The sequence below is a fragment of the Brachycentrus maculatus genome, unplaced genomic scaffold, assembly GCF_059751285.1.
Source record: "Brachycentrus maculatus isolate JH-2025_06_01 unplaced genomic scaffold, ASM5975128v1 h1tg000017l, whole genome shotgun sequence".
Classification (NCBI taxonomy): domain Eukaryota; kingdom Metazoa; phylum Arthropoda; class Insecta; order Trichoptera; family Brachycentridae; genus Brachycentrus; species Brachycentrus maculatus.
In genome coordinates this window covers 2,467,243-2,539,331 of record NW_028280771.1, presented here as the reverse complement: position 1 = coordinate 2,539,331, position 72,089 = coordinate 2,467,243, and the positions used below count along the sequence as shown (strand labels likewise).

Genomic DNA, 72,089 nt, shown 5'->3' with positions numbered 1-72,089 from the left:
ATCGGCTCCCCGCAGGTGCTGGGCGGCGCCGCGCGCCCCGCCGGCTCCGGCATCACGCTGCAGACGCTGCAGGGCTTCCAGCCGGGCCAGCAGGGCCACCTGCTGCTCAAGACGGAGAACGGCCAGTTCCAGCTGCTGCGCGTGGGGCCGCCCGGTCCCGGCACGCCCGCGGGGCAGGCCATCCGCCTAACCATGCCGCCCGGCGCGGGCTCCGCGCCGCTCGTGGTCAGCGGCGCGCCGCAGCAGTCGCCCGCCACGCAGCAGCAGCTGCAGGCCGCCGTGACCGCCGCCTCCGCCGCCTCCGCTGCCCAGCAGCAGCTGCGCCCCGCCGCCCCCACCGTGCTCGCGCAGCGCACCCCCGTGGACAACCTCAAGGAGAAGTGTCGCAAGTTCCTCTCCAACCTGCTCGACCTCTCCAGCAAAGAGCCCAAGACGGTGGAGCGCAACGTCCGGATTCTCATCCAGGAGCTGATCGACATGCGAGTGGAACCCGAGTTGTTTTGTCAGAGACTGGAAAAGTTACTAGATGCCAGTCCTCAACCGTGCTTGATAGGTTTTCTAAAAAAAACATTACCCATTTTGAGGTTGTCGTTAGTTAATAAGGAATTAGTTATCGACGGAATTCACCCCCCGCCGCTGAGCGTAGTCTACTCCAACGTGTCCACTCCTAGCTCCCCGTCCATCCAAAACGTGCAGACCACCATCAGCGCCCAGCCCGTGTCCTCGGCGGGGCTGGTGCACATGCAGACCGTCAACCGGGCCATCACGCACCACCAGAGCCAGGCCATGGCGGCTCCCGCCCCCCCCTTGAACACCGCCAAGAGTACCCCCCTGAGAAATGTGACGAAACAGCAGTCCCAGCAATCTAAAACCTTCCTCAAGTTAACTTCCGGGGTTCCTTCCTCGCCCGGACTGATGGGCGTCACTAAACAAATATCGAAAGAGAAAGAAAAGAAATCCATCACGACGTTCGCTCAGTCGTCGTTTTCTGACATCGATAAGATGGCGGCGGATGACGATATCAACGACGTCGCCGCGATGGGCGGTGTCAACTTAGCCGAGGAGTCTCAGAAGATTTTAAGATCTACAGAAATGATCGGAACCCAGATTAGATCTTGCAAAGATGAATATTTAGCTTCGATGGGGCCATTACAAGTGCGGTTAAAACAGATAGCGTTAAAAAATGGTTTAGAAGAACCCAGTTTCGATGTAGCAGCGCTGATATCCCACGCTCTTCAAGAACGTTTAAAAAACCTAGTGGAAAAATTAGCCTGTATAGCGGAACACCGTTTAGACATAATCAAATTACTTCCTAGCTACGAGGTGACTCAGGATGTCAAGGGTCAACTCAAGTTCCTGGAGGATTTAGACAGGGTAGAGAGAAAGCGAAGAGAAGAGTACGAGAGGGAGATATTGCTGAGAGCCGCCAAATCTAGATCGAAAACGGAAGACCCGGAACAGGCCAAACTGAAGGAAAAGGCCAAGGAGATGCAGCGAGCCGAGATGGAGGAAATGAGACAGAGGGAAGCCAACTTGACAGCGTTGCAAGCCATCGGGCCGCGGAAAAAGCCCCGACTGGGCGCCAATCAGAACGACCAGGCGATGTCTTCGGAATCCAACGCTGTGGACGTAGCTACGGGAAGCAAGAACGGAGCGGGCAGGTCGGCCGCTCCCTTGAGAGCGAGAATGAAGAGAGTCAACTACCGAGACCTTCTCTTCCTCCTGGAACAAGAGAAAGACACGGTTCGAAGTCACCTCTTGTACAAGTGCTACTTGAAATAGTGAGTCTAGCCGAATGACAATGCGTCTGCCTATTATTAAACTATAAAAACAAACCCATAATCTCTTATGGTTTTATCTAAGGACTCAATTTTGCTATAAATTGTTTTATTGTTATAAGTGAAACAAATCTGAAATACAATATGTCTCCGGGTCATCAGTTCCGCAGATATTTTATTGTTTTATAATTTTTACACGGATGTAGATTTTTTTAGAAATTGACCAAAATGTTAACGATAAAATGATTATTTTATGTATATTTTAGTACTATTAAGTATAATTTTGTTATAGAAAACTGGGTGGGTTGGGATTTACAGACAGCGTAGTTTTGTTTTATTTTCTTTTATACCATATTGGCGTAATTATTTACAACTAACCGCAATAGAATAATATATTGTTTCCGCATTCCGGAAATAGCGTCCGGTTTTATTTACTGTTTCAGGAAAATAAATAATTTATTTTACATAAAATAATAAACATCTGTCATGGATCGCTTTGTTTCATTTTAATCTAAATAATAAAGAGTAAGTATTTGTGGAGATCAATATTTATTTTGCATCTTATTGTTACAAGTACTTCACATCACACAAACAATTGCACACATTATTATTTCATAACAATCCGTAGAATAAGTTCAATCCATTAGTTTGATTTAGTACTTCGACAACAAAACCAGAGGACTTTCCATATAGACTAGATATGTTTTTCTTTTGACTAATTAGCACTCTCACACTGGTCCATTATTTATTTATGTCTTTGTCCATAAGTCTGATATGTTTGGGTGAAAGCGCTAATTGGTACAATAAATTGAAGTATATTATTATTATGCCCATTGCAGATGACACACGAATATTAACCACTTATTCGAACCCTTATCCGCACCCCAATGGTGCATAGGGCACTACATCGTATAAACGCAGTGTTATCTTGATCGTTAACACACGAAGGAAAGGTGATCAGCCCTCCGCTTCAGATACCAGTCCAGGGTAATATTGAATAAATATTAGAGTGAAAAAATCACTTATATTTATTACACCCCCTCTGGGAATCGAACCCGAATCGAAATATTTTTTTTTATCAAATGTTACCCACCATGAAGACCCAATGTAATACCCGTTTACATGGTTTTGTTTTACAATTGCCCCCTTTCATAAATAACATCTGTTTTAAAATATTCTTTACCATCAGTTTTAGTATAATTAATTCTCACAGTGCAAACAAATTAAAACTGCTAATGATATCACCTATAATAATAATAAAATTAATTATGTGTATAAACTTAACAATTCGTAACAGTTTTATTGAAATACATGCAATAAAATTATTTATTAGACAATGGTAAAACAATCACAACATTCTTTGCTTAAATTTATATAAATCTATATTATTTCCAACAACAAAACAATGGTTCGGATTACCATAAACTATGATTACTTAAAATTAATATAGGAATCCTTAATCTTTGGCATCTGAACTATATATATATATATATATATATATATATATATATATATATATATATATATATATATATATATATATATATATATATATATATATATATATATATATATATATATATATATATATATATATATATATATATATATATATATATATATATATATATATATATATATATATATATATATATATATATATATATATATATATATATATATATATATATATATATATATATATATATATATATATATATATATATATATATATATATATATATATATATATATATATATATATATATATATATATATATATATATATATATATATATATATATATATATATATATATATATATATATATATATATATATATATATATATATATATGTATTACTTAAAATTAATATAGGAATCCTTAATCTTTGGCATCTGAACTATATATATATATATATATATATATATATATATATATATATATATATATATATATATATATATATATATATATATATATATATATATATTTATATATATATATATATATATATATTTTTTTTTTTTTTTAAACAATCTCTAAGTTTATTTCCCTAGAAGCGGCATTAATGAGCTGCGGATGCTACCACATATGAATTAATGACACTACTAGCTCAATATATTCCTGAAATTTGTTTTGTGAGGCAAATTTTTGACACAAAATTACCCAGATTTACAACAATACCCATCAACTGCTGCAACTACAGGTTATTCACTTCAACATGGATATATCGTAGTCATACAGGAGAAAGTGACCAAGTGCATTTTTTTACGAAACCGTGGTCATTGACTATTTGATATCTTACTAGCCTAATATTGCCCTGAAAAAAATCCCAAAGGATTTAAAACTTGGAAGTATACTATATTGATTTGTTAAAAATGACAAACATTGATGTTTATTTTTTATTTATTTATTTATTTTTTCTTTATTTTCATTGATTAACTGCATTGATGTTTATTTGAGTGATTTAAATATTATATATATATATATATATATATATATATATATATATATATATATATATATATATATATATATATATATATATATATATATATATATATATATATATATATATATATATATATATATATATATACTTAAAATTAATATAGGAATCCTTAATCTTTGGCATCTGAACTATATATATATATATATATATATATATATATATATATATATATATATATATATATATATATATATATATATATATATATATATATATATATATATATATATATATATATATATATATATATATATATATATATATATATATATATATATATATATATATATATATATATATATATATATATATATATATATATATATATATATATATATATATATATATATATATATATATATATATATATATATATATATATATATATATATATATATATATATATATATATATATATATATATATATATATATATATATATATATATATATATATATATATATATATATATATATATATATATATATATATATATATATATATATATATATATATATATATATATATTTATATATATATATATATATATATTTTTTTTTTTTTTTTAAACAATCTCTAAGTTTATTTCCCTAGAAGCGGCATTAATGAGCTGCGGATGCTACCACATATGAATTAATGACACTACTAGCTCAATATATTCCTGAAATTTGTTTTGTGAGGCAAATTTTTGACACAAAATTACCCAGATTTACAACAATACCCATCAACTGCTGCAACTACAGGTTATTCACTTCAACATGGATATATCGTAGTCATACAGGAGAAAGTGACCAAGTGCATTTTTTTACGAAACCGTGGTCATTGACTATTTGATATCTTACTAGCCTAATATTGCCCTGAAAAAAATCCCAAAGGATTTAAAACTTGGAAGTATACTATATTGATTTGTTAAAAATGACAAACATTGATGTTTATTTTTTATTTATTTATTTATTTTTTCTTTATTTTCATTGATTAACTGCATTGATGTTTATTTGAGTGATTTAAATGGGGCCTCCTGAACATTTTACGTTTTGGTAGTTGGTCACTTTCTCCTGTACGACTACGATATAACAAACCAAATTGGACATATTTTAAAATAAATTGGACGTTTTATTTTAATTTATAAAAAGTTAGAATTTTTAAATATGTATTTAAAGTAGTATTGGAAATCTTGTCTGAAAACTTGAGTACACATCGCGCGCACAGACTATGACAGCGCACAGTGCAGGCTTGCCAACTAGACGACTAATGCACTCGCTAGTCTTAAGAATAAAAGATGTGGGCAGGTATTCACACTGAAGGTATATATATGCAGTACTAATATGAAAATATAAAAAAAAAAAAATTATAAAATACAATATAACATTTGATTTGATTTATTCAATGTTTAATTTGATTTTTAAGGCGTGTAATTTGGTTTGTAAAATATGCAATTTGAAGTGAAAAACCTGTACATTACTCCTTGAGGACTTCGGCCATACAGTTCCACTCGTTAAGTGCTAAACCTTGAGTGCTTTGATTAAATTTAAAGCAAAATGATAGTTTTTATAAATTTTTTATGATCAAAAATAAGAACAGAATTAGGCATACATATTGTACATATTTATATATAAGAGCTGTTAAATAAAATATCAAATGTTTTACAGCAGATCTGATATTGGAATACATTTACATGTTTTTATGGCCTGAAAGTTAATGATATTTACAAATACTATGCATCCTTTAAAAATGTATTGATTAATTATACATCATGTGAATAAACAGGAATATCAATATTAAAATACAGACTCGACTGCGAGACTGATATTGGGTTTGATTCCAGGGTCATAAGTCCTATAAAGCTCTGACTTCCATATTTTTTATCTCAGCTTAATGACTGCCGAGATATCAATAAAAGTCCAGTATTTGTATAAAAATATTGTAGCACAATCAGAATATTGTTGAAAAAAATGCATTATTTTGATATAATCTTCTATGCGTTACTGGTTGCAGATAAGGGTAAAAAAAGGGGAAGATAATATTTTACTGGGTCATAATGTGGCTGCACGATAACGGCTATAATAATCTAATAAATTATATGATGCATTTTCATGAAGTATCCAGAAATCTTTAGATAATGTGTATGTTTTTTAACATTACAGCTGGCACCAAATTACATTTGATGTGCTTTCCAAAACAAAACATAATTAAATTAATAGAACAAGCTCCAATATTTTAAATGAGTAATAACTTTATAATGTAACAAAATAACTTTTTTATAAAATCGCAATATATCTTGCTATTACTTAATTATAACATCGACCGGTTTCGAAGCAAAAAGCTTCTTCCTCAAGGCATTTCTGTATTAATAAAGAATAAAATAAGATAGTGTTTTATACACAATATTTTTCTAATTCGCTGTAATAACAACAGATGGTTTATATTCATTTTATGTGAATCATAGAAATTAGTTGATGTCAAACGCTTCCTATTATAACTTCTTGTTATACAATTTCAAAATTTTCCTTTGTGTTATTGGTATTAATCTGTAGAAAATAAAAATGTAAAAAATTTTCTCTATGAATTTCTATAACTTCCTTACCAATTTCCTGTAAAAGCTCTGCAGAATCCAAACCCAAATACCTTAAACTTCAGACATATCTCGACTATGGATGTGGACCCAATAAAAACCACTGGTTACATCTAATAAGTGCATATATTGATAAATGCCCATACTAGCCGCTTTTTATCAATGATTGCACATCATAACCTGAACAATCTTAGCTGAAGAATTAATGGGAGCACCACCCTTGGCATTTTTTTCATATAATAAAAATCTTTTCAACCATGCAAAGATTTACAAAACGTATGAAATTATTTTAGTCTAGTTTTTGCTGTTCTACAGATAATTTCATCAAAGTATACCAAGTGATCACTTAAACCAGCCTATGACGATCGTCAGCCCCGTAAATGCCCAGACTTCCATATTCTTCATCATTGATGAGATGTCAAAAAATAAAGTGTACCAAGTTAGCTCTTAGAGCGCTTGTGCACTACACGGAATTTTACTGTCGGTTTTTTTTTTTAAATAAAAGCGACTACTACAGTTTAGCATGATTGAATTTACGCGCACCATGATCACGCACCGATCAAGCCCACCAATCTAAAGAAAGACGGCTAAAAGCACAAGCTAATCATTCGTTTTATCATGCTAACTGGACTGCTGGACAATAAAATTCCGTGCAGTGCACAAGCGCCCTTAGTATGATAGAATAATAGTATAGTTTATACCCTTTTAATTTTTTAAATTATAGAATAATAGTATAGTTTATACCCTTTTAATTTTTTAAATTTGATTAACACTAACAATTTAGAGTGTTTAACACGTTGACTGCTATATTAGCCACCGGAAGCCAACACGAGATATTCCAACTGCAACTTGTCGGTCCCCAGACGCAATTGGAATTTCTTGTAGTTAGTGGCTGATACTATATACCTAGATTCTATATACTTATTTTGGCTTCATTTTTAGAACTAATAGATATGCGCGCTGTATAAATTCAGAGTGGACACAAACCCATGCTTGACAAGAGGGTTGACACAGCGCCAACTTTTAAATTATTCCGATTGCGCCATATCGGTTACCTGTGACACATGAAAAACCTCAACAGATATAACTGTTGTATTTAAATCTATACTGTGAAATAATACACAAAAAACATTTATGAACATTTTACAAAAATCTTATTGGCAGTGAATGTTTTAAACCAGTGGTCGGCAACCTACTACCCGCGGGTAATTTAATTACCAACTACCCGCTACGACTTTTTGAATTACCCACCAAGAAAACATGATATTTTTCTTTATAAAATTATGTATTTGTTGAAAATAATAACTGTTACAAAAGTAAGGTGAAAAAGTAATAATATTTTTTTATCACTTAATAATTTTAAGTAAATAACTTGTGTCAGGTTGTGGTCACGTGGTTGGTGTCGCGGACTCTTAATTCAGAGTTTCTCGGTTCGAACCCACTGTACCACAATTTGATACCTATTTCTAATAATGAGCCGCTTAGGCTCACAGAAATAGTATGAAATTGAAATATTTGTGTAAATAATAAAAACACAAATATTTCTGCTTTTTAAAAAAACTATAGGTCAATTTTTTACACTGTTATCATCAAACGTGAAGTGGCAACATTACCTACTGATGTGACACTGACAATTCAACACTCATTGGTCGGTTTTATGGCATCTGTCAAATGATTATTTCTCTCTCTCAATAACTGCTGTTTACAAATATCCATGTCAAAGTTAATAAATAAAATGAGGAACTTTTACACAGTTATTACATAAAATTTACATTTTTTTACCCAATCTCTTAAAAGGTTGCCGACCTGCGGAAGGTTGACACTGACAGTTCAACACTCACTGGTCGGTTTTATGACATTTCGCTCACTCCTTTCAAGAACGTCATAAATCGAAAATCGTCAATTTTCACTTGTACATGTTTTCGGAATGCCCAGAAAATGTACTTTATCCCAGCAAAAGAGGCATATTTTTAACTTAACATTTACCCGCTACAGGGCAGAAAGCGTTGTTTTTGCATTTTAAAGAAAAGGTATCGTTTAATTATTATTTTAAATATACTAAATATTTTTCAAATGGAGAAAAAACCTTTAGGTTTAACTAAAAAAGATCTGTTGCACAGTAAAAAGTTCAATAAGTGGCTTGATATTTATTTTTAATACATTGTATTATATTTTCAAACTTCAAAAACGTTCTCCTGAAAAATCAAGTTTTTTTGATTTATGACGTTCTTGAAAGGAGTTAGCGATTTGTCAAATAATTACTTCTCTCTCTCAATAACTGCTGTTTACAAAACTACCCATATCAAAGCTAATAAATAAAATGAAGAACTTTTACCCACTTATTATATGAACTTGACATTTTTTTTACCTAATCCCTCAAAAGGTTGCGGACCACTGCTTTAAACAATAGTTTGATGATTGGTAGTTTCAATTTAAACAAAAAAAGGTTTTATAAATTAAGTTCCGTGTTCATTTTAGCACCCATTCGTTGCAGAGCGATAATGGCAGAAACTGCCTTTGCCCACCTCTTCTTTATAACGTAACGTTTGAGTTTTATTTTTGTTCCCGTCAGTTCTGTTACCAGTGCTTCTTCCTGCACCCACTTGTGGTGTCTCGCTTCTGTTGCCGTCATCCGATCCCTGAAAATACATTAATTAGTGTTTACATCGATCGAGAACTCTTGAGAATCATTAAATAGCGGAATTAGAGTTTCTGGGTCAAACCACGACTTCATGACTCCCCAGTATGCAGATTTTGTATGGAGGATAACGAATCGCCAATCCACATTCTCTACAATTGTGACGCACTCGCTCGCAAACGAAGTCACATCCTTGGAGGACCTCTACTGGACTCCGAGAAGGTGAAGCTCCTACCACCAAGACAGGTCGTGAGTTATATGACTCACGTAGGTTTTGGCAGTGAGCTGTAATACAGAGGGAGGTCACAATAGACCTAATATGGTCGCAGTGACATAAGGGATGCAAGATCCCTTGACCTCAAAAAAAAAAAACCACGAGCTTCTCCAAACCATCATGCAAGGAAAGGTGGAGATCAAAATGTATGTTTTAGAGTTATCCTGCAATGTATTGAACATTGCGTTTTTAATAATTTTTACTATGTAAAAAAAATATTTTGTGTTTCCTCTACTCTGTATCCTACAATATTTTTGTTTGATCTTCATTTCCACCTAATGGTACATAAGCCACTGCATCAAATTGATACAGTGTTAACTTGCGCCTGTCCAAGATAATATTTAATATATAGTACAGTGAAAAGGGCAAATTTTGAAAATTGGTAAAATATCATGGAAAAAAGTCAAATACGGTATTACTGTCATGTCACAAATATTTAATATGTCATTGTGCGTCAATTTATGCAATTTTTTCTATATTGAGATTTTCAGAGAATAAAATGATATTTTTTTAATTCTACTCATACTGTAATTAGTCATTAACCGCTTCACACTCGCGTGCGCGAGCGCTCACTGGTGAGCGCGAATTAGCTTTCACGTTAGATCCACGAGCTCATCTGTGCACGTTCACTTGGCGTTAATCCGCGCTCGATCACATTTGATCTTCATACAAAAAAAACGTTGTTTCAAAATTACGAGTACATAATTAAAATGCAAAAAAAAAATAGATTCATTTGGAACAATTTCTTTGAAAAAAAAAACCAGTGTTAAGTGGTTAATCAGAAAATGGTAAATAATAACAATTTAACAAATAACTGGTAGTTCTTAACAAAAGCATAAAAAAGTGCAGAAATTAAAGCTTTTCTTTAACGTGAAGTTAATTTTTTTAAAACTCTTAACACTCTGTAGGCCAGACATTCTGGCCCGTACGATTCTAGTAGGCAGCTCCGTGGGCCACAATGTCTGGCTCGGCGCAGGTATAACTTTAACCACTGATTTCTCTATCACCCAAGTATATTCTACCAAAAAATATTTAAGATAAATACAGTCAATCTTAATTAACATGTTCAACGAATTGCCAGACAGAGTGTCCTAAAATTAGGGAACCAAAATATTTATTTTAATGATAGAAAAACAACGCATTTTTTTGATCAGAGTAGCTGATCAGTTATGAGAAAATGGTCAGAGTGGAAAGGGTTAATGAAGGACTTAAACAATGTCAACTTGCGAAGATGGGAAATATCAATAAAATTATAGAAATTTTATTATCATTTTTATTAAAACTTATCAAATTAACATAAGAAATTATACATTTAACAAATAAACCTTAAAATACTAATTGAGTACACTTCATGGCGTTAAAATATGATGATGTATAAAATGTCATTAATAATAATAAAAAATTAAACCTGCGTTTGTTAATTGTTTATTTACCTTACGCAAATAAGATAAGCAAAACAACAATAAAAAACTACTGTCCATTATAACTTTAAATCATAACCTTACAACGTGATTTGTATGTTTTTTTTGCTTTTATTTGTATTTTAAAGAAATAACCTACAAAGCTTCTATTTTAGAGGCTTGTCTGTTGGTTGAATAGTAAGGATATAAATGGTGGATATAATAACTTTATGAAAAACACCATGACCAATTGAAAATATATATTTCTATAATTAATTTAGCAAATGGCGGGAATAAACTTGCGATGCCAGATTCACAATCAAGCAAATACCCAAATAAAGTATGGCGTATGTATTTAGTTTTATTAAAAAAGAGATTATTCTAGACAAAGTGTGCTTAAATTATTCATTCGTATGTACTAAAAAAAATAAAAAAAACTATACATGATTGATGCTATTAAAAATGGATGTAATTTTTTTATAACATAAGTACAAATTGAAATTGGTGGTCTAAAAAAAATTAATTGATAGGTGTATAAGGAGATAAATGGGATTTTTTAATCTTCCTCGATACAATACATCATTTAGGTGCTTGGGAGGAAATATTAACTGATATTTTTTATTCCATTATGTGCATAGGGTTTATCTACATTTGAGTCAGCTTGGAGAAATAGTCTTTTTAAATGTTAGTAAAATTCGTTGCTTCTATTATTAATAAATAAATAATTATTCTTCTTAATACATAAATATACTCTATTGGAATACTATTTGTAATATAGTTGTTGGTTCTGCAATATGGGGTATATTATTTTATAAATACATTTGTCAATAAGTTAATTGAAAAAGTTTTGTAGTTTAAACACATTTTAAGGTTGCAATTACTTCTACTGCATAGATAACAATTTGCCTTAGAAGTTTGCGGTTATCGAAGTGAAAATTGATGGTAATAAAAACTTTTTTCACTAATTTTGATGGCACTGGCACCAACTTTAAAAAAAAACATAATATTTAATGATAATCGACAGTGAAAATTTTGTCATCAGCATGTATTTTTGTCATACTTAACAGATTTAACGAATTATGCTACAAACAGCAATATGTAAAACAAATTAAACTAAACATTATAATTTACTTTTAAAACGTCCCTGTTTGCCATGAATATTTATTTTATAAGAATCACTATATTAAGTAAATAATGTATATAAAATTAATTGATATGTAATAAATTATTCATATCTACAATATTATTGAAATGGAACATAAGTGTTTTGTAACGGGATGATAAAAGTCAAATTGACAACTTTTTTTCAATTATACAAATAACAACTAGAATCAAGGCACTGAATCTAGGCACCAAATATTTGTGCAATTGTGGTTTTGATATTCTTTATAAATGAACAGTTGTCAATATTAATAATTTTTCAGATTCTTTAAAACATTTGAAACATTAAGAATACATTTAAATAAATATGATTTAAAAAGTGTACTATCTAACGTTCGAATACCATACATGTAGCCCAAAAATATGTAGGCAAATACATAAAATATATAATGAATACTTTTTTTAACTTAATTTTCTTTATAAATTAAAAATAGCACATAGTAGATTCGTTTTAATGGGCACTCTGTTTTCTATTTTCTTTGAATACAGAAGATCCTCTTAACGCAGGGGATACATTCCAACAATTTCCAGGGCTAAATGAGGTCATTGTGATGCGTAAATACTTATATTTAAATATGTTCTGTAACAATATCAAACTTGACGCAAAAGTACATGCCAGTATCAAAGTAATAAAAGGATTACCAACACTGCGTGTCATTTTGGGGATTTTAAATAATATTGCATAATGTCTTACTGTACATGTCATTTTTATAAAATACTTTAAAATTAAAATCATTTACATATATTCCAGTCAAATTGATCTTTAAATATTTTATGTGATGGGCATGGCAAATAACTAAAAAAAAAACATATTACATTTTTTTTAAACATTTGAAGCTATAAAATTTTCAGATTACCTGAGAGTGTAAAAATCATACTTATATTTTGTAATAAATTTTATTTATATAGCACAGTTATAAGACTAGCTTTTCAATGTTTATAACCTTACTTGAAACTTGGGTAAACATGAAATAAGTACATATTGGCATAGACCATTATTTTATGTCATTTCACTCTTTTTTACTACTGAATCATCATGTATAATGGTTGTCCTCCGGGTAATGATTTCACTTGTAACCATTGGACGCCAAAGCTTCTTGTTTCTTCTTCACGGATGAGCTCACAGAAGATTGCTTTCTGAAGAATGTGTTTATGGTGTTCATGGACTTGGAGGCGACTTGCTCCGCCTCGGACCATTCCATAGAAACAGATTTATGTCTGCCGGAATGGAAGTTATTACTCGTCGTGCTTTGGCTTTCGTCCCATTGGTCTAGTAAATGTAGAAGCAAATCTTTAGTATTGTTAGCGTTGTTTTTAACGTCTCCACTATCATCAGTCTTTTTATAAAAGTGTTTAACCTTTCCGCTCGAATTGGAGCATTCACCATTTGAATTTGAGCTCACGAACTTGTCGATTCTCTCTCTGCGCTTATTAAACTCGCTCCCGAACATGGACTTCTTTTCTGTAGGCGATATCGGAACATCTCGGCTCGAGTTTGTTATTTTAAACTTTCGTCTCCACGGCATATTGCTAAGCATTGCGCTGTCACTATCTTCCGATGTTTTATTAAATACTGACGACGAAGCGGATTTAGAAATAGAATTAGTTACACCGTTCAATTTGGTTCCTTTGTCGGTATTTCCATTGAAAGAAGTTGTGACTTTAGAAGACGATGAGCTAGAAGTTTGTTTTTGCGATGTGCTGTTAGGACTTTGTTTCACCGTTTTTGATTCTAAAGTATAGCTCGTAGAAGATTTTTCTCCATCTTTAGTCTTCGCAATAGACGTTTTAGCAACAGCGGTAGAATTTTTCGTATCCAATCCGCCATTTGAAGTGGAGCCAGATTTTATAGAACTAGTTAAAGCGTATCCATTAGGAATTTTCTCTGTAACATTATCAACTTCGTGAGTGACTTGGTTATTGATCTTCTCAACATTATTATTGACTAGGTCTGTATTCATATTCGATAGCATAAACAGGCGATCGGATAATTTTTTTATTTCTTCTGCTAGATTGACTCTGAGACTGACATCTGCCTTTTTATGTATAAAACAGGAGCTGTCGGAAGCTCTTCTCTCCAAACTGTGCAAAGAGTTATAGGAAGGTCTTCTGTTATCATTATCCGGACCGAGAACGTTATCGTTTCTGTATAATATATCTTCGGATTCTATAACAGAATCGGGAGAACTGTTGATGGAGCCGCAAGGAGATGGGGAGCATCCTCCTAATGATTGTTGAGAGGCGGTTCTTTCGATGCCGTTGCAGCTGTTTAAAGATACGCAAGGAGTAATTTCGTGGGTGGCGACATCGAAAAGGTACGGCGAGTTGGGATGTTCGCTCCATCTTTCGACAAACAATCGAAGGTTGTCTTTGGTGACGTCCAGAGCATCGGGTTGGTGTTTCGGAGCTACTATCACCGGAGCCTGGGGTCCCTTCTTTTCTGGAAGAGGTCTCCTTACCAGCCACTTGTGAGCGATGCACTGCTGAGCGGTCATCCTGCCCCTGAATCATAAAGACAAAGACCCATACTTTAGATATCTATCCACTCAATTCTAAGGGTTATTTTGTGGCAAAAGACTACTTCTAACGTACGACAAACAAATAACAAAAGGTGAAAACAAAACATAAATATTAATTCTACTCAAATAATAGATCGATATTATTATTTAATTTATATTTATACACATTTCTACATTGAAGACAAAAGCCACGTTTACATCATGATTGTGCGGTTTGAGAGGGAAATAATTTACAATTTACGAACGCGGGGATAACACTTATATGGGCCTTTGTCATTTATGGACAGGTTAGCAGTTTGTTTGAACACAATATTATTGTGATTTAACTTTCAACGTCCAATAAAAATATTAATAATGCAATTAACACATGCAAATAATTAATAACTGAAATGGATGCTTTAAACTCAAATCACATATTGACACTGATGTCAGACATGCAATTTTGATGTAAAAAGATATGACATTTATGAAATCATTGTTCGGTATAATAAATAAAGAAATGTGTAAATTTGAATATCAATGAGTCGTGTTATGATATTTATTTTGCAAATAAATACTAAATAATGTGTTGCTATGAAAGTGTTGAGAAGAATGGAAGGTTTTCACAACTCTTTGAAAGCACAAATGTTTCATGAAAATATTACAGGTGCCTATTACAATTTTATACAGGGTTACAAAGACAAAGTTTTAATGGATTGTTAAGTTTTACAAACATTATTTTTGGTACATATATGCTGAATGGTCCATATTCCAAATTATCCACATTGATTTGAAGGATTTGGTGTACTTCGTCATGCCATGTACCCTTTCTCAGTTTCTTCTTCCAGGCACATTCGCTTTGTTTCACCATTCGTTCATCATTCATTTGATCTACATGTCCAAACCATAATACTCCTTTCTAAAATTGTACTTTTCAATATTGATAATAATGAACATATTAGCTAATATAGATATATGAATATATAAACGAACATAATAGCTAATAATGTCAGCCTTGAACCTTTTGTATTTCTAAAAAAACATGTTGACATCTATCATACATTTTGCTACATACATATATGCCTGAGAGATCAAATTTTTACTGCAATCAGTCTGCTTATATTACCTTTATGCTTCACTTCCACACATTAGGATTGATTAAGCACTAACAGTATACCACTGATTTGTATGTATTGACAGTATACTCTGTTTACTCTACAGAGGATAGCCCTAGCATACACCCTACATAATTTTTCATCTGTTAGTATGTAGTCGTTAATTCTAGTATGTTAGGTTAGGTTAGGTTAATTACGCATTCACCATATGAAATTTCTCATTTGTTTGTATGTAGTCATTAATACTAAGTTAGGTTAGTGACAGTGTAAGTAATAAAATAAGTTACTTACTGTTTGTCTTTGACTAGAAGTTTTTTGATAAAATCTTTGGCATCTTCGGAGATCTCATTGAAGGCTTCATCGTCAAAGTCGTATTTGGCTATTGTCACATTCGCCATTGTTTCTACATCAGTTTCCCCCATAAATGGAGATAATCCTGACAACCTGGAATTTTTTTAAAACATATTGTAAATATCAATAGTTTAGACGAAATAGATTTTTAGAAAGAGGTTTTAATCTTCTTGTAGCCCTTATCTGCAACCAATGGTGCATAAGGCACTAATAATTAAGACAAAGTGTCATCTTGAATGTTAATTAAACATTTAAAGAGATGGAGCTCAGTGTGAAGCTGGATCTCAATGTAGGAGGAAAATTATTTAAGATAATGAAAAAGCAGCAATTGTACATTCAGGGTTGTACTTATAAAAGTTTGCGAATGAGTCCCACGAAGAAATTTATTGTAAAAGTGTAATTCAGAACTTAATTGAAATATTTAATGAGTTTTTTATACCATAGATTAGGTAAATTTGTGATAAATAGTAATTCCCTTAGTACATAAATGTCAGTCAAAAGTCCTCCATGTTCCCAGTTTTTATAGTTTTGAATATTAGTATATTTTCAATATTGCACTAATGAAACGCAGTGGCCTCGCACCATTGAGTGGGGATAAGGGTACGAACAAGAATAATAAAGTTAATAATCCTAAACATTTCAGCTGAGAATGAAACACATTTAAAATCCAGATAACATAAAGAGCAATGGAGAGAAGGATGCTAAACAATATCCCTTAAGGACCGAAAAACTAATGTTTGGATAAGGGAAAAGACCAAGGTGACAGATGTGGGTCAAAGAATCAGGGAACGACAGTGGAACTGGGAGGGTCATGTGGTCCGTATGTTCAGACATCTTCAGGGATAGATGGACGAAAAAGGTGCTTGACTGGAGACCTAGAACAAGACGCAGAAGCATGGGTAGGCCCCAGACAAGACGATACCATGACATGTAAAAAGTGGCAAGCCTACACTGGAAGAGAGTTGTATCCAATGGACAGTAGTCCAAGAGGAAGGCCTTTGTTCAATACTGGACACAAGAAGAAGGCTGAAGTAAGTAAGTAAGCTGGGAATTAAATGACGATCTTCTAAATCAGTAAAATATACTAGGAGGACAGCTCTATTTCAGACATTGTTAATTCTAATCTGTTGCAGATACTGTATTTGATTACAATGGACGGAACCGGATTCGATTCCCAGTTGGACCACCATAAAAGCGTCTGGAAACTTACAGAACATAGCAGATGACTCCGATTGACCACATGTCGGTGCCGAAGCCGATCTGATCGAAGTTAACGACTTCCGGAGCCACAAATTCTGGAGTTCCAAACAAAATTTGTAACTTCTTAGTCGGATCGAACTTCCTGGCCAGACCGAAGTCTATTATCTTTATCCTATTTCCAGTCTTTGTTAGGCAGAGGATGTTTTCAGGCTGAAATCAAAATCATAACATGTAATAATAAACGCTTTTATTTATTTTTCCGTTTGAATATTTGCTCTGGAGAGACATACATGTATGAATATTTCATGCATGTCTTCAATATTCAGGAAAACCAAATATATAAGTCATTAATTTTTATTTTATCCAATTTTGGACTTTCATCAACTTTTTTTCTTGTGGTATTTTAGTGATTTTTCATTAAAATATGCATCAAGTTATGTGCTTTGTGTCATGGAATACTAAACATAACTATCTCCTGTTACCATCTTGTATTAATTGTTTGATAAAGTCATAATTCAAGATAAATAATAATCGGCAACAAAATTATAAAATGTGATACACTGAAGTGATTCTTATACTGAAATTGTTTGATGAATGTTGATTACAATGATAAAGCCGATATTATGAATGGTGTATTTTTAAATATCAAACAATTACTCATAAGTAATGAAACAAAAGGTGCCAAATCATTTTATCACAATGAATTTTTTTTATTGTGTGCTGTTAAAGATTTAAAACTGTCATAATGTTTTTTTTTATCAGTGCATTATGACTGTCAAACAAGGAAAAATGTGATTGCAGAAAAGATGTTTTAAATTGAGTTTATAGCAGGGCAAGCATTATCGGATCAATGGTATGTATAAGTATGGCTAAATAAATGATCTGAAAAAATACTTTATGAATAGATATATATGTAGTGTTTAGTCATATTTTCTTATTTTGTTTTTACCTTATGGTTTTTATATTTTATTATTTGTTATATTTTCTCATTTTTCTGCTTCTAACCTTATGTTTTTCTCATTTATTTCTTTTTAATATGCTTCTTATCCCTATTTATTATACCTGTTTATTGTCTTATATTTTGCCATGTATTAGTTTTGGTTATTTAAACAAAAAATCTTTTTTGTAACTTTATTATTTGTGTTCCAGTCTTGTTAACCTTAATCCCATGTCCCAAAATGAGAAATAGAAATTACTAATCGGAAATATTATATATATGACTTATGTATGTAATATGTTTTGAAAAATAAATAAATAAATGCCATTACCAAATTACAGGATTTTTTTAGGCAGTTGTGCATATTATTTTTCAAATTTTAATAAACATGTTTTGTGTGTTTTGTTTTATGAAGATATACCTGCAAAGCTTCTACTTTTAGAGGCTCGTCAGCAGGTAGGATAGTAAGGATAGGGAAGGTAAATGTGAAAAATACATCACAAACACCCAGAACCAATTGAAGATAAATCTTTTTTGAATTTTATTTTGCAATTGGCGAAAATCAAACCTGCGACCCCAGTTTCGCAGTTGAGCATCTACCCAACTACGCTACGGCACCTGCACGGCTGTCCAAATTTAAAACACAGTAAGGGACATTTTTTTGTAGTAGGTTTTTTTTGCATTTATGGACTAGGTAGACTCTACTTAGTCCAAAAATGCAAAAAAAACCTACTACAAAAAAAATGTCCCTTACTGTGTTTTAAATTTGGACAGCCGTGCACATATTATAAAATCAGATTTTTAAACTATGATGTAATTTACCGAAAACAGGGTTGTTTATTGTTGTATCATACGGTTCTTTTAAACATAATTTTGTGGAAATTTCTCTGTCATTATAAAGCGCCCCATGCATTGGAGGATCTAAGACTGACTGTCGTAAAAATCACGATTCATGCTTAACTTAACGCAATAATCAAACGAAATACGCTTGACTCGAGATTTTCTTATATTGCGAGAGAGCACTGTCCTCTTTGTTTTATATTAACCTTCAAAGAGGACAGATCAATAGTGATCCCTGATCGGCATCATCCCAAATCAGTCAACTTACAGCTGTTTTCTTACCTTAAAGGATACTAAATCTTTAACTACATTCCTTATCTTTTTTTTTTCAACTATCTTGCGTCCGAGTGACTCTGATATTTAGCTACGGTAAAGCAACACCGCACCTCATGGGTCTACTTAGGCTTAAACTCAATAAGTTTATAGCCTATATCTACTTGTGAGTAGATTTACTCTTTATGTTTATGTTTAGTGTATTCATTTCATTCGAACCCTTATCCGCACCCCAATGGTGCATAGGGCACTGCATCATATAAATTCACTGTTATCTTGATCGTTAACACACGAAGGAAAGGTGATCAGCCCTCCGGTACCAGTCCAGGGTAAATTGAATAAATATTAGAGTGAAAAAATCACTTTTATTTATTAGACCCCCCTCTGGGAATCAAATCCTGGACCTCCAGAACAGTAGCCGAGCGCGCTGACCATTACACAATGGAAGGAAAGTAAATTCTTTAGTATAACTTCATGTAATTCATAATTTCATGCAATTTTCACTCATGAGTGAAAATTCTAGGCAAAAACACTCGTAATCTTGTTAAAGGCTACATTCCACACTCCACATAAATGATACATTCCACATCACTTAAAACATAAATGTGAAATCTGTAATTGTATATAATAATACCTTCATGTCGAGGTGCAGGATGTTTTGTTGATGAACAAATTCGATTCCCTCGCATATCTGCCTCATGAATACAGTACACGCCTTCTCAGTCAGGACGAAGTCATCATCGATAACCCTTTCAAATAATTCTCCTCCAGTAATTCTAGAATGGAACAAAAAAGTAACATTTAGTAAACAATTCACAGTCTGACCAAGACAAGAAGTTCGTTTTAAAATGACGAGCCTGAACATTTAGCTACATAGCTCGGTACCAATTGTATTCTGACTTATCGATAGTGATTTGCCCGAGCCAAATATTTTGATGTATTTGTTTGTATTGACTAACCCGAGCGGTACTTGGGCAGTCTTCTTTCGGCTTGTTAGTAAAGATTTCCTGCAACAATGAATTTTCTCGACAAAATTCATCTGTTCAATGCTTAATCATTCCTTCTAACCTCTGTCCATACCTAAGTGAGCACGAGATTCAGAGACATCTAGGTTTTTGTCTACTTCGCATTCTCACACACAGCAGAAAATACTACCTACCATTTTCAATTATTTTATTCAATTAATGCTTACAATTTTCCTTTTTTACTTTTAAACCCTTATCCGCACCCGATGGTGCATAGGGCACTGCGTCATATAAACGCAGCGTTTATCTTTATCGTTAACACATGAAGGAAAGGTTTTCACCCCTCCGCTTCAGGCACCAGTCCAGGGTAATATTAAATAAATATTAGAGTGAAAAAAATCACTTATATTTATTTGACCCCATCCCCTGGGAATCGAACCCGGTACCTCCAGCACGGTAGCCGAGCGTGCTGACCTTTACACTACGGAGGGGGACAATTACAATACATATAAATATTGTAAACATGATTACCAATTCAGAGCTGTCAAAACACAATTGTAACAGCTCTGACGGATTGTCAAGATCATATCATTCTTTGTTATATTTATTTTATTATCTAAAAGTGTTATCTACACAATATATTTTATTACCCAACCTTTGATTGCTGAATTAATAAATTAAAATAAAACTGACACTGACTCATAGCTTATTCAGTCATTGACAATATGTGTTAGTCAGGAAAACTCTAGATAATATGTTGTTTGGTATTTAATTATCCCATTCACAGAAAAGAAACGAGAAAAAATTATAAAAAGAAGAGCACTCAGTTTGAATTTTGAATGTCGCGTGTTATTTCCGTCGCCAACAGGTGGCGGGGAATGTGCGCGTGCGCAGACTAACGCGGGAAGAAATAACAAATGAAAACTCCCGCCACGATCGCCGTTCTCGTCCGTTCCTCGAAATTCGTGACGTTTTCTATGAAACCAGAGATAAATTCATTAGGGCTCTGTTTCAGGGTCATCAAAAATATTTTATCAAGGTCGCCACAAATATTTTAGCAGCTATTTTGGGCTGGAAAATTTATTACACGTCGAAAAAGTAATTTAAGACAAATTAAATGCGGTTATATTCGTACCACATGCAAATATGAAAACTATTTTACGTTAAGAAATCTTTAAAATTTAGATGGAATCGTTTGAAATTACCAAGTATTATTGAAAGAAAATTGTACTTTAATTTAATATTGTTATGACTTGTCATCACAAATTATTTTTATATTCATTTTAAACCTGGCTAGACAATAGATGTTCGGGTAAGTTTTGGTATTTTAGAGGTAAAAAATGTTAAAACATTATTCATGGGCCATACAAATCTATCTGAAACTTGAATCTCTGTAGTTTACGGAAAAATGATAAACGAAAGGCATACTTAGTATTCGATATTAATAAATAGCATTAATACATTTTTAAAATCTTAGTTCACAAAATACAAGAAAAAATCATATGGATATTCTCTTGATGAAGTCACCAAACGGGATGTCAAAATTGTGACAATTAGCAATTTTCAATACGACATAACATTGTGCTTAAATCTGGCTTTGAATTCATTATTTGCCTCATTAAATTCTTTTTACAAAAGCAAACTAAAGGAACGTGATATCATGACAAGTGAAAGAACCCATTCAATTTCCCGCCTTACTCTCAAAATCAACATTTGCTTTAAAACCAAAAATTCTTTTAAAATGCATTTGACTTATACAGGTATATTGATGTTGGATAAAGAAACGCGACCGTAAACATGTGTGTTCATCCTTCATAAAGATGTTTTCGTATTCATTTTTCTTTTTACCTAAATATACGAATTTCAAGGCGCAAGCCTTTGAGAATAACGAAGTAAAATGTTTTTGATATCTCAACAAGATGAAGGGAATATTGAAGTCTGGGTGTTAACAAGGCTTAGGCCTGTCAATAACTGGTTCGAAACAGTTTACGAAGTGTAAAACGATAGGTGGCAAACCCTGTAATTATCCATACTTCATATTGACGTCTCAATAAACGATATTAATATTTAGATTTATTTTATAATTACTCTATGTATTTACTAATGATCAAAAACGACAAAATGCGTGCGTGGGTACATGTAACAATATAAAATATTACATTCATATAGCACTACTAAGCTAATTATAAGAATCTACTTAAAATAATATTTTGTTATATATAAATAGCTCCCAAATGGATTTTTCTCCTTTCAATGTCATACTGTACCTATTTAAAATAAAAACTAACTGAAAGGAACTGAAAGGAAAAAGCGTAGATTGGTATATCTCTATGACATAAGTCGTTTTGTCGCGCGTATGCAATACGTTTATTTATTTATATGGCATGAATTGTTTTGTCACGCGTACGTGATACGTTCGTAGATTTAAGGTGAATTTTCTCATGCATCCATCCGTGTAGGATAGTTAATACACTTTTTTACTCAATTTGATAGTATATCTAGCATATAGAGAAATATGCGAGACATCAGATGTCATTAGGTGGGGAAGGTAGAAGAAGATAATGGAATGCGCATGTGAGGTGAATGGAACCATCCAGACTCCCGGGCAGACCACCAAAGAGATGGATTGACAGCTGGGAATCAACATGGAGGGTGATCCCGCTTTAAAACAGGCCACACCAAGAATAAGAAGATAGTAAGTATATAGTATATTCATAATTAATAAAATAATATTATAAAAGTTAGCCTTTAAAATATCGTGAAAAATATTTTCATGAATAAATGTCAGAGGTCTGTACGATGTTTAATTTTAAAGATGGAAGTTATGCAATAGTTTAAAATAAAATAAAAAGCTTCTCTTTTCATTCACGTGTTTCAATCCTTAGCCCAGTCAATGAACGTTAGAAAGAGAGAGAGAATACGTAAATAAATACCCTAACCAAAACTAAGATTTTGCATACGTCTTCAAAGTCAAGTGTTGATATACGCAAATATAAATATTCGGTCGACTCGAATACCCTGCGCAACGTCACACCCCATACCAGTCCGCAGCGCCACTGGCTAGCCTGGCCGCTGGCCAACTATTTAGATCGGAAAAATTAATAGAGAAAAAAGACAAATGAACGCGCCTTGCGCGTATCTTTTGTTTTTATTTCGAAGTCCGAACAGAGTCTCATAATTATTAAGCAACGTTGGCAATAATTAACCTCGATGGCTCCCATTACGCGTATTTGCATAAACAGACGCAGGCAAGGCATATTGCCGTGCAACTATGTATGGTAATTATCTTGTGTATTATTTTGTTCTGTAATTAAGACGGTATGATTTCAGTCATCTAAATTGTTTCTTAATCCATATGATAGCATTTAATTAAAGTTTTTAAGCCAATCAGATAATGTATTAAGTATATCAAAAGTGGTGTACCACAAGGGTGCAATTTAGGTCCTTTGTTTACTAGAAAATTGATAGTTTTATCTCCTGTTAAAACTATCCTTGAAGGCAGGATACGGGGGGTGAGGATAAGAAAAAATATCTTTTTTGTTTGGAGATTTCGTTTCAAGGTCAAATATTAACGCAGTTTCTGAATACGGGATTAAGACGATTAATTAGCATTTCACCAGGAAAAAATCATGGCAAGCTTCATTTTAATCCGTATAAACAATCCCTAACAGTTTAGCATATCTCGAGTGAATTCACAAAAACAACGTTGTTCCGGTTAACGGTGTTCCGTGTTCCATTTTGTTTATTTATGTTTTTTATGCGTGAATTGCTGCATCTGTCTAAATAGGCTTTCCTGTTCAAAGACAGAACCAAATTATTTGTGCACATATATTCACATACATGATTGCGCATCAATCGGGTGTAGTTTTTAAATGAAGTGCTTTTTCCTGGATGTTATTGCCAGTATATCGGGATTCGAACAACCCACTTAAACTAGAGAACACAAAATATCATCATTCTTTTATTTTAATTTTTACTGCCGCTAACACATCTGTTTATATTGTTCCAAGTAATTTGCTAGCGTTGCTAATTTTGAAAACAGGACATTGAAAGAATGTGTTGTTGCTATTAAATAACAACCGCCTGTTATTTTCAATTTATACTCATTTATTCTCTATTTTGCAAATGATTAATTTAACAAAATATATATTGGCAAAGCACCCAAAATTGAGTGATACATAAATGATTAAATTGAGAAGAAAATATTATCTCTGCTGTTAAAAATAGTACCTAATTCAAGATGTTAGTTTTCGCATATAATTCAAATAAAGAATAAAATATTATCTCTGGTGTTTAAAATAGTACCTAATTTAAGACGTCAGTTTTCGAATATAATTCAAATAAAGAGTATAATATTATCTGTGGTGTTTAAAATAGTACCTAATTTAAGAGGTTAGTTCTCAAATTGGAAGATTGCTGTCATTCTCCCTTTCTTTCAGCTATTCCTCTTCCTTCCTTAAACATATAGTAACAACAAACCTTTGTCATGACCATCGATAATTGCGTCATCTGTATCCTATCAAATACGATACATTAGAATTTTCTGTCGGGCATTATCGATTGTGTAAATCGCCTTAATGTAACCCGAGGTCCTAAAAGCCCAAGTTGAAGAACTCTGGTCTAGCGAACAATTTCGAAACCTTTGCAAGAGTGAGTACTTAGTATGTTTCTTACATTACTCGAAAGGATAATGCAAATGTTGCATTAATACAAAGCCAAAGTTGATGTTATTAGCATACTATTGAATTGGTCACAGCGCACGATCGATTCAAATTGCATTGTCAACTTCTTGGAATCGTTTTACTTACAGCTCTAACACGACGCACATCAGTTTTCCTGTATCGAAGGCGTCATACAGCTGTATGAGCCTCGGGTGCCTTAGCTGCCTCATGATGTCCACCTCTCTTTCGGCATTTCTCCTGTCCTCTCTCCTTGTCACTCCCACGAACTTGGCAGCCAGTTCCAAGCCCGTCTCCTTCTCTCTGCAGTGGTAGACTGTGCCGAATTTACCCCTGGAAATAAACGAAATCAATCAAAATTAATTGGATGCAAATTGGTTCATCTATTTTTTAGCATACTTGATTCGATACAAATATACAATCGAGGAAAAAATAATGGAATATTCAAATTCGAGTATTGTAGGTACATACTATATACTATGGGTAGGGATGGAGAACCTTATTCGCAAGTGGGTCAAATTTGTTTTTGTTTTTTTTTTTTTAAACCGATTTTGCGGGTCATATAGGTTGAGGAATTAAAACAATCATAAATAAATGCTTTGATACTTGCATTATATCTGTGATAAAAGTTGATTAGAATTTCTGATTCGATTTTAAATGCTGTCATGGGAATAGTGTATAGTCAAATATACCATTGACATCGGTTATATATATTTTTTTGCTTTTTACTTCGTGGCTTGGTTTATCAGATTTTTGTAGATTTCGATGCAACACCTATCCAAGGTGGTATCTTTTTACCTTTTTTTTAATGATTTTTTTTATTTTTTATTAAATAAAATAATAATATCTAAAAGTTCAAGCGGGTAGGATAATTTCTCACGCGGGTCACTCGTTCGCCATCCCTGTACTATGGTATACACAACAACAAACTGTATTACATCATTTTAACCGGCAAGTTTGTATGACTAATTTTAAAAAAACCCTCGTACCTTGTAATCATTCAGTTGTAATGAATTTGAGAGAGTATTTTTTTTAATGAAAATTATTATCTGATTTTGAGGAAAAGGAATACTAAAAAAAAATGTTATTCTTGGAAAATGAGATCTTTTGTTCATTAAAAGCATTGTTTACTTTGTGATATGGTAATCGTGTCGGGTTGTGGTCCCGTGGTTATTGTCGCGGACTCGTAAATCAGAGTTTCTCGGTTCGAACCCACCCTACCACAATTTGATACCTATTTCTAATAATGAACCGCTTAGGCTCACAGAAATAGTATGAAATAAAAATATTTGTGTAAATAATAAAAACACAAATATTTCTCTTTAAAAAAAAATACAATACACATCGTTCATCGTTCACTTTGCATTCATATGGAAAGTGTTAAGGAGAACTTTGTTTTTCCAATGCACTTTTGAAAGAAAAATGCCCAAACGTACCTACATAAATCCTTCTTATGCAAACCTTTCTAACGTCTCTGTTTAAAAATCCATTTATTATGATTATTTTGTTTATTTCCTTCATCGTACAGAAAATTACTATCGTCCTCACTGGATTTTCCCGAGCCGAGGGCGTATTATACAATTATATTCTAAGTTAGTTATTAGTTTCTCATGAATCGTGATCTCGTACACATTTGGACGATGACACAATCTAATTCGTATCTATTCACCTTTTTAATCCAAAAATTAATAGCTCTTTTATAAATGGTAGTGTTAATAAACGTTTGTATAAATAATGGAACAAGATGAAAGAACTACATTGCGAAATACCAAAAGATCCTTTGACTAGACGTGGTATATGGTATATTTGATTTTATTTATTTTCTGCATTACCAAATTTATGGTTTTGTAGTTTGTTATTATTTGTGATTTGTGTATCGTTTAACTGGGAAGTGTTTTCTTGTGATTTGTGAGCAATTTTAAATGAACATCTAAATGTTATTTTAGAGCATGGCCAACCCGCGGCCCGCGGTCATGTGTGGCGAATTTATTACGCTCGCTCTACGAATGCTCGCATCGTAACGTAACACGTTACGACGAAATGGATCCGGTCAGTCCCTACCATATCCGTTCGCACACTCTTCAGCATCGTCAATTTAAGGCAATCTCGAAAAATCTCAAAAACCAGTTAAGGTGTGCAATTTCAACTATGGGAATAGCTTTAGAAAAATTACGTCAACGAAAAGAAATTGAAATCTCGCAGTGAGTGGCCATTGAAAAATGGGTTTTATTTAAAATAAAATTGTAATATTGTTTGATTTATGTGTCCTAATTAATATTGTTGAATGTTAAAATTTTTCAATATATACTTTACAGATACTTTACTTTACAGATACAATATTACTTTACAGATATTTTTTTCTTGTTGGTTCAATGTGTGTTTCCTTCTCAAATCTGATCGTAGTAAAGTTTTTTTTTTCACAGCTACCCTGATTGTACTTTCTGATTACCTCTGCGTTCAAATTATTGATAATCTGTACTTACAAAAAATCAATAAGTATGAAATTCTTTGTCATATTTTTTTCTAATGTCTGTATGGGAAAATTTAGGTTATCGATGCGCCCCGGGTGCGATTTGGGTTGGCCAGGCCTGTTTTAGAGTATAGTAGTAGTTTGACTGTCACGAGTTATAATTCGTTGAATATATTCTCAGCGGAAGTCTATCTCGGAACTCACTGTGATATATTTATTATATTGAAAACAATCTCACAGGGAATTAAGCAGTATTGGTATTTAAACAGTATTTGTGAAGAAAGATTTGGAAGTACTCAAAATACACGAAGATTAGATTTGATTCTACAATAGTAATGTACTAAAATTCTTGTTTCAAAATCGAAAAATATCTCAGATATTTAATGATGCGTTGCCGGAAAACGTGTGGCGAAATAATACTATATTTAAAGCAATTAATTACTAAAATCTCAATGAAATGCCGTATTATAAAATCGCAAGCAGAGTGATTCACGCGATGACACCGCGAGATGCTGACATCATTCAGTTGCAACTCCTTGACATTTCGCCAAACATAATGTCCGACAAACATAAATTGTTTTCTTAACTTCATATGGATTGAAATCTACAAGTAACCCATTATTTTACCAAGTAAACAATACTATCATTTTGAGACCATTGTAATTATTTATACCATTATTACACGATGATATGGAATGTTGAGTATTTCAGGAATCCAAAGAACAATACAGTAAAACCTCGATATAACTGACCTCTATTTAACGAACGGATATAACGGACAAAAAATCCAGTCATATAATTGACTATTCGTCAGATAACGAAGTTCAACTATATTATACACATTTTCGTAATTAATAACAGCAAACTTTTGTTTATTATAAGTAAACTATTGTTTGCTTTTTTTCGTCCGTCTCCAGAGTGTAATGGTCAGCACACTCGGCTACCGTTCTGAAGGTCCCGGGTTCGATTCTCAGGGGGGGATCAAATATATATATAAGTATTTTTTTCACTATAATATTTATTCAATATTACTGAAACGGAGGGCTGATCACATTTCCTTCATGCGTTAACGATTAAGATAACACTGCGTTTATATGATGCAGTGCCCTATGCACCATTGGGGTGCGGATAAGGGTTTGAATGAATTGTTTATATCTAATAACCCCACTATTATTTTTTCGTTGGTTAAAAATTGTTATTCTATGAAAAAGATTATGATATTTTAAAAATTAAACGTTATAATTAAAATGGCCGTTTGTATAAAACACGCTCAAAACATTTTCATTTCATTTTACAAACACACGGTAAAAGTAACACGCGGTAATGGCAACACCTTTAATAGAAACATCCAGCTTCTTCCAGATTCCAGTACCTATCTATCATTTGGACTGCATTTAAAATGACAATAATGGCAATCTGTGACAATGCAGTCGTGAAAAGGGCAAACGTGTTGAAAAAAGTATTTATATTTGTGTAACCTTCAGCGAAATTATCTGAATTATTTGGACAGACGCCAGAAAGATCCGTCCGTTTTTAAGACACAAGTGTGAACACAGAATTATAATTCGAGCTGATAAAATCTGGATATCAATGGGTAATGTTGGGTTTGTTACATGTATTATTGGGTTTATTTAATATTTTGATATTTTTGTAGGTACCCGTTTATTTTCATTTTTATTACTTACAATAACCAACTAACTAACCATCACGCCGTTTCCCGCAGGGGTAGGGAGAGAGAATAGAACGCCACATCACCCTGGCTTTGCAAACATTCTTCGCCTCTTCCACGTTCAAGCATCTCCTCATAAATACATACATACCGCCGATTATTTCAACTTCAAACCTGACCGCTTTCAAGTATTTGACATACCTGATCATGCCAAGTTTTTCTCGATCTTCCTATGTTCTCTTTTCCGGCTACATTCGCCTCATAAATTTGTTTTACCGTTCTTTCCTCACTCATTCGATCCACATGTCCAAACCATCTCAACGCACCTTTCTTAATTTTATCGATAATGCTTATCTCAGCTTTGCATTCCTTCCTTCGTTCACCATTCGAAAATCTGTCATACATCGTTTTGCCGCATTTTTTTGAGAGATCGCATTTCGACTGCATTCATTATGTATTACATAACATAATGTTGCAGAGACAGAAGATAAACCTGGTTGGTCCTGCCCTGGTACTAAAATGACAAAATATCCTTTTTAAACTGAGCAATACCTCCCGCTGCGTTTCTGACCTATTTTACATATATACATTTTATCTTAAATCTCACATTATCGCACATCGCGCAGCAAACAGATCCGTAGCTGTACGTTATTCCCCGATTCGATTCAATAAACGTTTAGCTCGCTCGGTCTGAATTCATAAACAAGAACAAAGAAAGGCCACGATACAGTGTTTGAAATGGGACGCCGAAACAGGTTCGTTGTCTACTCATGATCAGAGATGAAGAATAATATAACTCGAGTGAGGTAATAAGAGCTTCGACAGTAACAACTTGTCAAAGTATAATAATTTTGAATGTTACTAAAATATTAAAAAAAACGATTTATTTTTATTTTTACATAAACTGTATACATTTATTGAAAAAAATTATAAACATATTTAACCTCTACGCTGCTCAATAAAGAGTGTCAAACTTTCCGTCCCGTGCAGAATTATTTTACATTACAAGATTTTTGACAAAAAATACATATTTTTGCCTATTTTTTGTAGTGAAACTTTCAGAAGTCGTTCGGATATTCATTATAGATGTTCACAGTACACAATTCACTTTACTCATTATGTTTTTATAGTGTATTTACACAAAAATATTAACATTAATATTTCAAAATCGTGTGAAAATCTTTAAGAAAAAAATGTATTATGAATGTGGGATATTTTTTTGCAGAGCCCCAGTAAGCCACCTTGCGTGTCTTGTCGGTGGAGTTCTTTTTAAATACGTTTTTTATTTTATTTTTTGACATCTCATCAAAGATGAAGAAGAATATGGAAGTCTGGGCATTTACGGGGCTGACGACCGTCATAGGGTGGTTTAAGTGATCACTTTACACACGCGTAACATTCACCATTTCTACCCATTATTGACAACCACACTATTCAAATTCTTGGAAGTTCCATATATATATGAACCAATTTAGAAGCCTTGTTCTTGAATCACTAGAACTTCACTAGAGACATCTATTGGTGAGATGTAAAGAAGCTTTTTTTATGTACACATATAATATTTCAAAGAATAAGAAGCATTTTTTATGTACAAATATAATATGAAAATGACTTCTGTAATTGGAGATAATCCAGATTTTGTGAACAAGTATTTGGACACACTCAAAATGTTGTAAACGTTTTTTATTGTTTTTACATATTTTAACCTAATATACGCACAAAGAAGAAAGAACAAAATTAAAAATAAAAACTATTTTACAATTTTCATCGCATTGACTCTTGAACCCATTCCTTTATTTTGCCTTTGTTCCATATTTTATTTTGACCTCCATCGGCAATAAATTAAGGATTTTTGGAACAGATACAGGCCTAATTGCAGAAAGACATATTTTTTAGAAAAATTTCTTAGTGCTGAATAAAAACGAAAGTTTGAAGACATTTGAAAATAATTTTCCAAGCTTTCAAAGTCATTAAATACAGTGCGTAATAAAGAGAAATTAAAAGACAATAATAATTTCATTAATTTATTTGGCAGTCACTTTGTGGTAATATCTACCCATTATAATTTAAGTTTTACTTGGTAAATACCACTATTTCTTCAAATCTATTGTGACACGTGTTTAAACATCGAAATAAATGCATCGAAAGACTTGTCAGAACAGATTAAAGAAATGGTAGTATTTACCAAGTAAAACTTACGTTTAAAATGGAAAATTTAATTTTTACGCAGCAAGCTTTTATATTGAGTCATGTAAAGATTCATAGACAGCTATACAGTCATTCGTGCTGTTTTTCTCTTTTAAAAAAAGTTTTAAAAATGCAAATGAATGTTAAACATGAAATGGATTTTTTTGGAAATGAGAGCTATAGACCTATCTTATGATTTTTAAAAGCTTGAAATAACTTATTTATAAAAAAATTAAAAATAAAAACAATTTTAAAGCCTTAAGCTTAAAAATATTTTTAGAAAACATTATTGAACTTGTAAAGGTACGTTTATATATAATTATCACATTTCTAACCTATATAATAACCTTTATAAAAAAATGTCTAAGGTCAGAATGACATGTAGTCCAAAATATTAGTAAAATGTGGAAACGGTACCCAAAAGAACACTATGAGCTTCTGAATGGGCTGAAAATTGAAATTTATCGCTAAAAGCTTTTTACAATAGCACATAGGTGTGTAATTTATGAAAGATAAGTTTGTACAGAAAATCGTCCAACTGAGGATTGGCATAAGCTTAAGAATTTCGGACTTGTGCCAACTGTCTGTGTTTTTCGTATTTTATATTTTCACATCATTATTACAGGTCTGTGTACATAATATTGGGTGTATTCTCGGATCTAGGAGACCGGTGACATAAAGAAAAATCTGTTCTTAAATCTGCCAACTTTCTAGCATTTCTAGCAACGTGGAAATATACATCAACACCTTTTCGAACTATCAATTGACCTCTGCCAGGATCTCTGAGCAGATCTGTTTTGGGTCTTTTGTATCTATAACTAAGATAATATCTGCGATAGAATAAAATAACAACAATATAGTTTTTTTACAACATTTTGAGTGAGTCATGAGTTTGAGTCAAATACTTCACAAATCTGGATTATCTCCAATTATAGGAGTTATTTTTCATATTTTTTTTGACATTCCAACATAGATGAAGAAGAATATGGAAGTCTGGGCATTTACCGGACTAACGACCGTCATAGGCTTTTTTATAGTAAATGCATTTATTATTTACCTTGCTTATTATGTCCAAGGTTTATAGATCATTTAGTGCATTTTTGTTTCTTCTAGCTAATTAAATATGTTTTTATTTGAATCTGTGTTGGGAACAGGAGGGATAATCTAGTGTGACCCAAACAGGAACTTCTCAGCATTTGCTCATTGCTGGGAGGAAACCACGTTGCACTCCTCAGGAGAAGGCGGACTGTTGACTGTCATCAGCAGACCTTCCGTTCCACTAGAAGACCGTCATAAGCTGTTTTAAGTGACCATTTATAAATTTTATGTGACCAGCGACCGGGTTTCATCGTAACCAACATCATCAGACAGTGTCAGTACAAAACTTAGATTAATTGATGACGGATTTTTTTTATAGAGAACTATGTTTTTATGTCCGAGGGAATGTTTATACACGGTATTTCGAAGGTTCCAAAAAATCCGGTACTACACGAAATAATAAGAGGTATGTTTCTGATTTAAGCACCATCAAAGAATACAGATTACAGTATGACTCTAAAAATGGAAGAATAAATAAATTACTCAATTAGTATGTTCGCCTCCGTAGTGTAATGGTCAGCACGCTTGGCTACCGTTCTGGAGGTCCCGGGTTCTATTCCCAAGGGGGGTAAAATAAATATAAGTGATTTTTCACTGTCATATTTATTCAATATTACCCTGGACTGGAGCGGAGGGCTGATCACCTTTCCTTCATATGTAAACGATCAAGATAACACTGCGTTTATATGACGCAGTGCCCTATGCACCATTGGGGTGCGGATAAGGGTTTTATTATTATTATTATTAGTATGACTGAATTAAGGTTCTATATTTGCAAGAAATATAATTCCTTTTTTTGTTATACATAATTTTCTTTTTTTTTGTATTTATGTTTTACGAGGTAAATACCACCATTTATTAAAATCTAATAAGACTCGTGTTTCAATGCATTCCGCATCATTTTCAATTACAAATTGTCAATTTCAATGTCACATTAAATTTCAGGAAACGGTGGTATTTACCTAGTAAAACTTAAATTACAAATGGATGGATATTACCATAAAGTCACCGCAGAATCAATAAGTGACTTTTATTTTGATGGATAACTGAAAGGGATACTTAATTAACAATTAATTTATCGAATCTAACTGAGAATTAATTTTCTTTAAATAAAAAGAGAAATATCTGTGTTTTTTTATTATTTACAAAATACCTTCTTCTTCTTCTTCTAACCCTTATCCGCACCCCATGGTGCATAGGGCACTGCATCATATAGAAGCAGTGTTATCTTGATCGTTAAATACACGAAGGAAAGGTAATCAGCCCTCCGCTTCAGGTACTAGCCCAGGGTCATATTAAATACATATTAGACTGAAAAATCACAAATATTTATTTTGACCCACTTGGGAATCGAACCCGGGACCTCCAGCATGGTAGCCTAGCGTGCTGACCATTACGCTACGGAGGCGGACAAATACTTCAATTTCATACTATTTATGTGAGACTAAGCGGCTCATTATTAGAAATAGGTATCAAATTGTGGTAGAGTGGATTCGAACCGAGAAACACTGACTCGAGAGTTCGCGACACTAACCACGGGACCACAACCCGACACAGCAAATTAGATTCGTCATGAAATAAAGCTTACCTTCCGATTTCTGTGAGAAGTTCGTAAAATTCCTCTGCATCTTGTCCTCTTTTGATCGTGACGTCACGGTGAGCAAATGAAGGTTCCAACTCTGAAACAAGAACAATAAAAATAGGTCAATAAAGATAATGCTATCGATTTTAGAAAATGGTTATGTTAGGTTTGTCAAAGGCGCTGTTAACTGGGTACCAACTTTAAAGGAGCTTTTTCCCCTGTGATTATAATGAAATTAAACCAATTGGTAATACAGTGAAAACCCAGAGATCCGAACTAATTGGGGCTGTGGCCTATTCGGATTTAGACAAGTTCGGATTAGTCGAGAAATTTGTAATACAGTAGAAATTTGTAGTACCTACAGTTGAGAAATTTGTAACATAGTACATAATGAACTATGTAATACAGTAGTTTTTTGTTTTTTTTCTTGTTCATTCACCTCTAATGTTAATGAAGTACTACGACTTTTTTTCTTTTAAGGTTCAAAATGTGTACATTTTGCAACTTTTTACATTTAATATACATATTATTATAGTACATGAGTAGCAATACAGGTACAGTACTGTATACTTTATTAATTTTCAAATATTTTAAAAACAAAATTAGGTTAAACGTAATAAATGTGTTTACAACATTTTGAGTGTGTCCAAATACTTGTTCACAAAATCTGGGTTATCTCCAATTACAGGAGTTATTTTCATATTATTTTTTGACATCCCATCAAAGATGAAGAAGAATATGGAAGTGTGGCCATTTACGGGGCTGACGACCAAACCAGCCTATGACGGTCGTCAGCCCCGTAAATGCCCCGACTTCCATATTCTTCTTCATCTTTGATATGATGTCAAAAAATAAAAGAAATGTGTTCTTAAGTTGTTTGTTAAAAAGCGTGTTTCAAAAACGTTTTCCTATGATTGACGTACGACGCCATTTTCAAAAATTATCTTAATTTTGCGCTAGATCAAGGGTGTCTACTTAAGGCCCGCGGAGCATTTCACATATTTTTTCTTTAAGTGTACATAAAACCATCAAAATAACATTTCACCATGCGTAGTTCGTATCATATCCCATAAGTATATGGAAGTATTTCACGTCGTGACAATTTCAAGACCCATATAATGGCGTCAAGTAGTAAAGACGTTGGACCAAAGAAGAGAAGAGTAACAGAAGAACTGAGAAGTTTTCTGATTATTTCTTGTTTTGCCTAACTCTAATTTAATAATTTTATATATATATATATATATATATATATATATATATATATATATATATATATATATATATATATATATATATATAAATGTATATATATTTATATAATATATTATATAAATATATATACATTTATATATATTATATATATTATTATATATATTATTTATATATATTATTTATATATATACCGCCTCCGTGGTGTAATGGTCAGCGTGTTTAGCTTCCGTGCTGTAGGTCCCGGGTTCGATTCCCAGGGGGGGGTGAAAATAAATATTAGTGATTTAACACTAATATTTAATTAATATTACCCTGGACTGGTTCCTGAAGCGCAAGAGTGATCACCTTGCCTTCATGTAAGTAATGATCAAGATAACACTGCGTCAATTTGATGCAGTGCCCTATGCACCATTAGGTGCGGATAAGGGTTATAATAATATATATATATATATATATATATATATATATATATATATATATATATATATATATATATATATATATATATATATATATATATATATATATATATATATATATATATATATATATATATATATATATATATATATAAATATGTATATATGTTTACTTTGAATAATAGAAGAAATTTTGTTTTACGGCCCAGTGTAAGATATCATTTCTAAAATCTGGCCCGGCTGCTGAAAACGTTGGCCACCCATGCGCCAGGTGATTAATTTTGCGCCACCTGTATTACTATGCCCACATAGATAACGTCTAAACTGATTTGATCGTCTTAGAACGAAACGTCAATTTCAATTCGACCAGACGAGTGAGATCACCATCCTACAGCTCGGTCCATTCACAAATCTGCGACAGGTGATCCTTTTCCTTTCATCAAATTGAAAGTAACAACGTAGATCCGTCCAAATATAATATCTTGTGATAAGGCTTGTGCCTTCACGAATGCCAAATAGAAATGACTAATAGCTCAAGAAATTGGTGCAGCCATTCACGATTTCGCTCACGATCATCTGAATCGATCAGGCGAGAGATGAAACGTACTTTTTAGATAGTATTAATTCATGGCAACACCTCAAAGATTACGAAAATGTAGCTGAAAAGCAGGTTTATATAGGGAGATATAAATGTAGGCCGAGAGTTAAAAACAACGGTGAATGTTACACGTGTGTAAATTGATCACTTAAACCAGCCTATGACAGTCGTAAGCCCGGTAAATGCTAAGACTTTATATTCTTCTTCATTTATGTTGAGATGTCAAAAAAATGTAAAAAAATAACTCCTAATCGAAAAAGTATTCGGAAACACTCAAAATTTTGTAATTATTTACTCATGTATTCGTTGTACCTACCAAAAAATACCGCAGTACCTACACAAAATTTGAAAATTGTATAAAATACCAAGTAAAACTTTAATTAAAAATGGATAGATTACAAACCGACTGCCGAATCCGTTAATGAAATTAATGGTTCTAACCTAATTTTATTCTCCAAATTTCATTCATGGATATTGGTTTTAAAAAAAATCGAGCATAGTCTTCTTTTGCCAACACTTCCATATTCTTCTTCATCCATGTTAAGATGTTATTTATAAAGCAAATAATTATTTTCGTGTGGAAGAAAACAATTTGAGAATCAAATTATATCTGGTACAAGACACAACAGAACGATAAAAAGGTCAAATCGCCACGCCTGAAGTTGTGTACCGAAACTCATTAAGTTTGTATATCTGGCAATTTTTAAATTTCAAAATAAACGCAAAAATTTATTAAAAGAAATGGCAAGCGGCCACAACTAATTGATGAAACGTTCGTTTGTGTTAAGGGCAATAAAAAGTTGAAACCTTTTTAGTAACACGCGCGCAATTACCAGTATTTTTGTAAAATCATTCTACAGGCAAATCACGTGTCCTGGGGTCGATTCCCGATTTTTTTTTTATTTATTTACGATTTACAAGCAAGGAAAGCCGTATAACGTGAAATAATCTACAACAAATTTTAGATGTTCTTCAAAAAGTAAATGTCTTCTTCTTGGTGTAGACCTTGTGGCCTGTTTTTAGCCTGTTTTTGGCCTTGAGGGATTAGCCTCCTGCGATGTCGATCCAGCTTCGATCCATCTCTTTGGTGGTCTGCCCGGGAGTCGTCTACCATAGGGTTGACCGTACAGTGCGATGTGGGGGAGTCTGGATGATTCCATTTTCCTCACATGCGCATACCATTGTCTCCTTCGTTGCCTTCCCCACCTAACGACGTCTTCGATCTCGCATATTTCCCTGATCCTGGCGTTTCTTATTCTATCTCGAAGACTCTTGCTTCTTAGAGTCTTCATTTCCGACACTCTAAGCGCGTTTTTTTGTGCAAACGGTGATTTGTAAATGTGAGTACAGTAAATAGACAGGTTATCAGAAAAATACATTTAAAAAAAACTACACAATAAGTGGATACAAAGATATTTAAAAAAATATGAAAATACTAAACCTATTTATATATCCAATTATATATTTTCAGAGAAAGAACGGTAAAACAAATTTATGAGGCGAATGTTAGCGGGAAAAGAAGCAGAGGAAGACCGAGAAAAACATGGCACGATCAGGTATGCCAAATACTTGAAAGTGGTCAGGTTAGGAGTCGTAACAATCGGCGGGTATGTATGAGGAGATGCATGAACGTGGAAGAGGCGAAGAATGTTTGCAAGGACAGAGTGGTGTGGCGCTCTATTCTCTCTGCCTACCCCTGCGGGGAAGCGGCGTGATGGTTAGTTAGTTAGTTAGTTTTTTATTTTCAGAGATCAAGAAGTCTATTGAAATAGGAAGTCTGGATATTTACAGAGCGTACGTACGTACGGCTGTCCAAATTCAAAACAGAGTAAGGGACATTTTTTTTTCAAAATGTTTTTTTGCTTGGACCAAGTAGATCCTACTAGAAAATTTAAAAAAATAAGTTTTTCAAAAAATGTCCCTAACTGTGTTTTAAGCTTGGACAGCCGCGTACTGTAGTGCAAATTTGATGGCTTAAGTGATCACATTTACACAGTATAACATTCACCATTCCATTGTCTTCTTTGTACAGTGTTGTAACTATTAAATCATTCATACTGCAATATCCTGATTTTTTTTTTCGTTTTTACTGTGCAAACACTATCTGCCCATATATTCCAACCAGCTGTATGTGGTTCGAATCTTGACCAGTATCAGTAGTCTGTTTTTAATTGGTTGGAAAATTTTGTTTTTTTTTTAATGAAATAAGTACGCCAATGTACACTTATTATGTGCAATAAACAAATAAAGTTTGTACCATGAAGCAATTACATTGTCAACTATGATTCTCACCTTCGACATATAAAAATTAAATATGAGTGATATCCATATGTGTGATGTCGATAAAATTAATTAATTATATGAATAATAAACTTAGGAAAAAAAGCGAACGATTCAAAATCCGCTGACAACAGAGAAGGAGAACTTTCTAAATATGTAGCTTAACACGGGCAGGAATCCAACTCCCCACCCAAGTATCCACCCTTCTTTTTTAACCTAATTCAAGGATTGCGGGCATAATTTCTAAAATGATAAAGCTAAACGCATTTAAACTATGAACTTTTGTATTAATTGTTATTAATATTTTCTATAATTTTTTTGTTTGAAAATAAAAATAATACTTGACACTGGCAGAAACATCCTTTCACTGGGTGTCTGCCAAATAAATAATTAAAAAAAAAAAAAAACGATTCGAAAACCCCTGAACGAAGATACCAGGGATACAAATTAAAAAAAAAAAAACAAACACAAAACTCGAAAACAATTTTCAAGGATTGTAAGTTGGCATTGGTAGAAAAAAAACAGTGCTGAAAATGCACGTTTTTTTTGCAACGAAGTATTTAATTCATGACACCAATTGCGCAGTTTAGTGTGTACTTAATTCATTTAAAGTTTATATTAGAATACAATTTTAAACATAATAACTTCAAATTAAATAATCCTCAAGTCTTTGCCAAATTCTGTGATGAAGAATTTTGTAAATAATACGAGTGCATAAATAGTCCTCAAATGACTCATACTTTTTAGCAGTATACACCTACACGACGGGTACGGGTAAGCAAACCCGAATGCCATAGCGATTGCTACTATTATTATTTTTCTACCTACTGTTCCTTCACTCCTGTATTCAAGTAATCTGGTCGTAAACCCTGTAAATGCAACTATGTTGAGATATTAATGAAAATCTTGATATAAATAGATGTTGTTTATGTCCACTGTCTACTGTCCATCTCTCATACATCTTGTTAACACTTGCTGCCTGCTATGATATAATCTTTGCCAAGTGTAAATTTCTAGGAAACATCTTGGCTACTGTTTCTGATTACTTTATGTTGACCCATGGCAATTAGCCGTTGCTTTTGATACATAATAAATATCTTTACCGGAAGAATCTTAGCATCACGTTCTGTTTAGCCAAACTAAAAGATATCTTAATAGGTTGATTATTTTCATTAATTGATTCGGCAGTCACTCCTGTATCTACTTTCATCCTTCCTTCGCCCATTACATGCTTCACTTCCATACATTAGGGTTAGAACCAGGACTCCGTTGTGTACTGCCTGTCGTGGTTTGTTTAGTATGAGCAAATGCTGAGAAGTCCCTAAACATAAGGATAAACTAGTGCGGGCCAATGGCCCGCACTAGTTTATCCTTATGTTACCGAGACAGATTTAAATAAAACATGTTTTTAGCTACAATAAACTAAAATCCTCTATTTTTTTGACATCTCATCAAAGATGAAGAAGAATATGGAAGTCTGGGGATTACACACGTGTAACATTCACCAATTCTACCCATTATTGACAACCACACTACTCAAATTCTCGGAAGTTCTATATATGTGAACCAATTTTGAAACATTATTCTTGAATCACGAGAACTTCACTAGAGACATGTATTGTTGAGATGAAAAGAAGCATTTTATTGAGCAGAAACTCTTTAATTAGTATATGAGGTCCGAATCCTGGATTACAATCACACACATGAGAAACGCGAGAAAATATAATTTTCATTTTTATTATTTAAGCTTATAATTTGATCAGATAATTTATTTACAACATTTTGAGTGTGTCCAAATACTTGTTCACAAAATCTGGATTATCTCCAATTACAGGAGTTATTTTCATATTATTTTTTGACATCTCATCTGTAATTGGAGATAATCCAGATTTTGTGAACAAGTATTTGGACACACTCAAAATGTTGTAAAATCCTCTAGTTGATCTATAAGCCTAATAAGCAAGGTAAATAAAATAAATGAAATCTAAAAAAAAGACTTATTGGGATGAATGGCAACCCTATCGTACGTACTACTTTAATTTGTATCGACTTCTATTTGTCATTTGAGAATTTGAATTTATTTTAAAAAATACATACATTCAGAATGTTTCACTCAAAAAATCAAACGATTGTTTCCGTCTCTGAGTCACGGAGCTAAATAATATATCAAAATGTCTAGAAAAAAATACTGGCCGTAACAACATTGATCTCTGCCAAGACTCTTTTATCGCAGATAAGCTGCGATAAAACAATACGTTGGTATTTACCAACCATAAAAACCTGCTTTGTTTCAAGTATGAAAATGTAAACAGTGGCGTGCGTTCCATGTATGCACATAATAAGTGCCTACCCTAATTCTTTCGCTTAGTTATGGCATTATCAAACGAATGTCATTCGTTTGAAAATGCCATAACTAGGCGAAACTATTGTCACAATATAAATTTTTATGTGTTTTTGTTAATAAAATACAACTTAGTAGACTCAAAAAATGTGTTTGATTTTAAAATTAATACATAAATCTTAGTACTTGTTTAAAGAAGTTAGTTGTGAGAGTATAATAATTATTTTTATAAATTAGAACATTATCAAGAGTAGAAAAGATTTGTATTATATTGTATTCTATTGTAATGTCATTTAAAAAGTAAAATATAAAATTTTAATCTTTTTGAGTAAACAACAAAAGATTTTTTTTTTTAAATAATTATTTTTTGTTTAGCTCAATACATCCTCGACTATTGATTTATCTTTCAATAAAAGCGTACCCCGGGTTTGGAATCGCTGCTCTATTTTTTTTAATAATTTAAAAATGAATAAAAGTTATTAACAAAAGTTAATAAAATACAACTTAGTTGACACGAAAAAAAGCTGTTTGATTTAAAAGTTAGTACATAAATTAAAATGGAGTTCTACAAATTAAACGCCAAATCAATAAATAAGTACTAAGATCTCACTGAATATTATTTTTTATATTCAAACATAATTTGATTTCATTGTAATAAAAATAATAAAGATACAAAATATACGATACAATAATATTTATTGAACCATTTGTAAGAGCTATTTTTCGTCCGTAGTGTAATGGTCAGCATGCTTGGCTACCGTTCTGGAGGTCCCGGGTTCGATTCCCAGGGGGTTTAATAAATATAAGTGATTTTTTCACTCTAATATTTATTCAATATTACACTGGACTGGTACCTGAAGTGGAGGGCTGATCACCTTTCCTTCATGTGTAATCGATCGAGATAACACTGCGTTTATATGAAGCAGTGCCCTATGCACCATTGGTGTGCGGTAAGGGTTTTATATTATTTGTAAGAGCAATAGTATGTGACAAGACAGTTGAAAATATATTTAAAACCGAGCATCTTTTTCTTCGCCATAAATCAAACGAAGCAGAAACCATTACGTGTGCTCTGTTCATAAAAACAATAATACTTTTCAAACATGTAACAGCAAGGACACAAAATGCAAAAAGAAACATGAATGAGAAGTACAATTTAACGAAATTTTGTTTTTGAATATTGCAAACCCAACCATTTTACCTTTATCATTCACACGGTAGACAACCGGCACAGCATACCCAAACATATCGCTCACTCCTTTCAACAACGTCATATATCGAAAATCGTCTATTTTCAGTTGTGCATGATTTCGGAATGCCCAGAAAATGTACTATATCCCAGCAAAAGCGGCATATTTTTTAACTTAATATTTACCTACTACAGGGCAGAAAGTGTTGTTTTTACATTTTGAAGAAAAGGTATTGTTTAATTTTTTTTTTAAATTTACTAAATATTTTTCAAATGAAGAAAAAATATTCAGGTTTTACTTAAAAAGATCTGTTGCACAGTAAAAAGTTAATTTAAGTAGCTTGAAATATATTTTTTTAATACATTGTATTATATTTTTAAACTTTAAAAACGAACTCCTGAAAAATCAAGTTTTTTGATTTATGACGTTGTTGAAAGAATTGAGCGATATAAGCGATGAAGTTATTAAAAAGGACCGTGAATGATGGACAAACACTTATTTTCATCACATTAACTAGCTACCGATGGCAAGCTTGGAAGGAAAACTTAAATCGACAAGACTTACTTGGCCTGCCAAGACAAAAAAGGTTGAAAACCAGTGTTCTAGACATAAACACATGCAGGAATGCCAAAAGAGTCGGGGTCGTTACTGAGGAGTACTCAGATAAAGCTACGGCATAATTCATGACAGCTACTGAACGTACTGAAGATTTTTATCAAAACGATGTAAACAGGCATCAAAGCCTCGTTAATGCAACGAAGCCAATAGAAAAAGAAGAAATGGTAATGCGACAAGACAGAAAAGAGTGTAGTCGCTAAATGCATTAAGTCTGGAAACTTGTCCGCAACCGAATATGGTAATATGAAAAATGTACTTGATACAATTTGCAGAAGTCTGATATGAAATACAAAGATGTCGACGACGCGAAGTTACTTTTGTTCCCATTTAAGGCACGTGACTCATAACAATTTATTCAAGGATTCTCAAAAGCGGTCGGGTCCCTGTAATTTTGATAAATAAGCTATAAAAATGCATGTTCTTAAACACAAACATCTCAAGTTTCGTGCAATAAAATATTTTTTGCATTCCAATTATAAGTGATTCAGTATGAACAATCGACACACGTCTGTTTATTTCAAGCCAGCGGTTTTCCTGTAGATGTTACGATGTTAAAAAGATTATAATGAAAGACGAGATGCTTTGACATGTCGCTCACTCCTTTCAACAACGTCATATATCAAAAATCGTCAATATTCAGTTGTGCCTGTTTTCGGAATGCCCGGAAAATGTACTATATCCCAGTAAAAGCGGCATATTTTTAACTTAATATTTACCCGCTACAGGGCAGAAAGTGTTGTTTTTGCATTTTTAATAAATGGTATTGTTTTATACTTTTATTTAAATATACTTAATGTATTTCAAACGGAGAAAAAACCTTCCGGTTTTACCTAAAAAGATCTGTTGCACAGTAATAAGATCAATAAGTGGCTTGATATTTATTTTTAATACATTTTATTATATTTTTAAACTTTGAAAACGATCTCCTGAAAAATAAGGTTTTTTTTATATATGACGTTGAAAGGAGTGAGCGATGTTCATTTTCAAATGTGCGTATTGGTTTCATTTTTGTTGACAATTGTTTTGGATTCAACAACATTCAACTTATAAGATATCATTTGAATATATACACGAACAAAAATTAGAGAATATCTACGATTATACTCCTGACGCTTGCCTGAAAATAGTATTGAATCGAAATATTTGTGTATATTATTAGGACACAAATTAATATATTTTCGAAATGTTCAAAGGCTTATAGAAAGTTTTTTTGTTATCATTTGATTCCCTACGACCAATTTCAACAAATTCCACGAAAAGTTTCATTGGCTTGATTATTTTATGCCATTTCTATGATTGATATATTTATCTCAGCATATGGTTGTAATTTTTTTAAATTAAAAATTGCAGTAATGTGTTTTTATATCCAAAGTTTTTTGTAAGTTAGTAAAACTATGAAAATATTCATCACTATTCATTATCTATCACGACGAACACGATACATATACCTGCCAAATAAGATTAATATCGACAGGGAAGATCGGTTACAAATGATATGGTAGTAACTTTCTTTGATGAGATATCGCTATTGAAAATATTTATGTCCATGACCCGAATACCTCAGCGAACACACCATTTCTGTCAAACCAAAAATGTCTTTGCCAATTCTTTATGGCAAAGGATGTGGTATATATTTTTTTAGTTTGAACAGCTTATATATGATCATAAGATCAAATGGATCGCTCGAAATTGTAATATTTTCTTTTTTTTTCCTCATACAATGAATTGTTTTAACATTTTACCAAATACGTACCATATTTCTTACAAATTTTATTGTAAATTACCACAAAAATTTATTTCAATCAATTTCACCTGATACATTTTTATTTATTTATTTTTTCAAAACATATTACACACATACATAAGTCATATATATAATATTCCCGATGAGTAATTTTTATTTCTCATTTTGGGACATGGGATGTAGGTTAACAAGACTAGAACACAAATAATTAAGTAACAAAAAAGATTTTCAAAAATTACCAAAATTAATACATTGGCAAAATATAAAAACAATAAACAGGTATAATAAATAGGCAAAAGAACCATATTTCAAATAAATAAATGAGAAAAACATAAGGTAAGAAGCATATTTAAAATATATAGAATACAATTTGATATAAAATAAGTTTTGCGTATTTAAGACGTACAATTGAGCCTTGAAACATTTTCATCTTTTTCCCGAGCACTATCAATTAATAATGAGTCAGATCGTAATAATAGTTTTGCAAGTTGTCACATTCAACACATTTTAATATACTTATATGTATATATTTTAACGTAAAATGATTGGTGATCAAGGCTGGCTGGCAGTCCAGAGTAATATTAAATAAAAATGTGAGTGAAAAATCTCTGATTCTTATATTACTCCACCGTGAATCGATCATATAATGCGCAAACCTCTGCACTAAGATGTCGGATAAATTACATAGATGAGGGTAATTTTAATTAACGTCACAGGGCCCAAATCGGATCCTTGTGGTACACCTCGACGACTATTTTTAATGTATTGATCTATTTGATTCTTCTGCGAATCTAATTGGGTCCCAGATTGAACACCAAGTTGAAGGAAGTCTCGTTTATGCCACATCCGCGTAGGAGATTAGTTGGCCAACACCGCGTTGGTCTTCCTTGATCTGCCAACAATATGATAGTTGGATGTCGTCCAGGGGCATGGGCGCCTAAACGCTAAATTACAAGCACTTTTTTTCTGCAACGGCCCACACTAAGTCGTGACTTGCAGTGGACCAGACAAGACGGATGATATGGAGAAAGGAGAGATAGTGAATGTTTTCAGTAAAAATCAAAACGATTTATTTTTTATTTGATTATATTGATTCGGCAGTCACTTTGTGGTTAACCCTTTCCGGTCCCCCAAAATTAAAAAAAAAAAAACTAGGTAGACAGTTACATTCCAATTGGAAAAAAATCTTTTGTTCTCTGCTCCACATACTGTTGTAATAGATACGAGTGACAAAAATGTAGACTTGGAATTGAAATAAATAATACTAATGATGAAAAAAATGTCGAATAACATCCGACATGGGACCTAAGAGGATAAAATCGATGTCGAATGAGATGCGACATAGGACCAGTAAGGGTTAAAACATATATCAATTTTAAATTTTAATTTTACTTTTTAAAATACCAATTTTTCTTAAAATGCATTGTGACACGTGTTTCGATGCATTCCGCATCATTTTTAAACACTTGTATGTGAAGCTAAGTCTAATTTTAGAGTTGTGTCCTTGTAACGTTGAAGGATGAAGAGGGGGTTGGAGCTGTTTCTTATTTTTATTTATTTATTATTTATCAGTGGAAATATGGAATATAGGACGAAAGTTTTAGTCATTTATTATGGTTTTATTATTATTTACATTTTTATGAATTTCTATTGTTTCAAAATGTTGCAGTTTATGACTTCAATGAAAAATAGAACATGGCAGAATCAATTTGGTCTGTAAACTCAATATTCTATTTCTTCTAAATCATCTCAACTTTATTTTTAATTACTACATATGATTTGTTATAGTCCGAATAATCAATGCCAAAGTCAATATAAAAATGAGCGGTTACAACCTACTCGTACGATGTTCGCAAACAAAAGCACACTAAAACGTTTTAAAAGATTGCGTTTTTTGGTTGGAAAGCATCCAAAGGTTATAACAACAAAACACCTGACACAATAAATTAAAATTCTTCTGCGCTCTATCCTCTAGCTCAATGTTTCCCAAACCTTTAAGTCAAGCGCCCTCTTGGAGCTATCGTTGGTTTGTCAGCACCAACATCCCTCTAGCGTTGAAGACTTTAAAAGATTTAAAAATAATTAAGTTCATCGATTACAAATTACGGTTCAAATTAAAATAATCCTTCTTATATCGTGTTACTAACTCGAGACAGGATCTGAACTTCTTTGGTGTAAACCTGGCAAGATTTAAACAATCACTGACTCGATCTGTGAAATGTAATTCATGTAAAATTAATGGATTTTTGGATTTATTGGACTTAGTATCACCCAAAATAAAATAATCGAAAAATCGATTGTTTTAGAATCAAATGATCACTTCGCATGGTATTAATCGGTTCGCATTTTATGAAGTGCAAAATCATAAAATTCTGAAATGATTTTGCTTTTTTTGACAGCAGAAAAGTCTTGTCTTTTCCTCTGGTAATAATGTCCTATCTTATGTTCAATTGACCACATAACACGAATACAAGAAAATACATATGTCTTTTTATTTATTGATTTGGCGTTTAATTTGTGGAACTCCATTTTAATTTATGTATTTATTTTATTTTATTTTTTTAAATATTTTTTTATTATTGGAAAATCAACTGAGTATTTCGACAAAATAACATAATATGATAAAATACAAAAAAAAACAATTTCAATTATAGGTTTCCACCCAAGTAATCTAAAAATAAAACAATTCAAATAAACTATTAAATCAAACACAGATTTTTTGAGTCTACTAAGTTGTATTTTATTAAAATGTGTCTTTTGTTAATGAAATACAACTTAGTAGACTCAAAAAACTACGTTTTATTTAAAAATTAATACATAAATATATCTTTTTATAAAATGTGCCACAAAGTATCCGCGAAAAACATTAAAAAAAACACAAATATGTCTTTCTCCCTGAACCATCGACTATTAGCTATCGTGACATCGCCCACTTTGAAAATCGCTGTGAACTAGTCGAGTTAGGAACTTTTAGTTATTACTATAATTTTTCCTATGACGAATGAGCTTTCAAATAATGAACTCATTAAAAGCTGGAAAATGGACAAAGATAAATGGATATCTGGAATATATATGAAAATCTCAATTGGACAGTCGACATTCCCAGTTAATGAGGAATGCTCTCTTAATTATAGAAAAGGAATTCATAGCGTCATAATTCATTTACTTATTCATATTATCATGCATCTCCGTAGTGTAGCGGTAAATATATTTGATTTACTACGCGCCCCGGGTTCGATTTCCGGTACAGTTTACATCGGTATTCGGATGTCCAAAGTCAAAACACAGTAAAGGACATTTTTTTTGTAGTACGTTTTTTTTTGCATTTTCGGACTAAGTAGATTTTACTTAGTCCAAAAATGCAAAAATGAAACGTACTACAAAAAAATGTCCCTTACTGTGTTTTAAGTTTGGAGAGCCGTATTTAATCTAATTTAGGTCAGTTAATTTATCACCGAAACTGGATATAATATACATAGAATAAAATGATATTTTTTTTATAATTTATATTTTAAGCACTTTGTGATTTTCTATTTTAAAATTTAAATGTAACTTTTTTTTTAAATCACTATAAATATTTTATTATAACTTAATTATAATGTCTACCGGTTTCGAAGCTAACCGCTTCTTTATAAAATATTAATCAGTCTTGATAAAGAAGCGGTTAGCTTCAAAACCGGTAGACATTATAATTAAGTTAAAATATTTTTAGTGACTTAAAAACAAAGTTACATTTTAATTAAGTATATGATATTTTTTTAATTAATGTTTTACTTGGTAAATACCGCAATTTCTTGAAATCTATTGTTACACGTGTTTCGATGAATTCCGTATCATTATCAAACAAAATGATGCGGAATGCATCGAAACACGTGTAACATTAGATTTGAGAAAAAAAGTATTTATTAAGAAAAATTAAAATTAAAATGTATAGATATTACCATAAAGTGACTGCCGAATCAATGAATAAATTTAATTGATAAATGCATTTTCGTTAGACTACACATATATATGTATATATATATATATATATATATATATATATATATATATATATATATATATATATATATATATATATATATATATATATATATATATATATATATATATATATATATATATATATATATATATATATATATATATATATATATATATATATATATATATATATATGTATAACACATGAAGGAAAGGTGATCAGCCCTCCGCTTCCGGTACCAGTCCAAGGTAATATTGAATAAATATAAGTGTGAAAAAATCATTTATATTTATTTGACCTCCCCTGGTAATCGAGCCCGGGACCTCTAGTACGGTAGCCGAGCGTGCTGACCATTACACTACTGTTACCGATAGTCTTGTGATTTTAAATATTAATTTATTAGCCAATAATAACACATCATAAGAACGATCCATTGTTCTGGGTCTTTTCAACCAAAGGAATCTAGCAGAAGATTCATACAACAAATACTTATAGTATCTGTGTGTTTTATAATGTTATTGTTTTCGGATATGCATTTTTGGACTGTGGCTTATTGTTTACGGTAGTGACACATAATTCTCAGCTTGTGAGACTTAACTTCCGCTAACTGAGACAGGATGTTAATGATACGAATATAATGGCACTTACATATAAATAATACTAACCGCATAGAATACACAAATGAAATTTCGTAATTCTTATCCGGCTAGGAATACGGAACACTTTATTACGATGTCGCTAACATCTATGCTTTTTAACTGGCAACACAAGTATAAAGTTGTATTTTTGGGTAAGCTTTATCGCTCACTCCTTTCAACAACGTCATATACCTATAAAAAAACTTGAGTTTTCAGGAGAACGTTTTTAAAGTTTAAGAATATAATAAAATGTATTAAAAATAAATATCAAGCCACTTATTGAACTTTTTATCGTGCAACATATATTTTTAGGTAAAACCTGGAGGTTTTTTCTCCATTTGAAGAATATTTAGTATATTTAAAAATAATAATAATAATAAAACAATACCTTTTCTTCAAAATGCAAAAACAACACTTTTCGCCCTGTAGCGGGTAAATATTAAGTTAAAAATATGCCGCTTTTGCTGGGATATAGTACATTTTCTGGGCATTCCGAAAACATGCACAACTCAAAATTGACGATTTTTGATATATGACGTTGTTACAAGGAGTGAGCGATATGTCAATCGCCGATATGATTATACGAAATAAAGATTCATCCCACTCTTTATGCGTCAAATACCTTGCGATATTTATAATGACTATTGTACTTTTCTTTCATAGTTGTGTCGTTTTATGAAGGCACTTTTAGTGTTATTTAGTTCATATACATTTTTCACTAGACAGCTATAAATTTACTCTCGTTTTATGATTGGATCGCTTTCTGACCTGGCAACATCAGAAATATTGATTACTACGAGCTCTATGTAGAAACAATATTATTTTTGCAAACAATTTTCGTTCTGGTGCCCGCACTGTGATGGAAATATAACTGACTTGGGAGGATTGAACTCTATTCCATCGAAATTTGGTGTAATAGAGTGGAATAGATGTGGTTATTTAACCCATAATAACTAAACATTCGTCTGGCGGACTACGCAATTAAAAACGTGAAACCTTATCAAAAGTATTTATTAAAAATAGGAACCGGCTACATGGCACTTAAGCTTGGTTTATTAGGAATGAATGTAAGAGACATTTAACAATAAATCACTATTCCGCACAGCTACTACGTAGGTCAATATTGTGCGATCCACAAATGGCATTGTATCTACAAATATAGTTTAGTTAGCTAGGGTTAACAATTTCGCCATGGCAGATATCTAACCTTAAACCGATTGCACATTTAATCGCCATTTAAAATTTGAAAATACGCTACTGGCAATTTTTTGACATGTTTTTTCAGGATAAAAAAACAACATAAATGTAGATTTTAGATAGCCTATATGTGCCTTTTTGTATTTCCACTCTCAAAAATCAAATACTTACGTTTTAGTATCAAAAAGGCTTAAAATTTGATTTAAAAAAACGAAAGCAAAAATATACTACAATATTTTATCGAAGCACGTTTGCTTCAATTATATAATACTATGTCGAATTATATAAAGAAATCATTTATTTATCATTGGTCGATGCATACTCCGACCATATCAAATTATATTACTTAATAAATCATTGACAATAGATCAATACATGCTTCTACCACATCGAATCATATTTGAGAATAGATCAATACATACTCCTACCACATCGAATCATATTTGACAATATATCAATACATGCTTCTACCACATCGAATCATATTTGACAATAGATCAATACATGCTTCTACCACATCGAATCATATTTGACAATAGATCAATACATGCTTCTACCACATCGAATCATATTTGACAATAGATCAATACAAGCTTCTACCACATCGAATCATATTTGACAATAGATCAATACTTGCTACTACCACATCGAATCATATTTGACAATAGATAAATGCATGCTTTTAACACATCGAATCATATTAAGAAATCAATTACAATAGAATTATTTTCTTAAAAATTATTTGAGGCCACCGAAAAATACCTATAGATTTTTTTTTAAATATACATATATTTCTTACCTCCAACTGGATCATCCTCATCGACGTGTATCATTTTGGATGATCTGGAAAAAATTAAAATAATCAATTAGTTTTATTACACATGCAGTTATTAATAAAAAAGAAAAATATAATAAATCGCCATGCCCAAGGAATAATATACACATAAGAAAAGATGGTTACCTATTGACATTAAATTATGTAAAAATATAAGTTTTTAATAGTCTTTATTTACAATTTATTTATTTTATCAGACACTGGATCTTTTACCTTACGCATGATAAATAAGAATAATTATTATATGTGTCTCAACTGAGCCAAAGTATATATCGTTTTTATATGAAGGGAAGATGGAAGTCTGAGCATTCCAGGGCTTACGAAGGGTATTCGACTGAAGTTCAATAATGAGCAGAATGGTGAACATTTTACAAATGTATAAAGTGATGATTAAGCCAGTCAAGTGCCAGATCGTAAGCCCTGGAATGATCAGACTTCCATCTTCCCTTTGTTTAAAAACAATAGAGGTTTCATCTCGGTTGAGACCAGCGTTGTGGCAACAGTGGGTTGGGTAAGGGAAAGGCATAGTAGGCACTGATCGTGTTTCTACATGTGAACGCGAGTAATACAGGGTAGGCACTGCTTTTCTGCCTATAAAGAATGCACGCTTCTGCTTGAGACACCTATAATTATAAAATAAGTTTCTAAGGTATCTCTACATGAAAGAGTACGGCTATTATCCTTGGCTCTTCCCGACCGAGTTTCTCCAGGGTATGCTTGGCTACAATAGTTTAGAGACTAGAAGGAATGTGTATTTGATTACGCATTTTTATCGATTGTTGCGCGGTATGATCGATAATCCTGAAATTATCCTGACCATTGGTCTTTACGTTCCCGATAGTTACTTAAGACAGTGTCAGCATAGATTGTTTCACATTCCTATACACAGGACCAGCCTGCCGATGGTTATGCCTATAGGAAGAGCTACCGCTATGTTGAACAATATCTCATTGGAAATTGATCGGTTCCACGTGTCTGAAGGAGTTTTCCGAAGCGGGATTCTTCTACACCTTTAGCAATAGTATTCTTGCATATTTTCGATTTTAATGTATACACTTTAAATTTTAAGTTTGTAATGTGTATGTTAATTGTAAATAAAAAATTGAATTGAATAATATATTGGCTTTATTTAGTTTGACTATGGAGTATCGACCTTTGGTCTAAAAATGATAACGATTTTGACCCAATTCCCCTCAATTGAATCGATGTGAAATTATGCACGTTTGTAATTTTTTACTTCAAATTTGTTTTGAAATTTATAGACCCGATAATGTATGCAAATAATTCGTTTGATTGGCGAATATTTACGTTGGAATCCAGGCATTGACCAGTTGTAAACATCGCATCCGTCTGCCCTTTGCTTTTATCATAACAGTCTTTGTGTCCGAATTGGTTTCTGGTTTTCAATTAAATCCGTTTTTATCGGATGCATCTTAACGCGCGCAAGAACGTGTTTATTGAATTAATTTCCGGTTTTTTCGGCGTATTAATTTTTATAACCGAATCGATTGACGGATGGTAGATAATTAAAAAAGTAAAAAATGACTGCGGTAAGCCAAATAATTTTTCATCTCTAATTGTTTGTAAGATGGATCGATATAACATCACCAGATCTGCTTATTACGAATATTTTGATCAAAAGCCAAAATACAAAGTACTATCAAACCATTTAGATGCATATGTTTTCGGCCAAATATGCAGTATATGCAAAGTAAAATGGTCGAAAATCTGTATTTCTATTATTTTCAGACACTTTTTCATAGTAAATAATTCTCATCCTGATGATTTGTAAAAAATACATTTATCTGTTGCGTCTAGTTCTCACAGAGTGTCAAATTCTCACAACTTTATAGAAAATAGGTGATTGAAATAAAATAAAAACCGAATTAAATAAAGACTTCTTTACAAAAAGTCGTTACATAATTTGGTTTTTGAATTCGATTGGAGTTAGCTTGGTTTTGAGATTATTTAAGAACAATTCACCTTTACTAGGGTAAAAGAAAAAATTCTAATGATAATAAAGTCATACAAAAAAAACGGCAAGAGTTGAGCCTTAAGTCAACTTTTAAAGCGGTATCCTGTCTTAAAGTCTCTTTAAGAGCTTAAAATTTAAGCTTGTATTATTTATTCTTTTATGTGCCTCCGTTTTGTAATAGTTAGCGTATTTAGCTACTGTGCTAGAGGTCCCGGGTTCGATTCACAGGGGGGGAGGTGTGAAAATAAATATTAGTTATTTACACTCAAATATTTATTTATTATTACCCTGGGCTGGTTCCTGAAGCGCAGGAGTGATCGATCGCCTTTCTTTTGTGTAAGTAATGATCAAAAAAACACTGCATCAGTACGATGCAGTGCCTTATGCACCATTGGGTGTGGATTACGGTTAGAAGAATTATTTATTGGCTTGTATGTTAGCCTTTTTGGATACCTAAAAATGTTCTGATTGTAGGTTTGATTCCCCGGAGCGCAGAATGCACTAAGAGTCGAACGTAAAGTCAATCGTGTGTTGGTTTTCGAGATGAAGATTCCTGGTCGATCAGTCGTCGTCTCGGGCGCGCGGAGCATCGTCCAGGGTCAAGGTTTGCAGACCAGAATAACCGCGTGTGGCTGCCAGAGCGGCCCTTCCTCGATAGTACTATGCCGAACTCATATACCTACACGCTTGTACATTAGTGACAGAGATCTTCAACGTTGAACACAAAAAAACATATTTTTATATTAATAAATTCATAGACCAAGGAGAAGTTATTTGGAGCAACTATAAAAGGCATGCGTCGGCGTTGGACGGGCGTATAGAGAACTCAAAAATATAGTTTTCATCAAATAAACTGTGGAAGTTACTGCTCCGACAAGCTACCCAGCTCTTACGGACTTTCCATAGACACGAGTATATTCGTAAATCAATATATTAATTTATTATTATAAATATAATTTATTTGAGTATATAGAAGGCACTTTCGATTTACGGTGACGTACATCTGAGGTAATAAGCGATTGTTAAAATCAAAGAAAATTTAACGATAATCATAGAAACGTAACACTTATTGTCTATGGTCAATTTTGACATTGGTTCCGCAATCTTTGCCGCCAAACAAGCTGTCATTTATAAAATAGCTTGAATCCTCGCCAAGTCGAAGAGATCCTCGGCTTGCTGAATCCCGTTCCACTTCCAGGATATACTTTGAAGCCTATATTCATCTACCCTCCACATTCTCTATACTGGAAATGATGGAACTTTTATATCCCATGATGCATCTCATGTACTCATCTTTTATTCGCTTGGTTGGGATCAGAAATTGGCGAGTTTTCCCAATTCCACCTAGTTCCTCTCCATTGATCATTCGGTCAGTCGAATATTAATATGCAGCATTACGTTATACACACATTTTGTGGCTTCTATTTTTTCCCACCTTTCCTTCAACCATTATAATGGACGACCTTTGAAGGTTTACAACTATATACTGTTTATATACTGAACACAAGCAAATCTTTTGTAGCATTTAACAAATCCCAGCGTCCGGTGCGACTTCGTTCAGAAGATCCATAGGTTATTGTACGATCAATTTTTAATAAATCAATATTAACCATTATAAGGTTGACCTTTGAGGGTTCACGACCCCTGCTATTTATGCACTGAACACACAGCAGTATAAAATTTGCTGCACTTAACAAACCGTCTCAGCATCCGGTATTAAGAAGGTCGATAATACACAAAAGATAAATGTGGAGGTCCTCACAAAAAGTAACATTTCCAAAATTGCACAAAAAATCCTTTAAATGCAAATGCAAATCCGTACTGTATTCTATCGAAATATTGAGTTGCGACAAAACGTGACCGATCCTGTGTTAGACCAATATGAAATAATTAAATCGCACCTAAACGAAATGAAATACCGTTTATAATACCGTTTATTATTGAAATACATAGTGATTATTATTTCGTTGTAGGCTAGATTCTTATTTTAATTAATTGATTCGGCAGTCACTTTGTGGTAAAATCTATCCATTTTAAATTTTAGTTTTGCTTAGTAAATACCACTATTTCTTAAAACATAAAACAGTTCGTTCATTACAATGACTTCCAGTAAATTGAAAACAAGAATCAGGGAACATGAATTATGTTTTAATTTTTATTATTTCAGAATTCGCTAACCATTTAATAGATAATGAAAAAAAAACCAATAATAACGTTGATATCCTAAAAATGGTTACTGTAAAAAGTAATAAACTGCAACATTTTGAAACAATAGAAATTTATAATTTTGGTTGGTTGGAATAAATTTCATTTTAGCAATAAGCCCGCCAATGTACTTATTTATTTTCTGTACATGAAGTTGAAATAAATACAATAAATAAAATTTAAAAATAATAATAATAATAAGCCCATAATTAACAATATAACAATGAAAAAGCTCTCCAGCCTCCCTCCTATTCTATATGTTCCAACTGATAAAAAATAAATAAATACCCCTAAATAAATAATTACCCCTTCTTCAACCTTCAACATCCCAAGGACCCAACTCTAAAATTTAGAATTAGCTTCACATATGGTGTTTGAAAATGATGCAGAATGCATCGAAACACGTGTCACAATAGATTTTAAGAAATAGTAAAATTAACTAAGTAAAACACAAATTAAAAACAGATTCCTATTCTCAAGGAAATCATGACGAGTGTCTAACTTACACAAGATTGTTCGAGTGCGGATATACAACCCAGAGTGCCCTTGTCATTGCTGCCATTCTCATGCCTTCCTATCAACTATTTCTTTCCCTATTTCCTTTACTACACACAGTTTTTTTTACTATCTAGGTGCACTTTTTATAAAGACGAAGGCTGTTAGAAAAAATCCGAAGGGGAATTCAAATATCTAAATCAGCTATGACTCTTCTGACGAAGATATAAAATATTTGGTCCAAATTAAAGCATACAAAAACCAATTTTGTGAAATCTCCAGACAACAATTACAATGAAAAGATGACGTCAACTAAGTACGTGGTGTTATTAATATAATTAGTTACTTTAATTTTACTTCTAGACTTTTAATTTCAAAGACTTTCAAAAGAAAACGGTTGTCGATCAGTATTGCCAGGGAGTTATTGATACCAAAAAGAAAAATTATGATTTTTTTTTTGACAAGTAAAGGTAAATTTTGACAATTTTGTAATTTTTTGACAAGTAAATCTATATTGCATAGTATTTTTTTACTTCCGTATGGAGTATGTCCGCCTCCGTGGTGTAATGGTTAGCGTGTTTTTAGCTACCGTGTTGGAGATCCCGGGTTCGTTTCCCAGGGGACGTGAAACAATATTAGTGATTTTACACTCTAATATTTATTTAATATCACCCTGGACTGGTACCTGAAGCGCGGGAGTGATCACCTTGCCTTCATGTAAGTAACGATCAAGATAACACTGCGTAAATACGTTGCAGTGCCCTATGCACCATTGGGTGGGAAGTGGGAATAAGGGTTAGAAGAAAGAAGGAGTACGGTATTTTTATACACATCATTTGTATCTCTGCAAATATATTATATTCTACTTTTGGGTGCTTTGCAAATAAAAAAATATATACTTATACTTATATTCTACTCTTAGATCCAAAGAAATTGTAATACGGGACAGATCACTTTGCGTTCATATAGATACAGTAAACCTCCCTATAACATTGAGATAGGTACTGCTTTATCGGAGAGCAAGTTATAAGGGGTAAATATATTTATATTGTTTTTAAAAAAATATTAATGATGACTTATTTAAGTTATGCACCATTGGGGTGCGGATAAGTGTTTTTTTTTTTAAATAATACTTATGTACAAGACAGTTTTTTTTATTACTTCAAAGTGAAAACCTGTACTTGGAATTTTATTTTATTTTATTTTGTAATTTTTCGTAAATATTCTGTTCGTTTTCCGATAAATATAATACATAAATCCAAAAATCTAATAAAACACTTCATTCAACAACTAAATAACTCGGTCGGCGTTGAAAGTATGAAACAATATTGAATCACAGAATGTCGTGTTACCAGGAGAAAATATGAGTGGAGGAGGTGTGTGGAGGATGATGCGCTGCAAATAGAAATGTGGGCCAGACAGCCACCAGAGACGCGGCTCCATACTGCATACTGCTCACTGCTCACCGCATACCGACTGGAATCTATCCTGGTGATATTCCGTCTGCTATTTATACGGTGACCTTTGCAGGACAACGTTGCATAAGGCAGTCGCGTACAAAAGCAAACTAAATCAATAAGACGTTTGACCGATCCGTGCAGAAAAAGTCACCAAATTGGGAGATCATTAAATCTACCCACTGAAAAATATTGGCTCATTCAAGGCTACATATTATGAACTTTAGATGTAAAAATTACTTTTCAGACAGAAGTAGTAGACTCGTAATTGTTCAGGGCACTGCGGGTGTCAATCCAAAAATATAACAGGAGTTTAAAAAAAGCAAATATCACTCGTGATATGGCATTATATATATATTTTTTTTCATATATCTTTTTTCACCTAAATATTGGCTCTTTCAAGGCTACATATTATGAACTTTAGATGTAAAAATTACTTTTCAGACAGAAGTAGTAGACTCATAATTGTTCAGGGCACTGCGGGTGTCAATCCAAAAATATAACAGGAGTTTAAAAAAAGCAAATATCACTCGTGATATGGCAATATATATATATATATATATATATATATAGATATATATATATATATATATATATATATATATATATATATATATATATATATAGATATATATATATATATATATATATATATATATATATATATATATATATATATATATATATATATATATATATATATATATATATATATATATATATATATATATATATATATCAATATCAATGCAAAAATATAGGAGTTTAAAAAAGTCCAATATCACTCGTGATATGGCAATATGTAAATTTTTTCATAAATCATTTTCAGCAAAATATGATGCAATAAACGCCTCTCTCTAAAATAAAATATTCCCACTATAAAAAAAAAATATAAACATAACTAAAAAATAAATAATAACCTGTATACCTGGGGTAGGGAACCTTTTCATTTCTTAAGGCCACATTGATTTTTCTGATTTTAAAGCCGCTTTTGTAAAAAAAAAATATGTCAAACCATCGACTACTTTTTGAATTTTACGGACACAAACATCCTTATGTTATTTTTTTATATGTAAAGATATTCATATTTATTTATATATTTTTTAAATTGGTACAAGTAAAAGTCAAGTCGCGAGATCCTTACCACTGGCCCTTAACCTTAATTTTAAATAAGTTTTATATAAAATAAGATTTTTTAGAATTAAATAAGTTTTTAAGGTATTAAGTAAGAGTTTAAGAAATGGTGGTATTTACGAAGTAAACTTAAATTTAAAATGTATATATTTAACCATAAATTGACGAATCAATTAATGAAATTATTGTAAGTTATTTGGTGTGAGTTTTTTTTCATTTTGAGAAAATTATACTATGCACCATTGAAGTGTGAGGATCTGAAGAGTGAGAAGAGGAAGACAGTGTAAATACTAAATTTATTTTATTAAAATTAAACACTTGAATAATCCACTTTATCGAGTTTTATTTTTATTTACGACTAGTTTCGAAAACGACAGTTGTTTTCGTCTTCTGGTACAAATTAAAACTCAGAAGATGAAAACAACTGTCGTTTTCGAAACTAGTAAGTAAAAATAAAACTCGATAAAGTGGATTATTCAAGTGTTTAATTTGAGTAAAATAATCATGTCATTCCACATAATGAATGCCGAATCAATAAATAATACTAAATTTATGTTTGTCGAACGCAGGTCTTCATGCATGAAGCTAAACGAATTTATAGGGACTGGCGAATAATGCAAAAAATGTCGCAATTTAGTTGTTTCTTAATTTTCCAGCTCATGTTGGTCTATCTTGCCCGCTGGTCCACTCAATCTAAATATACCATACGTTACGAAAAAACGTAGGTATTTATTATTACATCGTATTTTGGCTCTTCAATGAAAACATTATTATAGGGAAATAAACATAAATAACTAAACAGTCTTTTAAATGGACAGGAGTGGGCGTAAAGCTATTTTACTTACAAACGAACGTATGTTTAAACCATTTAATGATACGATTTTTTTTTCCATTCTAAACGAAAAAAATAAGATTTTTAGTGAAAAGGGGAGTGCGTTGTTATATCAAAATGTAATATTTAAAAACATAAGGTAAAATCTCGATATGACGAACTAATTCAAGCAAGCGGGTGTCCGCTGAATTCAATGGTCCGTTATAATACTATTGTTATATCGTCGCCTTTATCATACAAGTGTGTTATTTGCGAGATTGTTGATTTTCCAAGAGCGCAATTCAAAAGCTTTATACGATAATACAATACATTGTTCCAGCGCTTTTTTTCCATGAACGCGGTGGAACGGAGTTCTGACATCTTTTTTCACGAATATACAAATATTTTAAAAAAAATTCTTATTCAATTAGACGAAACAATGTAATTACAATATATATTTATATAATTCGTCAAAGTGATAAAAAAATGGCATTATAATGAATATATAAATAATATTTGAATAAAAAAAATTTAAAACCTTGACATGAAGTGAGTTCCCTTTTTGTTTACAAAAAAAGCCCCGTATTTTTCACTGTGATGTCAAAACATCTACATTTACATATGAAATTATTAATGCTTCGAACTTTCATAAATACAAAGTTATTCTTAAAATCTTTTAATGTGCAGAGTGTATTCAATCTTATCACTCCCGAATAAAAATACAATGAATGTTTGGTGTATTATGTATGTATAATAATATTCAGGGGACGCATCTTTGCGTTCGCGATCTTTTAAATTTATAATTTATCGTTGGATATCTTATATAACGTTAAATTCTTCTGAAACTGGCTACTGTAGAAAATTACTGATCCCGGAAAAAACAATTTATAATTTAACTTAATAAAACAACAACAAAAAGGACAAAAATATTTATGAGAAGAATACATGGAAGCAATGCACGGACTACCACATTCCCTTCTCGTAAAAAAGTTTAAATATCTGCGATATGTTTTGGTAAAAATCTTGGTGAAATTCAATATTTATAGACAAAAGATGACGGCACACTCGAAAATATTGTTAAATAATGATTAACATTTTTTTCATCTTATATTTTCTTGAAATAATTTATAGCTGCAATTTTAAGCTTTGCTGCTTCCTTATTTTCCGAGTTTTTATTGTTTTATTTTAATTAAAGTGCTCTGAAGAGAGTTATTATAAATAAATCTAGATACCCTAGGGTAGAATAAAAAAATACTTTAATAATAAATTTTCATCGTGGGATCGAGCTAGTTATTTGATTTTGAAAAAATGACTTACGCAGAAGACTGACATTTTTTCCTTTTCCACACAGGACCACATATGGGCATTTTGAATTATAGAAAAACTTCACTTTCGGGTCGAAACAAAGCCAAAACATGAAACAAACTCAACTTCGGAACTTTTTCACTTTTCACTCATGTCCAAAAGCACTGCAAGACCGATAATTACCGCGGACAAGCACGTTTTGAAAGGCAAAATGAAATAAATAGCGCACGTTTGTTCCTTTGTCTCTTGCTGACAGCAAAAATATACGCCTGGAAAACAGGTTTATGCAATAATATCACCGGCAACTAAATGTTAAAACTGCAAACTGCTTTCAGAGGGGCCATGTCCATACAAGAATGGCCAATACATTACTCTAAATTCTCGTTTCGCTGGTTTCTTTGTGTATAGATTACACATTGCAAATAATGTAAAGATTTTCAAAGGATAAAAATATGCGATTAGAAAGATATGCATGTAGGGTAACACGACGAATTATTGCCGGTCTAATAGTCATTTGCAGTGCATAATAAAAAGATAGATAGTGTTTTTTGTATACGAGATTCATAAAAATACGCATGATATTTCAAATATTTAATAAATTTCATTTTTAAGTATTTTGTTTTAAAATGAAATAAAAACATAGTTTATGACACAAATGTTTCATTTCAATGCAAGCTTAAGCGGCCCGTGATTGAAAAAATAAACGGACGGAATAAACTTTTACTCAAAATCGCGACACTATTCATAAAAAGGGTAAAGATAGGTATGATAGACATTAAAAATACGTTTATTTCATTATGTAATTATTCTCTTCAATTTAATTTTCCGAATTGAGTAATTATGAAGGAAAGGCAACTAATTTATTATCAGTTTCAAAGCACCATTATGCTATTTAAATTAATAAAATTATAAAAATCTACGCTTCAGTGTAAAGTAAATAACTTTCTCGATTTGTTTATAGTCCAAACTTGGATGATATCTTAAACTGCCAATAATCGGCCGTGTCACCCTACCTATTGTGATCGTTTTATCTGTACATATATCTGCATAATTATGCGTCAGTACTCAGCAATGTAATTCGGTAACGCATATCAAATATGGCATTTGGTAAACACAAAAATCGATAACACTTTTAATCTTAATATCACTCGTGATCGAAATTATTCATCACTCCTGGATCGCACCGTTATCGCTGTTGCAAGCCGACATTTTCGCAACGAGGACATCGGTCGACCGCTCGAAGATAACTAAATGTAAATCTACGTAAACAAAAAAAAACGCGAATTTAATCTTGGATTCTGGCAAATATCCGATGCCATTAATTTGTCAATTTAGACACGTCGTAGTATGAGATCGGAAGAAATCGCGAGACTGACGTAGGTCGGTCGGTTTCGATCGATTCGGCGGGTCGATTGCCGAATTTGTCGCGTGCCATATTCGGCAATCACCGCTTCCTTCGACGGTCGAGTCGACATTGGAGTCGAAATCAATGTCAGGATCGGTGGAAGAACGCTCGCCGAATGCGACACACTTCTATATAGGGGGATAACTACATAATATAATATATTATACACCACATCCGGGTCGTTCTCAAAGAATTATCAAACACCGTTTTCAACAAAATTTCTCGTAATTTTTTAAAAAACTTATATTATTGATCTTTGGTTTCATACCCGCAGTATTTATCAGTATTTACTCATGTAAGTAATACTTTAATGACCTAAACAAATACTTGATTTTATAAAATAAAACAACTTTGTTTCTAACCACTTTTTTATTGGTGCATTTTTCTCTAACCGGTTTCAACAAGAACCTTGATTTTTGAAGAAAAATAATTAAAATTCGTAATTGTACCGAGATAATTAATTTTCGATTTATTCCAACACTAATGTTGCCAGATTTTCGCCCGTGTGACTTTCCAGAAGAATAAAAATTAGAAATCTTTCCACTGGTTGTCCATCTATTGGTGACACATCTAACAATCACTGTCAATTGTTTAACATTTAAAATATTTGGTGTGGAATCTACCGATAAGCTGAAATATTCGACGATAAAATTTAAATGAAAAAAATGAAAATTGAGTGAAATATCACGGCTTACAATTTTGCGGTCTAAATCATTTTGGGGCCTAAGCTACAGCTTGTTTAGCTTGTACGTAAATCCAGCACTGCAGTAGTATCTTTAGAAAATATCAAATAACACTTATGAGTATGTGGTAAATGCTGGAATACTAGTGCTGTCACACCCACATGCTAAGCGTTGTTGTACAAGTATTAGCCGCAGACACGTTGCAAAGTCACATACACGTTAGGATTTTTTTAAATCATTATCCTATACTTGGTATTGTCTTTTTATGCCTCACAATCCCTTCCTGTCTTCAGGATAAAAATTTGTTTCATATTTGCCCCATTTCTCTATTTTCAAAGAATTGTGTCTTTACAGTTTGGATAATAATTTGTACTTATATGTTTTTTCCTAAATTCAATAAACCATCAAAAACACCCCTATACCTCGTTCACTGAATTTTTATTTTATTTTCAGGTAAATTCGATTTCTTCAAATTTACGATTTGACATTTCCGTACGGTTTACCCACCTATTTAAATAACAAGGTATTCTCAAAGACTTTAAATTGTGAACCAATAATATTTAAAGAATACAATCCAGTATTCGAACACACTTCAATACGCTGTACGAATAGCGAATTAGGCAAATACTAAATATTTTTCACATAAAGCAGAGCAAAAACATGTAAGTATGTATTAATCGAAGGGATTGATCGATGTAAGACTTTCGAATAATTATTTATTTAAACCCATACAAAAACCTTTTAACGCATAAGTATATCACGATATATAATATTTTTTTTTAATTAAGGGACTTCTAAAATACTTAAGCTTTGCTCAATATAGATTATCCCTCCTGTTCCTAACACAGATTCAAAGAAAACATCTTTATTTAGTTAGAAGAAACAAAAATCCACTTAATGATCTTTAAACCTTGTAGATAATAACCAAGGTAAATAATAAATGCAATTCCCATCTAAAAAATCAAAAAGCTTTGCTCAAGACGTGGGTGTGTACCTAGTACTTAATTAGTACCTATTTGGTACCTACTTTTGGCTCGATTTATTTTCCAATAATTATTTTCTTTTCATTTATTCTATTATAAAGTCTTTTGATGATCACTTATAAAGTAGCGAAATTAAATGATAACGCATTGCAAAGTTGAGTCGAATTTGATTCAAATTGTTGAATGAATACCGAAGCGGACGAATATCGGGAATTCACTCTAACGAATATTTTAATATTTTTAATTTGAGTTTTATTTAGTAAATACATACCACTATTTATTAAAATCTACTGCGACACGTGTTTCGATGCATTCCGCATCATTTCAACCACCGTAAATGATGCGGAATGCATACAAACATATGATGCACCGTATATGATGCAGAATACTACGTTTATGATGCGGAATGCATCGAAACACGTATCACAGTACGGCTGTCCAAACTTAAAACACAGTAAGGGACTTTTTTTGTAGTACCTTTTTTTTGCATTTTTGGACTAAGTAGAATCTACTTAGTCCAAAAATGCAAAAAAACGCACTACAAAAAAATGTCCCTTACTGTGTTTTGAGTTCGGAAAGCCGAGTAGATTTTAATAAATAGTGGTATTTACTAGGTAAAAAATAAATAAAAAATTGATAATTTTTTTTCCAAAGTGACTGCCGAATCAATTAATGGAATATTTTAATAATTTATTATGTATTAAAAAGTAAGAATAATACATGTTGTATGTATAAAACATATGTGTATTGATCTAGTCTTTAAAATTGAGAAGTGTGGCTCAATAGTGGCCAGAATGGTGAATGTTACACAGTGCACAGAGTAATCATATAAACCAGCCAACGATGGGCCGTAAGCCCTGAACACGTTCAGACTTTTATATTCGCATCTCAACACCTTCGCCGTCTCTGTTGATATATCTAAACATTTATCTAAAAGTCATAATTACAAGAATTCCATCATTTCCATTATTCTCCGGCTACAGAGAATTTGATATAACTATATACTATACTCGTCCGCCTCCGTAGTGTAATGGTCAGCACGCTCTGCTACCGTTCTGTAGGTCCCGGTTTTGGTTCCCAAGGGGGGTAAAATAAATATAATTGATTTTTTCACTGTTATATTTATTCAATATTACCCGGGACTGGTACCTGAAGCGGAGAGCTGATCACCTTTCCTTTATGCGTAAACGATCAAGATAACACTACGTTTATATGACGCAGTGCCCTATGCACCATTGGGGTGCGGATAAGGGTTTTATTATTATATATACTATAAATATAACGCTTATAGTGTGAAACTTTGTAATGTGTGCAAATATTATCAGTCGTTCATAATTTCCTCCGAGATGTTTCTAAAATTGCTGTCGGCAAAATAAAATACAGTAAATTGCGCATAACTAATGCCAGAATACGTGGAGTTATATATCATTAAGTATTATATATACCATTATATCATAATGTGTAACATCTTCCAAAGCCCCACATAAAAATATATATTTTACTCACATTTTGAGTATAATGGAGTTTTCTCATCATGTTGGTTTTATTGGCTTATAAATTAACAAGTGTCGGGTTGTGGTCCCGTGGTTAGTGTCGCGGACTCTAAGTCGCCCACTCTACCACAATTTGATACCTATTTCTAATAATGAGCCGCTTAGGCTCACAGAAATAGTATGAAATTGACATATTTTTGAAAATAATAATAATAATAATAATAAAACCCTTATCCGCACCCCAATGGTGCAAAGGGGAATTCGTCATATAAACGCAGTGTTATCTTGATCGTTTACACATGAAGAAAAGGTGATCAGCCCTCCGCTTCAGGTACCAGTCCAGGGTAATATTAAATAAATATTTCAGTGTAAAATCACTAATATTTATTTTCACCCCCCTGGGAATCGAACCCGGGACCTCCAGCACGGTAGCTAAACACGCTGACCATTACACCACGGAGGCGGACAATAATGTAAATAATAAAAACACAAATATTTCTCTTTTGTTATTTAATAAGAATATGAAAAATCACCGTCCAAAAATGCAAATCCGAAAACAATTACATTATAAAACACATAAGTAGATACAATAATTTTTTTTGTATGAATCTTCTGCGAGATTCCTTTGGTTGAAAAGACTCCAAAATAATGGATTATTCTTATGATGTGTTATTATTGGCTAATAAATTAATTAAAAAAAATACAAGACTATCGGTACCATTCTAATTGAAATCTGTAGAGAAGTAAGGGAGATATGAAGGTTTAAACTTTAGATATTTTAATAAAACGAAAAATGGACACCGCTATACGTCATCAAATTTTACGACATCGGGTGTGTTATGGGGCGTATCCCTTTATGTATCTGCTTTATAGAGCTATAATAAAAGTAGTGCGGATTCGATTGAATATCGGGATTTTTCTGGATCGTCGGGATACCAGTCAATAATGGTAACATGTCGCTCACTCCTTTCAAGAACGTCATAAATCAAAATACTTGATTTTTCAGGAGAACGTTTTTAAAGTTTAAACATATAACACAATGTATTAAAAATAAATATCATGCCACTTATTGAACTTTTTACTGCGCAGCAGATCTTTTTAGGTAAAACCTGAAGGTTTTTTCTCCATTTGAAAAATATTTAGTACATTTAAAAAAAAATTCAATAATACCTTTTCTTCAAAATGCAAAAACAACACTTTCTGCCCTGTAGCGGGTAAATATTGAGTTAAAAATACGCCTCTTTTGCTGGTATATAGTACATTTTCTGGGCATTCTGAAAACATGCACAACTGAAAATTGTCGATTTTTGATTTATGACGTTCTTGAAAGGAGTGAGCGATGTATCGTGCCGATAGCTGTTACTTACACAGGATGGCACAAAATCAATCACCCTATCGCAAGATGTTATATTTTTTGCAAATGGCGTAATACGTCAATCTTTGATATTTGTTAACAGCTAATTTAAGCAAACAAATTTAAGGTGGCGCAAATAAATCATCCGATTTTGTTTTTGAATAACTTTTTTACTAAATAAAAAAAAAAAGATTTTGGGTTACGGAAATCTTTTTTTGGACCATAACAATTTTTTGTATTTAGTGGAAAAGATGATATCCGTCAAGTGGCTGCCGCCAGTGTTGACACACATTTGTGCCAGTTTTATCAATCTGTTTGTTTACTGCAGCTGACTAATTTACAAACGTCAAACATTATTAACGTACGACGCCATTTACAAAAATTATAACATCTTCCGATACGGTGATTAATTTTGCGCCATTCTGTAGATTTTTATCTATGGCCGCACAGTAAAATTAGTTAGTCTTTGGTGACGAGACCCGACGAACCGGAGCGAATGGGAAACGATCTACATAATATTCTAAATTAAGACTTATTATTGACATAAGACGAGACGAATCAATTTTATGGGAAGAGAATGCGGAAGTCTTTTCGGGCATAAACAGGGGTCACGACCCATCATCAGCTGGGCAAAGTGATGATTTTGTAGCCCTTTGAAATATTCGTCATTCTGTTCATGTTTGAACACCCGCTTGTCCACTACCCGGAATTACACGGAATTTTACCATCCGGCACGTCAGATACCGTTTTTAAATGATGATTGGCTTGGATTAGCTTGTGCTTTTGTCCATATTTCTTCGGATCGGTGCTCTTGATCAGTGCGTGAACACGTTGCGCGTAAATTCGATCACGCTAAACTGTCGTAGTCGTTTTCATTTTCCAAAACCGGACTGCCAGACGGTGAAATCCCGTGTAGTGGAGTAACGCCCTTATAACATGATTTTTCGTAAGTTATATACAATATCCTAGTATATATTTCGTACATCTTCAAAAAGGAGAGAATCTATTACATCAAAACTCCTCTAATCCGCCACAGGACTGGTCGAAATACAAAAAAGGTCGGATTATCGAAGATACAGAAAAATATGGATTTATAGTAAAATAAATAATCTCTGAACTCGTAATTGACTATGTATTGTTCTCTACACCAAAAACATTGCGATAAATCGCACAGCAAAGCTTAAATTTAAAAAAAAATCACTTGGTAAATACCACAATTTTAAATAATACTGATTTTAATTCAAATGGATAGATATTAATTACCACAAAATGACTGTCAAATCAATTTATTACAATTTAAACAATTAAAGACTTTAAAAGCAAAAGAAAAAGGTTACTTATTTGTAGGTTATTAGAACACGGTCGGGTCAATCGGAATGGGGTTCTATTGTATTTACAAAAGCATTAAATTCGGACATATTATGTCATTTTAATTCTAGTATGTGAAGTTGTTATGCTCGAAATATCTAGAGAGCCAATAATTGGGATAAATAGTGTTTTTTATTAAAAAAATTCTGCTTAATATAAAAAAAACCTTCGAAAACAAGAAATAACCAAAGAGAATTAAAACATCAATTTATATCACAACAATAAATTTCATTTATAAATCTTATAGTTATAAATTAATATTGACTGAACGAATTCGTGTGAAAGGCCAATAACTGAACTCCTATCTTATTTCGGATATTGTTGATATTTTTCATGAGTATTCCAGCAAAATTAATAGCCCAATTGGATTCCAGTGCGACTCTGGTTTTTACATAAAAATACGCATGTACAGTGAAACGTCAACAAAGTCTTTGACAAAACAAATATTATTTTACAGTCATGTTATGCATTTATACAAACGGAAAAGTTAAAAATAAACATAAATACCTGGATCGGTGTATCCGAGAACTGAACTATCACAACACTTTTATCTAAAATTGTTTGAAACGTTTTAAAATCAACTTTTAATGGCACCAAAATAAACAAAACGGGAGGCCATCCATTCCCCGTTTCGTCAAATTAAAAACGCATGTAAAATTAGAACAAACAGCTCGCGTTTGCCAACACCGGAGAATGGGGCAGCAATCTCAAGCTCACACGAAACTATCGCACTTTAATATTACGAAAATAGAATTATGCCTTTATAACACGTTGTTTATTCGTAAATCTGTCTCGTGTCTCAAATGCTTCATCAGATTTAGTGACCCATGCGTTTTTAAATCGCAGAACTTTGTCTAGTAGGCGCGCGACCGAATAATTAGGTTCCTATTTAAATTTTATCGGTCTAATTTCCATAGGTGATACACGTTTGGTCAGATTGGCCAATGAGTCGTTTGTGGAACAGCGCGCAACCGCTCGCGCGTCAATGACACGACTGGAAAGCTGTATTCTGTACTTGCTTGTAAAGTTTTGACAATATGGAAACGGGCGAGAGTAGCATCGATGTATTTCCAAGTTATTTGCATCCACAGACCAGCGTGTTAAAGGCACGTTCACACTTGCGAATCTGCTGCCGCAAGTTAACCCTAACATTGCGTTTTCTTACAATTTATTGAACATGGTAAATCTTCGCCCTTGTAAGGAAAACTAAAAAAAAAATAGTGAAACCGATCCTCACCCCCTGTATCCTACACTAATCCAATAAAAATTGTAACATTTTTAGTAAATTACCGTTGTTCGTACTGGGATACAACGGAGTGATGTGACAAAAAATATTTTTGTTGTAAAACATGCATTATTTATCGATTGCTTACCATAAACTGGGTGAATGTAATTTAGATTTTTTGTAGTTTTTATATAAATGTTTATTTCTATACGTTTTTTCATTCATGGATTCTTAAAAATGATTGAAAATAATATATTAAAAGTAAAACATTAGTCGAAGTAAATTTTAGTTGGTGATTCGTTAAATTTAACAAAAATCGACAACTTTTTTCACTATTCGGTAGTAGGTATTCGATAAGTAGGTTGAACCAGAAAACAAAAAACCTTAAATCTCATACATTTTTTGAAAAAAAAACTCTTAATTCAAATAAAAATCGAGGTAGGCAAACAATATATGTATATATAATTGGAAAATTCGCCTTCGAAAAAACGTTATTTTCGTAAGTTGGCAATGAATGACGACACAGAAACGATGGAGTTATTTTAACACTGGTAACTTTGCTAAATTATTGGCGGCTCTATTTATTGATGTCTATGGTCCACCCTCCCATCCCCCTCCCCGTCACCACGGTAGTGTAGTGGTAAACAAACAATCCATACTACTAATATTACAGCTCTATAAACCATAGACAATAAACCATATGACGTCATAAAACGTTAGATGACGGCAATTTGATAACGTACGCGAACGCACTTTTTTCGTTTTATAAAAATATCCAAAGTTTAAACCTTCATATATCCCTTATTTCTCTACATATTTTAATAAGAATGCTACCGATAGTCTTGTGATTTTTCATATTAATTTATTAGCCAATAATCACACATCATGATATTTATCCATTATCCAACAGGCGAGCAAATTTTATATAAGCACGTACCGACTTTAAAAAACCGACATGTGCACGCAGCTTTACACTTATGACTACTACTTCATGTTCTTGTACATTTTTTTACCGAGACCGGGTCGGGTTAAGCTACAATATATATGTTTATATTTTCTCGTTTAGCCTGAATGTGTCTACTATTAGACAAGAGACAAGACCGTTTACTTATCGTACGTTATAATTTGCATTTACAATTTCTTCAGCCTGATTTTGAGCTAATTAATTTTAATTAGACACCAAGTCCTATTTAAGTACAGCATTTTCGAAACGTGTTGCGTCCAATAGATTTTTGTTACGATTTTGGTTTATTGGCTGATAAATTAATTTTTAATAATCACAAGACTATCGATAACATTAATTTTGAAATCTGTTGGGAACTAAGGGAGATATTAAAGTTTAAACTTTAGATATGTGAATAAAACTAAAAAGTGCGTTCGCATACGTCATCAAATTTCCGTCATCGAACGTTTTATGACGTCATATGGTTTATTGTCTTTGGTTTATAGAGCTGTAAAAGTAGTAGTGTGGATTGTTTTTTTTACCACTACACTACCATTTGTGTTATACAAATATGAGGGGAGGGGGTGTGGGAGGGTGGACAATAGACTTCAACAAATAGAGCCACCAATAATTGAGTAATGTTACCAATATTGAAATAACTCCATCGTTTCTGGGACGTCATTCATTGCCAACTTACGAAAATAACGTTTTTTCGAAGGCGAATTTTCCAAAAGAAAATGATGAATGAAAACATTAATAATATCGGCTGTTATAAACACAAAACGAGTCTAATGCAATCTTTAATAAGTTGAATATGTTAAATTATATATTCCTCTCGTTTGACAAAGATTCATTAGACACCAAGTCCTATTTGAGCACAGCATTTTCGAAACGTGTTGCGTCCAATTACGTAAATAAGTTTTCATAATAAATCAAAATAAACTTTCTCATTGTTGTGTTTAAAAACAAACGTTTTCTTGCTGTTGTTTGTCCGCCTCCGTAATGTAATGGTCAGCACGTTCGACTACTGTTTCGGAGGTCCCGGGTTCGATTCCCAGAGGGGGGGTCAAATATATATAAGTGATTTTTTTAATCTAATATTTATTCAACTCCTGGACTGCTACCTGAAGCGGAGGGCTGATCACCTTTCCTTCATATGTTAATGATCAAGATAACACTGCGTTTATATGATCCAGTGCCCTATGCACCATTGGGGTGAAGATAAGAGTTTGAAGAAGATGTTTTCTTATTTCTTATTACTTATAATACTAACACAACAGTCGATTTACACTGATTGCATACGTTAGTCTCCATTCCATTCCGAAAAATCGCTCAAAGCCCGCAAAGACCGCTGAGTATGTTAGAACGCTAAGGAACTGGTCAAAAAAATTATCAAAAAATCTAGCGTCCGAATATCATGTACATTTACATAAAAAAATTCTTTCTCTTCTAGTCTCATTTTGTCCGATAAGGGCTAGAATACATTTTTTTTTAATTACCTAACCTCCAAGTGACTCTGAAATCTAGCTACGGCTAATGCAATACCGCTTATTGGGACCCTACTTAGGCAACTTTTAAAGTTGGATAGCCTTTGTTTAAAGTTACTATAATTTCAGGTTGGTAATGGCTTCGTTGGTTTTTAAAAAATGCTACAGTGGCGCTTATGTTCCGGTGCACTCTATAATATTATATTCCTGCAAGTGGTTACATAAAACTTTTTTTATGATTTAAATGTTAAAAATCTACCTACCTAAATAAACGCTATGTCAATGCCAACTGTATCTGTGCAAAACACTCTTTACTCCTTTTAATATCTGGTGATCAAGTGAAGTAAATTTTTTTCAATTTTGGTAGGTAGGTAATAAATAACAGTCAGTGATAAATGATCTGCTGATAAATTTTATATCATTGGCTGTCGAAAATATTCTAGAAATCAAAGTAAAGAAAGCACCTCTGTGATATGGAAGGTACCATATTTTAAATATCTATCCAA

The 72,089-nt window shown here is 32.4% G+C and overlaps 2 protein-coding genes across 7 annotated transcripts in view; one reads left to right on the top strand and one right to left on the bottom strand.

Moving 5' to 3' along the window:
- Positions 1-2,324, top strand: part of LOC148313204 (transcription initiation factor TFIID subunit 4-like) — a 3,776-nt gene extending 1,452 nt beyond the window's left edge. Inside the window, exon 2 of the mRNA XM_088266726.1 lies at positions 1-2,324. This exon is cut by the window's left edge and continues 791 nt beyond it. Coding sequence (XP_088122852.1) covers positions 1-1,782 — 1,782 coding nt within the window. The 3' untranslated portion in view covers positions 1,783-2,324.
- Positions 2,325-12,750: 10,426 nt separating this feature from the next.
- LOC148313203 (uncharacterized) lies at positions 12,751-68,962 on the bottom strand. Of its 6 annotated transcripts, none has more exons than XM_088266697.1 (9): positions 62,019-62,164; positions 60,655-60,911; positions 51,225-51,268; positions 34,210-34,300; positions 25,327-25,530; positions 20,188-20,329; positions 17,514-17,713; positions 16,244-16,396; positions 12,751-14,841 (listed from the first exon to the last, which is right to left on the bottom strand). In XM_088266697.1, exons 2-9 carry the CDS (start codon positions 60,702-60,704, stop codon positions 13,407-13,409), a joined length of 2,319 nt encoding a protein of 772 aa, XP_088122823.1. In that variant the 5' UTR covers positions 60,705-60,911; positions 62,019-62,164; the 3' UTR covers positions 12,751-13,406. The 6 variants fall into 6 exon arrangements, with proteins under 6 accessions (XP_088122823.1, XP_088122806.1, XP_088122796.1 ...); XM_088266680.1 differs by having other exon boundaries at positions 60,655-61,038; positions 61,656-62,118; XM_088266670.1 differs by having other exon boundaries at positions 61,656-62,118.
- Positions 68,963-72,089: the final 3,127 nt, after the last annotated feature.

Coding starts and splice junctions, on each gene's coding strand:
- LOC148313203 (XM_088266697.1), bottom strand. CDS start 60,704: ATGCCCATATGTGGTCCTGTGTGGAAAAGGAAAAAATGTCAGTCTTCT. Junction 20,330..25,326: donor ATGTGCGTCGTGTTAGAGCT/GTAAGTAAAACG, acceptor GTTCCATTCTAG/AATTACTGGAGGAGAATTAT. Junction 14,842..16,243: donor CTTCTAGTCAAAGACAAACA/GTAAGTAACTTA, acceptor TTTATGATTCAG/GGGCAGGATGACCGCTCAGC.